Source organism: Hyperoodon ampullatus, assembly GCF_949752795.1.
Source record: "Hyperoodon ampullatus genome assembly, chromosome: 10".
Taxonomy (NCBI): domain Eukaryota; kingdom Metazoa; phylum Chordata; class Mammalia; order Artiodactyla; family Ziphiidae; genus Hyperoodon; species Hyperoodon ampullatus.
Genome location: NC_136923.1, coordinates 35652310 through 35724398, shown reverse-complemented (window position 1 = coordinate 35724398; position 72089 = coordinate 35652310).

The following is a 72089-nucleotide window of genomic DNA, read 5'->3' as shown; positions in this document are numbered from 1 at the left end:
TTTTTTTTTTTTAGATTCCATATATATGTGTTAGCATACGGTATTTTTCTCTTTCTGACTTACTTCACTCTGTATGACAGACTCTAGGTCCATCCACCTCACTACAAATAATTCAATTTCGTTTCTTTTTATGGCTGAGTAATATTCCATTGTATATATGTGCCACATCTTTATCCATTCACTCAGAAGCATTTTAAATCAAACAGATCCAGACACTCATAAATAAGAGTGGCAGGAATCACAGATTTTGAAATTTAGGTAATCCTGTGGAAGAGGAGAAGGGAATATCTATCAAATGGAGGTACTGTTTGACCCAGCAATTCCACTTCTAGGATGTTATCAGGTGTACTTTCAAATATGAAAAATGATCTGTAGACAAGAGTTATTTATTGCTGCATTGTTGGTAACAGCAAAAAACTGGAAACAACCTAAATGTCTGACAGAGGACAAATCACACAATGGAACACTTGGCAGCTTTCACAAGGAATAAGGAAACTCTGTATAGGTGGAATGGGCTGCAGATATAGGGTCCCAGGAAAACAGCACGGTGCAGAAAAGCACGAATAATATGTTACCTTGAGTGAGTGAGTGTGTGTGTGTTTATTTATCTGCTTTTATGTGCATAAGAAATTCCTGGAGAAATACCCAAGAAACTAGTATCACTGTTTGCCTCCAGGGCAAGATACTGACTACATGGGTAGGGATAGAGGGCACTTACTCGATATCTTTTGTACCTTCTGAATTTTGAACTACATGAATGTATTACCTAATCTAATAACAACAAAAATAGTAATATTAATAATAGCCAGATTCCCACTCCCCCACCAACCCCCCCAAAACATATGATAATCACTGTAGCAGTCTAAAATACAATATTCTCACAGCATAGCCTGACCCACTGCTAATTCACTTTGGTGGTGCAGCTTCACACCAGGATCAGCTCCACTACTGACAAGACAGCATAATTTAGTGCTGAGGTTTAAATCCTGCTTCTATTACTTATTAGTCATGTGACCTACGGCAGCTCTACTTGGCTTCTCTGTGTCTCAGCTCCCTTTTAAATAAGTGATGGTAAATCCTACCTTGAAGGGTTACTGAGAGGACTGGACGAGTTGCTATCTGTTGTGTTCAATGAAATGTTTAAAAAGAACACAGTAGAATAAAGAACCCCACTGTGCCTGCCATCCATTATCGAGGTGTGCAGGGGCTGCAATGGTGTAACTCATAAGAGGGAGCGTATAAGTGTAGCCCTTGACACATAGTAGATGCTTAATAAACATTAATTCCCTCCTCATTCATACTTAATTGGGCTGCCAGGGGCTTTATAGACTCTTTCTGAGCAGTCTGCGCCGTAATTTCCTACTGGACGTATTTGTGATCTCTCAATTTTAGTCTGCAGATGGACCCTTTGAGCTGTGTTAGACTGGGTTAGGGTGCTTTTAAAATGAAAACAACTATTTGGTTGTATTATTTCCATGTCAGTTTCTTGGGCTTATCTTAGTAAACATTTCCATATTTTTTTGCCTAAGTTTTATATGGATTAAATTGTTGCAGTGGAAACATGCCTTGCTGTAAAATGCAAAATCTGTGGCTCTGACTTCAAGCATAAATTGAAGAAAGGTGCAAGGCAATTATATGAATAATTCTTAGAAAAGCAGAAATAAAAACAAAAGTAAATAGCCAACATTTTTAGAATACTAGAGGCTGTGCCCAGCACTCTACAAGCTTTATACTTAACCCTTTGCGTTAGTTATTATGATCAGTCCCAGTTTAGACTTGAGGAAACTGAGGCAACTTATTCAGGGTTACAAGGTAGTAAATGGCAGAGATAGGATTTAAACTCATCTGGATAATTTCAGTTTCCAAATTTTGTGCATATACCTCTTCTTCTGAGGCAAATCATCATGAAACTAAATTTGTAAGCCTTAAACAAAAACTGCGGATTTTAGGATATAGTTTTCTAAGTAAGGAAGGGATCATCATCTGTTTGACTTCAATGAATTCTGGGGTCCTTGTGTGCTGTATCTTTTCTGTTCTTACAGTTACCGTGTGAGTTAGGGATTGTTCTCATCTTTCAGGCAAGGAAACCAAGACTCAGAGATGTTAGGTAACTTGTCCAAGACAGCACAGCAAGTGGAGGAGAAAGCATTTAAACCGAGGTCTGTCTACTTCCACAGCACTCAGACTTACAGTTCTGAAGAACTTCTAGTCATCTTCAGTCTTGTCTTGTTTTTCCTCAAACCCCCTGCTGGTGCACAGGTTCAAAGGAAATTCCATAGGAGGTCCTCAAAATTTGTCTCATGGAGCTGTTTCTCCTGGTCAAATACCTATGTGACTCAAAGTAAAAAACAAACTTTCACATTAAGATAAGTCTCTGTCTCTCTGGATCTAGATTCCATCTACCCTCTCTCTATCTAATGTAATATTTCTCATTAGAACATACATTTGTGACGTGGTTCTTGTAACAATGCAAGTTTCTGCAATTCTTTATAGTCTGAGTTGTCAGTGCCTTAAATTAGGTGGAACAGAATTCCTTTCAGACTATGAGTCTCTGACAGGGTTTGTTTGGATTCCTTTGACACAGCTGTTTACATTCAGAGTTTCCATGTCTGAGAGCCCAGAACCTGAGGCGACCAACAAGTGGTAACGGGGAGACCCTCACGCAAAGAATGCTCTGGGGAGAAGTCCCTGAAGGGAGGGAGAGAGGCTGGAACGGTGGCTGGAGCCCTGGGTCCCCCACGGTGCTTTGCCATTGCCACCTCTGGGATTCCGTATCTGTAGAAGGAGGTCAGGTCAGATGGTCTCTTACGTAGGTATGAAACCAGGAGCTGGATTATGACCTCTGGCAGAAGGTGGAGGTATTTTCCACATATGAGAATTGAGTGCTTATCATGTGCCAAACAATATGCTGAGCACAGTTGAGGGATGATTTGATATAATCCTCAAAACAGCCCTGTGAGGAGAGGTTCTGCTAGTACCCTTATTTCACAGATGAAAAATCTGAGACTCTGAGAGCTTCACTCATTTTACCTGAGGTTCCATAGGCAGTAAGTGGCAGAGCAGGGATTCAAACCCAGGCCACCAGGCTCAAGAACTTGCCCCTTAACCACTCAGCTCTCCAGACCTGAAGCTAATAGAATTACCCCTCATTCTGCTGCCCAGAAAGAGCTCATTCTCTGTGAAAATGTATTCACGTGCATATTATAGTCAAAACTGGATCCTACTGTGCGTACTGTCTGGTAATTTCTTTTTCTCTTAGCAATACACTTGAAAGTTTATCTTCATTTTTAAGATAATCCCTCACTTCCCTCTTGCAGGGGTCTCCCTGTAGAGCCAGGCAGACTGAGGGGTGTGGTGCTGAGAAGAGCACACGGGCAGTGTGGAAGGAGTGCACTGTTAAAGGAATGAGCCAGGGCCTTTAAATGACCCCAAAAACAGCCAGATCCTATTCAGCAAAGGAAAAAAAAAAAAAGAATTTTCTTGGCTGTGTTTTGTAGCTTCCATTACCTTAACTGTCATCAAGAACAATGCTGAGTCAGGGCCTGAATGATCTTTTTCTCGGCTTGGGTTCTTGTCTTTGGCTTGCTGCCATTCTTTGCATGCTACAAGGCATGAAGACAGGTCTCCACCTCATCTATCTCTCAAGAAAGGTGGTAGATATTATACGTATTTTAATAAGGAGCAACATAGCGTGCGGGTTAGGAGGATGCATTCAATCCTGGCTCCAACCCTGTCGAGCCGTGTGTCCTTGAGCATGTGATTTAATTCAGAGCCTTGGTTTCTTCGCCTGCAAAGCACGGATTCTGAGACAGCCTCCCTCCTAGGGCTGTTGTCAGCTGGAATCTGATGGGCATGAGGATACTCTGCACGGTGCCGACACTGCGGGGACAATTCCACTCTGTGCTCTTCACGGCCGCCTGGGATCATGTTGCTATTCCCAAGGCTCTTGGTGAGGCTACCTGGGACCTCTTTGACTCACCACTTAGTGTCTGGGAAACTCTGGGTCTTGCTACCGACGAGGCTTGCTGGGGACAAGGGCATAGCTCTCCCTTTTTCAAATGTCCAGATCTGTCCTCCTCTTCACCGGGAATTTGGCCCAGAGGGAATAGGTGCAAGGTACCTTCTCACGGATGCATTAGCATTATGATTTTCTTTTCTTTTCTTTTTTTGGCTTCCTTTCTTTCCCACTTGCTCCTTCCTACCAAGCAGAGGCAATTATGATCTATCCTGGGGCAGGGGAGGGGGAGTTGTTAGACAGCAAATCTGTCTTCTACCACGCTTTCTTGCAAATCTTTTAACTAATTTAAGGAGAGACTTTTAAAACCCAAAAGCCAAGCACTGATCCCTACATTTGTTATGTTCCCCTACTTCAAAACAGTATCCTGATATGGTAGCATGGCTTTATTTTCTGGACAATGCTGAGGAACTCAATCTCTTTTGTTGCCTGGCTAATACCTGTACAGGTTGCTGTTTCAAGATTCTCATGTGAGCACCACCAAGACACCACCAAGAGAAGCCTGTGAGAGTCTCAGTCTCTGGCACCCAGCACGGTGTCTGTCTTGTACACAGTAGGCATTTCATACATGCCTATTGAATGACATCCTACCTTACCCAAGAGATATTCTGCTCCAAGTTGTTAAATGTGATTTTTAAGGTCCTCAGTGGTAGTTTTTGTCCACAACAGAGTTTATTCATAAGTATGAATTTTTTTGACTTTTAAATCAGTCCTTGATTTATTAAAATTAAAAAATTTAAAAAGCCTTGCACTTCATAAGCTTTTAAGTTTAGATTACAGATTTTTTTTTTTCCGGTACACGGGCCTCTCACTGTTGTGGCCTCTCCCGTTGCAGAGCACAGGCTCCGGATGCGCAGGCTCAGGGGCCATGGCTCACGGGCCCAGCCTCTCCGCGGCATGTGAGATCTTCTCGGATCGGGGCACAAACCCGTGTCCCCTGCATCTGCAGGCAGACTCTCAACCACTGCACCACCAGGGAAGCCCCAATTTCCTTTTAAGTACTATAATAGTCTGACTTAACAACACCTTCCTGAATATTTAAGTAACTCCTGTAAATCTAATACATTAAACTTATAAATATGGTAAACCTTTAGTTCTATTAAATTATTCAGGTCTGTAATATACTTATTAAGATTTGAACTTAAAAATCACAAGTCTAAAGCAAGTACATATTTAAAATTAGAATCACAAAGATGACTTCTTGCTTCATAAGGCCAATTCTCTTAAACATCAGAGAAGTATATAAAGTACATAAAGGCCAAAAATGCACTGACTCCTTAACATGAAAATATTACTACTACACATCTGAGATTCTTAAATATTTCTATACTTATTTTTAAATCATCCTAGTGGTAAAAGATACTGATGCACCAAGAAAATAACTGTGTCATCCCAAACAACCTTCCTTTTCTTTTATTTTTCTCCTCTATAAATTTGTTCCCCAACCAACCTGGCTATGTATCAATGAAGGCCTTGCCATCAACTGCCTTGGAGATCTCGGCAAAAGCTGTTGCCCTCATAGGGTTTCTGTTTCTCTACCCATAAGAAAATGCATGGGTTGGGTTAGATGATCTCTAAGGTCTTAACCATGTAATTCTGGAATTCATATTTTTATGTTTATTCACAAGTATGGTTTTCCATTTAGGCTAACAGGAATGGACAAAATTACTAAATCAGAGCATCTACTGCTCATGGAAAGCTACCATCGCAGAGAATCCCCACCATTGCACATACTAAGTTTGCAATCTGCTTCTACTCAGGGTTACACATTTGGTTGCATGGACCCTAATGATTTTTAGACTTTTGACTTCAGAGCACAAGCAGTCAAGAAGTCACATCTGGGGCCATCTAGGAAGAGTTTTAAAACTAGACTAGGAAGAGTTTTAAAACTAGAAGGATTCATTTGCAAAGTATATGTTCCAGTTTATTTTGAAAATCATGCCCCTCGTTGATGGCTCAGGTCATGGCTACTGCTTCTGAGTACAGTTTGGGGGCTTGAATTAGACATCCTTTTGTTTAAATCCCAGATCCACTCTTTAAAATCATGTGACCTTGCTGACCAATCTTATGCAAACTAATTTGATAATTTAAGATGAAGTGAAAATATTCCTGGAAAGATACAAATCACTGAAACTAATTGAAGAAGTAAAAAATATAGATAGACCTTTAAGAAGTAAAGGAATAATACCAGTACTGCACAAACTCTTCCAAAAAATAGAGGAGAATAAAGCATTCCCAACTCATCTGTGAGACCAGTATGACTCAGATGCTAAAGCCAGAAAAAGACGTCATAAGGAGAACTAAAGACCAATATCCCACATTAACATAGATGTGAAAATCCTCAACAAAACATTAGCAAACCTATCCAAATCCAACAATTTATCAAAAAGATTATACACCATGCTCAAGTAAGATTTATCCCAGGAATGCAAGGTTGGTTTAACACCCAGAATCAACTAATATAAAACACCAAAAACAACATGATCATCTCAATAGATACAGAAAAAGCATTTGCCAATATCCAACAACTCTTAACAAACTTTGAATAAAAATGAACTCCCGGGCTTCCCTGGTGGCGCAGTGGTTGAGAGTCCGCCTGCGATGCAGGGGACACGAGTTCGTGCCCCGGTCCGGGAAGATCCCACATGCCGCGGAGCGGCTGGGCCCGTGAGCCATGGCCACTGAGCCTGCGCATCCGGAGCCTGTGCTCCGCAACGGGAGAGGCCACAGCAGTGAGAGGCCCACGTACAGCAAAAAAAAAAAAAAAAAAAAAAAAAAAAAAAAAAAAAAATGAACTCCCTCAGTCTGGTAAAGGATGATATGAAAAACCTACATTGAACATCATACCTAATGGTGAAAGACTAAATGCTTTTCTCCTAACATTAGGACCAAGGCAAGGATATCTGTTGTCACCTCTTTTATTCAACATTGTATGGGAGATTCTAGACAGTGAAATCAGGCAAGAAAAAGAAATAAAAGGCATAAAGACTAGAAAGGAAAAAGTAAAATTGTTTTTATTCACAGATGATATGATCCCTTATACAGAATATTCTAAGGCAGTGGTCTCCAAGCTTTTTGGCAGCAGGGATGAGTTTCGTGGAAGACAATTTTTCCACAGACCGGGGTGGGGTGGGGAGATGGTTGAGGTGGTAGTGCAAGCAATGGGGAGCCATGGGGAGTGACAGATGAAACTTCCTTCACTCCCTCACCCGCTGCTCACCTTCTGCTGTGCGGCCCCGATCCTAACAGGCTGCAGACTGCTACAGGTCCACGGCCCGGGGATTGGGGACCCCTGTTCTAAGGCATACACAACACACCCACCCACACACACACAAAACTGTTAGAACTAACATAGAAGAGAATCTTCAAGACCATGAGTTAGGCAAAGATGCAAAAGAATCAAAATTCAAAACTTTGCGTCTCAAAAGATACCATTAAGAAAATAAAAAGACAAGAAACAGACGGGCGGATTTCCCTGGTGGCGCAGTGGTTAAGGATCCGCCTGCCAATGCAGGGGACACAGGTTCGAGCCCTGGTCCGGGAAGATCCCAAATGCTGCAGAGCAACTAAGCCTGTGTGCCACAACTACTGAGCCTGCACTCTAGACCCCGCAAGCTACAACTACTGAGCCCACATGCCACAACTACTGAAGCCCGCGCACCTAGAGCCTGCGCTCTGCAACAAAGAGAAACCATCGCAATGAGAAGCCTGCGCACCGCAACGAAGCATAGCCTCCGCTTGCGGCAACTGGAGAAACCCCACATGCAGCAACAAAGACCCAACACAGCCAAAAATAAATAAATAAAACAAATTCCTTTCTAAAAAAAAAAAAGAAAAGAAACAGATTGGGGGAAAACATTTGTAAAACACACATCCAATCAAGGACTCACATTAAGAATTTACAAACATATAAGTACAATTTAATTATAAGACAAATAACCAAAACACGGGCAAAAGATAAACAGACATTACACATACATGCACACACACACACAAAGAGGCTAAGAGGTACATGAAAAAATGCTCAACATTATTAGTCATTAGGGAAATGCAAATTAAAACCATAATAAGATACCATTTCATACTCACTAGAATGGCTATAAGAAGTAAGACAGACAATAATAAATGTTGGTGAGAATTTGGAGAAATGGGAACTGCTGAGGGGAAAGTAAAATGGTGCAGCCATTTTGGAAACATTTTGGCAGTTTCTCAAAAAGATAAGCATAACTACTATATAATATGCAATTACATTCTTAGAGAGAAATGAAAGAAAATGAAAACATAAGTCTACCAAAAAATTTGTACACAAGTGCTCATAACACTGTAATTCATAATAGCCCCAAACCAGAACAGCCTAAATATCCATCCACTGGTGAGTGGATAGACAAAATATGGTATATTTATACAATGGAGTACTTTTCAATAATAAAAAAAGAATGAACTATACTGACTCATGTTAATCATGAGTGAACCTCAAAAACATTATGCTAAGTGAAAGAAGCCAGACACAAGACACCACATATAGTGTGATTTCATTTATATGAAATGCTCAGGATATAGAGACAGAAAGTAAATTAGTGGTTGCCTGAAACTCATAATATGAACAGGGATTAACCTTAAATGGGCATGAGGAACCTTATTGGAGGGATGAAAATGTTTTGGAACTGATTTATGTTGATGGTTGTACTATTTGGTAAAGTTACTGAAAATTATTGAATCATACACTTGAATTGAGATGATTTTATGATATGTGAAATATACTTCAATAAAGCTGTTAAAGAAAATCATGTGACTTTGGGCAGGTGACTTACTTCTCTATGCTTTAGCTTTTCATCTGTAATATGGGGATAATGAAAATATTTACTTTATAGGGTCATTGGACAGATCAAGAGAGAAAACAAATATATAATGTTTAAAGTAAGACTGCCTTTCACATGATAAACACTCAATGAAATACTAGTTTCTATGATTATTTTGAAATATCAGAAAAAAGGTCTGAAGGAATAAGAGGTTTGTTTCATTTATAAATGATACTGATATATTAAAAACCACTTGAAAAGACATGAATGCTTATTAAATGTATATTACTAAGTGAAAGAAGCCAATCTGAAAATGCTTCCAAGTATACGACATTCTGGAAAAGGCAAAACTGTGGAGACAGTAAAAAGATCAGTGGTTGTCAGGGGTCGGGTGTAGGGTGTGGGGTAGGATGAATAGGTGGAGCCCAGAGGATTTTTAGGATAGTAAAAACACTCTGAATGATACCACAACGATGGACACATCATTATACATTTGTCCAAGCCCATAAAAATGTAAAACACCAAGAGTGAACTGTAATGTGAACTATGGATCTTGGTTGATGTGTCAGTGTAGGTTCATCACTCGTAAAAAATGTACCACTTTGATGGGGATGTTGATAATGCAGGAGGTATGTATGTGTGAAGGCAAGGTGTGTATATGGGAACTCTCTATACCTTCCTCTCAATTTTGCTGTGAACTTAAATTATTCTTAAAAAGCAAAGTCTTAATAATAATTTTGAAAACCCACTTATCTCGTTTCCAACCCTAAATTTTCCATCTGTAGCATGTAAAAACTGGTAGGAAAGGGGAAAATAACTTGTGGGAAACAGAAAATTGGGCTTAACAGGTCAAATAGGCAAAAAATTCATTTTAAGGGATAATAAAACTGAAATATTTGTCATTTCTTTTTATGAAATTCCAACTTGGTAGAAGTGAAAGATTGTGTTAGCCAAAGAAAACTTCAATCAAGACCCAGTAAATGTTTTTCTTTTTTATTTAAGATGTTTAAGTATGTGAAACCTTTTTCGGTTCCAAAGTCAAAATTACACCATAAAGTACGTCAAGAAGTCTAACTTCTATACTCATTTCCTCTACCCTGTTTCTTCTTCCCTCTATAGGTAATCTTTTTTTGGGGGGGAGGGGGTTTGCAATTAACTCTCAATTTTTGTCTTTTTTTAAACTATAAAGAAATCCCCTTTCTTACTAAAAGATACCACAATATAAACCTTCTCCCCCTGCTATTTTTTTCACTTAACAATATATCCTTGTGATTATGCCATGTGGTAGACATTCCTCTGTTTCAGTGGCATAGTCCTCCGTTGTGTAATGCACCATGGTTTACTCAGCCAGTTTCTTGGTGATGATCATTTAGACTGTTTTCAGTTTTTTACTACATAATGCTACAATGCATAGCCTTGAAGTTGCTGTAAATTTAAGGTGCAAACTATGAACATTCCTTGGCATCTGAATGAGTTTCTCCTTTGGCAGGCCAAGCTAGCTATGGCTTATATGACTGATCCAGTACTGTTTGTGATGAAATTCCATTTGGACTACCTATTGGTTTAAATCACTTTGAAATTATTTAGTTTTCTAAGCTAAAATATTTTGGAAACAAATCCTTGATACAGATGCCATTTGTTATTGACCATCTTGTCAATATGTAAATCCAATATGTAAATATTGGATTGCTTCCTGCCTACAACCAAATTGTTTGACTATCTTTAATTAGTATTTCTGGGACTTTCCATTTCATTGTATTAACATTTTCATTATTAAAGTGGGGAAAGCTGGGGTCTAAAAAAATTTATCAAGTCAAATGTCAGGCATCTGGAGTTTGATAGAGCCCTAGACATATTTTGCAAAGACTTTTAAAAATATATTTATTTATTTGGTAGCGCCAAATTAATATTTATTTATTTGGTAGCGCCAAGTCTTAGCTGCTGCTTGCCAGCTCCTTAGTTGGCTCCCTAGCTGAGGCATGTGTGTGGGATCTAGTTCCCTGACCAGGGATCGAACCCGGGCCGCCTGCATTGGGAGTACAGAGTCCTAACCACTGTGCCACCAGGGAAGTCCCTGCAAAGACTTTTAAATGTCTTGAGTCTTTACAAATATTTCTATTTTTAAAAAATAAATTTATTTACCTTTTTATTTTGGGCTGTGTTAGGTCTTCATTGCTGCGAACAGAATTTCTCTAGCTGTGGTGAGTGGGGGCTACTCTTCGTTGTGGTGCACGGGCTTCTCATTGCAGTGGCCTCTCTTGTTGCACAGGCTCTTGGAGCCTCTTGGAGCACAGGCTCTAAGTGCGTGGGCTTCAGTAGTTGTGGTGTGCAGACTTCAGTAGTTGTGGCTCTCGGGGTCTAGACCGCAGGCTCAGTAGTTGTGGCGCATGGGCTTAGTTGCTCTGCGGCATATGGGATCTTCCCGGACCAGGGCTCAAACCCGTGTCCCCTGCATTGGCAGGCAGATTCTTAACCACTGCACCACCAGGGAAATCCCCAAACGTTTCTATTTTTAACTGTTATTGATTTTTTTTTATACAAGTCACCTGTATTCAGTGGAGAAAAATTAGGAAGTTTAGACAAGCAGAATGAACAAAGACTACCTAAAAACCCAACCCTCGGTGATAACCAGTATTAGCATTTGTCTTTCTAGAATTTTTCAAGGAACATAACAGCTTCTCTACCCCAACACACATGCTTATGTAATTTTCCATCCCTTGTTCTATATATAGTTTAAAGGAAATCTCATCTTTTCTATTTATTAGGTTTTTTTCCTTTAACTTTGCTGTTTGCTTTGCATACCATTTTTTTTTCTGTTTCCCCATTATTGTTAGTTCTTTGTATTTCTCTCTATAGTGTTTACCTTGGAAACAGAAAATCAGGTTTTCTTTTTTTCTGGATAAATAAATTGAAAGCCCCCAATATTTGTTTCCCATGGTCTTCTAAGTCCTTGAACTGCCCTCTGTGTTTGCGCAAGGGCCATTTACTGATTACTAAAAGGAAATAAGTATATGAGACCCAGTGGAGACCTGTTCTTGGAGAGACTGGTTACGCAGAAATGTAAGTCAAGCAGATCCTCCATGACCATTACTCTTCTATTCAAAAGATTCACTGGAAAAGAGTTATACCTGCAAGTGCTTTCTGTGCTCATGATTGCCTATATCTTGTTCTAACTACTAAAACTGAATATCTAATTAAAACCTGAGAAGTTTTATTTACCAAAAATAATTCCCGATAATGAACTGAAGTTTAAATTTTTCTATATGGATGGATTTTGACATTTTGCACACTAGAGTTGTGTACCTAGGGCAGAGGTGGGACATTTTTCCCTGCCATGGGTCATGGTGCCAGGGGCCACATGAAAGTATTTTAATTATTATTTGTTTTCATTAGTGTTTTATTACTTTTTTTAAAGGAAGAGATATATATGAACGATAAAACTACCTGATCATTTATTTAACAAGTGGGAACAGAAAACATTAAAAGTTAAATTTTTAAATATGTTTTTATGTCATTTTATAGTCAGTTAAACAGGATGGTAAAAACAATGGTGAGATATAAGTAGAGAGAAGCAGAGAGTAGACCAGCAAAAGTGAAGAAGACAGATAAGAGGGGTAAAGGGTGGGGAGACGTAGACTAAATACCACTGCCCAAAGCAGGAGAGGAACACATGCAGAGAGAAAGAAGTTGGTTAAGAAAGTCATTTCGAGAGCAATTTGACAGTCTCTATCAAATATTTACGTTCCTAACTCTTTAACCCAGCAGTAGTACTTCTGAGTATCTATATGACAGAAATACTCACGTAGATATGCAGGGATGTTTAGTGGAGCATGTTTATATCAGCAAAAAACTATGTACAATTTAAATGTTGAACAGTAAGAAAATGGTTAAATAGATATAAGTACATTCATTCAGTGGAAATACAGGCAGTTATTGAAAAGAATAAGGTAGAGGGTATGTATGCTGATGTGAAAAGATAGGCAGATATGCAATAAAGTAAAAAAAGTATGTTGCCAAACACTATGTGTAGTACGATTCCAATTTTGTAAAAGCAAAAAGTGTGTATATATTATATGTGCATACCTTGAAAAATAGTCTAGTTGATAAACTTAACTGTTGATAGTTTTGGATGGGAAAGTTTAAATTGTTACAATGGTATTTATTAGTCTGTGAGAAGATGAACATAAGAGAATAACTCATGTGTCTGAATGCATTGAGAAGAAATTTCACAACTGGGATTGAGTTATTCTCTGAATGCTAGCAGCAGCCCAAACAAATTCAGTTTAGAGCTGAGCCAGTCCTGCAGCTCTTTCTCATTTCTAGTGTGCACCATTGAGTCCAGACCTATCTAATTCTGTTCTGGATATTAATAGACAATTTTCATTACAATTGTGGGATTTTGGGGAAAGCCATTGAAGGAAAGGGGATTTTATCATCTGTAATTTGGGGATAATAATAATCTTTGCCTTAAATAATTATTTTGAGTGTTAACTGTAGTAATATATATAAAATGCCTAGCTCAGTGCCTGGCACATGGTCAGGATTCATAATGCAAGCCACTATTGTTATTAATATTTTGGGGAGGTTCAGGATCAAATTCCCATTTTTGTAGGCCTTCATTTCTTTAATTTATGATTCCTTGTAGCATTGAAAGCAATTTGAAATGTGGAATTGGAAGTAGACAAAATTACCTAAGATTTTATTCTAGGCCATCACAGCTTATGCTCTATGCCTGTATGCGGAAGAATCTTTTGTTCATTTTGACTCTAATCGCATTATGACTCAATTATCTGATAATTTGTATTAGTCATTAAGGCAGTCTCCAAAAAGTATCTGCTCATTTCCTGAGTATAGACTTTTTAACTTTAATAATGTATATAATAACTTACATAATTTTGGACATTCTTATTATTTTTAAATGAAGCAACTTTCAACACATTAAATTTATTCCAAGAGATGACATTAGGCCGTGTTCTTATCTGCTTTCTTGAGTAGATTTAATGTACTTCCACATTCTTAAAATGTATTTATAATAGCTTCATAATTACAAGTGATGCTTTTTAAATGTGTTGTCTTCTCAGACAACAGTGACTCTGACTTGTAGTTTTTATGAATTTTGCTATTTCCTTAATGCTTCAACTTCACCCGCTCATAGGAAGAAAAAGATCAAGTTACACAAACAGCGAGTTCAGATGTAGATGTTAGGAAAGCCAGGCAGCGTTGACTCATGGTTACCATGCATGGTGGGAATGAGTTTGTTGTGTTCCTGGTCATATTTATTTAATAATTTAATTTAATAATTGAGAAAACTATGTACTTAGAAAACAATCTGCTCTTTAGTGGAGACATGTAAATAAGACATTTGTATTCTAAAAAAAATTTTTTTTTTTTAATTTTAATTTAAAAAAAAATTTTTGGCCACAGCGTGCGGCATGCGGGATCTTAGTTCTCCGACTAGGGGTTGAACCCACGCCCCCTGCAGTGGAAGCTTGGAGTCTTAACCACTGGACCGCCAGGGAAGTCCCTAGACATTTGTATTTTTAAAAAAAAATTTTTTAATCAAAGGACCAAGGATTCCCTTAAGTGTAATAATAATTCAGTACCCTCTCTCTAATATGTGTTATCATGGTTCGATGCCTGTAACAGGGTAATATGACACCATATATGGTACAAGTGCTGCTCCTCATCCCCTCCAATCCCACTCCCACCCACTCTCTATCCCCTGCCCCCCCAAGTCCTTCCCCATCACCCCCACCACTGTGCCACACATCTGTGATGGGCATCACTAATCATTTAGCAAATGTTTTCTCATTGATCCTGCATGTGACCTCAGAATCCCTTGAAATACTGAGCCCCAGGTAACCACTTCCAGTTAACTGCTACAAAGGAGGAAACCTATCAATATTCCAAGGTTTAGCAAATATTGACAATATATCTAGTAGTTTAGGCAATTCAGCTCCCAAAGCAGTTAGTTCAATTTTTTTCAAAAGCCAGCCACATTATTTTTGGACATAATGTAAATAAAAATAGTTAATTTTTGGCAGAGATTTTTTTTTTTTTTTTTTTGCGGTACGCGGGCCTCTCACTGTTGTGGCCTCTCCCGTTGCGGAGCACAGGCTCCGGACGCGCAGGCTCAGTGGCCATGGCTGACGGGCCCAGCCGCTCCGCGGCATGTGGGATCTTCCCAGACCGGGGCATGAACCCCTGTCCCCTGCATCGGCAGGCGGACTCCCAACCACTGCGCCACCAGGGAAGCCCTTTGGCAGAGATTTTTACTTTTCAAACCACTGTTTCAACACAACACTGGTAAAGTTTGCACAACTAACTCTATAACTACAATGTATAAGTACTATTATGTGAAGAAAAGTTGACTGTGAAACAGCTGACACTTAGGCAGATTCTTATCAGCTAAGTGTGAATGTGCCCCAAACTTCTCCTGCTTTGAACAGATTTCTCACTGACCTTCCTTCTTTGCTATCCTACCAGCATATAGTATAGATGCTGTTTTCTGCCCCATGAAAATTAATCACCATATCCCAACATTGTGGTAGCTGGAGAGATGTGTGGCCTGGCAATTTTTTGGAGATCTTCCCTGCCTATTCACTACTGCTGAGTAGTTTTATGACTTGGGTTCATTTAGTATGGAAGGGGAAATAAATCTGACCCTCATGCCATATACCAATCAGAGGCATAAAAAGACCTATGGTCTCTAACAGCACAGTCAAGGTAAATGGCACTTGGGAGCTGTGGAGTATGTTTTCTCCCTTCCCCCATACTCTGTTGACATTAGACAGGATTTGCAACAACTGGCAATCCCCTAGACTGAACACCTAGAGATATAGGACCCCCTCTGTCTCCCCTTTGCTGTGCCTTTCTCAGTCTCCTTTGATACCTACAGAAACTGAGCTGGGGAGAAGCAGGGGTGAGACTCTGACCTCCCAAGCACAGTCTCTAAGACGTTAGGCTATGGGGAAAAGGCATGAGAGAAAAACAGTGTGAAATCAACACATGAAATGGAGAGAAGATGTTCAAAAAATGGTTCCATTTTTTAATGGAATCTTCCATTTTGGTAAGGCTTGCTGCCTTACCAACCACCAAGGCCCTGTTCCTGTCCCTGTTGAACCCCATCCTGGGCTTAGTCACCTTAGTCTTAGCCCCTGGCTAGGCCTCAGATTGGTCTCTGTGTGTGAATGTTCCTGCCCTGCCCACTCGTGAACTTGGGACAAGCTGCAGGCGTGGCCCAGAAGTGTGCATGGATGCACTCAGTATGCTGTCTGTGTTCTTCTGCCAGAGCTGCCAGCTCTTTCTCTCTTGTTCATTTGCCCTCTAAGGTGACCTGGCAGCCTGAGACTTAAAGCTGGTACCCCAATTTGGAGTTTTCAGGACAGCTCAATTCCTCAGGCAATAAATGTAATGTAATGACTAATTCATTCTCTTTTATTTTGAAAATTAGAGAAGTTTTTATTAAAGTAAATTCCTTACAACAGGACTTTGGATCTGAACTGTCTCTTAAAGTTGTGTCTGGTAAATAATTAATGGCTCACTGCTCACACTAGTCAATAATTACTAATGCCTCATTTGCACATGTAACTAATATTCCATATGGTTGGTCCTATCATTTAAGCCTAAGCCAACAGGAGGAGGCATGTTGACTTGAGCAGAAGTTTGGGTTGCAATGGAATAAATGATTGGGTCGGTATCCGTACTTTGATACTCTCATGGCCAGTGCTGGAGGCAGGCAACGAGGGCACATTTTTCATTGTTTGGTGACACTTTTGTAAAGACAGTCTTGTCCTGAATCCCAGGTGCCATGAAGATCATTCTATCATGCCACAAATATTTGTTAGATTCCTACAGTGCATATACCACCAGGTCCAGAGCACCTGTGTTAGGTGCTTCTAACGGTTGTTAGGATTGCAGGAAAGAAAACAAAAACTTTGAACTCTGCTTTAATATGGAATTGGTTTCCAGATCCCAAGCGCAGACTATTGTCAATGCTTTGAAACCCCCTGGTTGCTTGACATTTGTCAGAATTTTTCTAACCAAGAGGTCTTTCCCCTGACCCTTTGGTTCATCAATTATGGTTATTAATTATGATTAAGTTCATCATCAATATTCTATTAATAAGCAAAGAATATTTTCTTATATAATGGGAGTACCAAAGCTGATTTCTATCAATGCAAGAATATAAAGATTAATATTTGTTCCTTACCATATTGTAGTGGACTTTCATAAATATATGAAGAGCAGAATCTGATGGCTTAGGAAGTGCATCACATAAACTCCAGCTTGATTGTTATGCCGATGATGTCCTTAAATGATGTTGACTTCTTTTGGCGGTGGTATTTAAGGAGGATACTTCTATTTCATAGATAGACCATGTACCAATCAAGGTAGGCAATATTATGTTATTGTAAGGGAGAAGAAATCATTTTCCCTCCACTCTGGTGAGTTCTTGGCTTAGGCCCTGTAATAAAAGACAAAGAGAAAAACAAACAGAAGTTTATAAATATGTATACATGGGAGATACCCAGGAAAATTGAGGAAATCTGAGGTGGCTTAGAATTCAGGATAAGATGCCATCTTAATAAGGAAAGGGGAGGAGGAATGTAGGACTATTAAGGGAGAGTAAATTATTTTTAGGAACGTTGAATGGGCCCTTAGAAGAATAGATGGGAGGTACGACAGTTTGTGACAAAGTTTGTCTGGGCGTAGTGTTGACTTCTAGTCTTCTCTCCTGTGATAAGAGTCAGTCTTCCCTGGCAGGGGATTTATGACAATTGAGTTTGTTTTGGAGGATTTGTCTTTAGGCAGATAAGGAGATATCAAAGAAACATTCCAGGATGTGTCAATCTTATGCCACATCCATGCTGCTGACATGCTCTTTCGTGATCACTGTGTCAGGGAAACAGAGGACTGAAGAGTGGAGCAATGACCATTAAATGCTTCCACCAATAAAATGTAGCAGAGGAGGTGTGTGCCACTTCCAGGCTCACGGAAGGACTTCAAGGAAGTCACTTGGCCATGTTCCTCTTTAAGGAAGTAAGCTCATCCTTCCATGAGCTTGGAAGTAGAGGGTGTCTGAGCATTGATGAAAAGAATGCTTGCCTGTTGGCTGACTTCAGGCCATTAGAAAATCCAGAAGAACTTATGTCTTTCCTTTGACTAGTGAACTCGAAAAACAAATAAATGTCCCTGAATGAAATTTTCTTTAGTGTGAGGGTGATGAAATAAATGTGGGAAATGCTTCCAGATTATTGAAATGACTGTGTCACAAAAATTAGAAGTCACTATTAGTAATCTACATATGTTGGTATCTTCAGAAATATGAACTTATTATATTCCTTAAGGGAGATCATATTTGCACTTCTTCTTAGAGGACTCATGTACTGTGGTTGGCAGAATGATGGTGCCCTAAAAATGTTCACGTCCTAATCCCTGGAACCTATGAAAACGTTGTGTTACAGGGCAAGAAGGAGTTAAGGTTGAAGACAAAATCTAATCAGCTGACTTTAAGATAAAGAGATTATCCAGGCTTACTTGGCTGGACCCAAAATAATCACTAGCATCCTTTAAAGTGGAAGAGGAAGGTGGAAGAGGGGGTCAGAACCGAGAGATGGCAGCACAGGAAGACTTGGGCTGATATTGCTAGCTCTGAAGATGGAGGAAGGGGACTATACGCCAAGACTGGGTAGGCTCTAGAAGCTGTAAAAGGCAAGGAAATGGATTCTCCCCTAGAGCCTGCAGAAGGAATGCAGCCCTGCTGACACCTCGATTTATCCTAATGAGACCCATTTCAGACTTCTCACCTCTAGAACTGTAAGATAATAAACTTGTGCTGTTTTAAGCCACTAAGTATAGGTAATGTGTTATAGCAACAGTAGGAAACTAACACACATTCCATGCCTTCTCTAGAAGAAAGGTTAGGGCAGAACAAGTATTCAGAGGAGTGACTGATGGATGGCTTTGGAAAGGTGACGGCTAGGTTGATGTGCTAGAGGATGACTTTGTGTATGATGCTTTATTTGGTTAAGAAAAAGAAGATTGGAATTATGGATAATGTGTACAACCAGACTACCTTGAATCTAGGGTGTAGTCAAGGTGAACAGCAAAGTTCCTCTTTTCCAAGGATTATTGTGCTTGCCACTAAAAAACCTGTTTTTGCATTAATGCATGACTCTGCAGGCCCTCTATATAAACACATATATGTGAACATATACATACATATTGATATATATAGCATATACTTCGCTCCCTTGAAGAGCTCCCCAAAGAACGTAAAATACAACAAAGTTGTTATTTAGAATAACTGGCAGCTGGAACACATACAGAGAGACAAGAATTTGGCTCAGAATAAAAAACTGTTGAAGACCGTTCAACGAATGGCCCGAAAGATCACCAATGGTAGACACCCAACTAGACAGGTTGTTAACAATCATTATCTTTTACTAGATCCCCATAGATAAGCATCTTTTTCTATTTTGTTTGCTAAAATTCTGCACTGATCAGAATTAGAACTACTCCCAAGCTCCTTTCTTTCTTTGCTAACCTATGCCACTTACCATTATTCTCCTCCCCACTTCCTCTCCTTATTATCAGGAGCCGTGTTCTACTTGAGAGTGTTATATTTCGGCCATTAGTAGCTGCTTTACAATAACGATGGCAAAAGATCGCTAATAGTTCTATTATTTATTTATTTCACTCCCACCTTGTTCTAAAAAGAATTTAAGGTGGGTTGCAAAAATGCATGCAATACAGCAAGATGAAACAAAGATTAGTATAGCGAAGAAATTAAGGCAAAAGGAAGATAAAGGTGGGAAGAATAAGAAACTGGGAGTACAAAATAGGCTCCGTGAGTCTCTGAGCCCTTGCCAGGCGTGGACCCCAATTTTGGCCCTGGCTTTCTAGCAGTCAACTCAAAAGGGGGAAAGTGATCAGTGACATGAGTCACAAGTCAGTTAGTTGGTCAGAAGCAGTGCAATAATTCCTGGAATTTAGACAAGAGAGAAATGTCTCTCATAAGGCTCTGAAATGAGGACCTTTGTGGAATTCCCCACCTGGAAGAAACAACAAATTCCTCAGGGCTATGTCTTGTTACAGCCTTCAGTATTGGCCTGTGATGTCATTCCCCAGCAGAATTCATCAAAAACTCTCTCCCGGGGATCACAGGGATGTATTCCAGGTACTCTATGCATTGCTGGCTTAACCAAGGCACAGATTAAGAGTGTCTAGAGGAACAGGGTGAGCATCCTCCATAAACATTTCTTCTCAGCTGGACCCTGCTGGTGTTAAAAGTGTGTGTCTTTCCTGTGCTTCAGTGAAAGGGTGAACAGTCAAAGCATTTGCAGAGAACTTCAAGGTTTGGGAAAGAGCTTCAGTCTCCCTTTTTTGTGTTTGGGAGATTTAAGAGGGGAACCCCTCAGGCCCAGCAGAGACACCGGGAGGAAGGAAGGGTGCGTGGGTATGTGTGACGTGTTACAAAGGATTGGAGGTGGAGTGGTGGTGGTGTTGGGTCTCAGGCTTCTCGGGTGTGGACAGTCCTCTCCCAGCAGCAGAAGCAGTTCAGCTCTGGGACTTCCCTGGCGGTCCAGTGGTTAAGACTCCACGCTTCCACTGCAGGGGACACGGGTTCAATCCCTGGTCAGGGAACTAAGATCCCTCATACTGCGTGGCCGAAAAAAAAAAAAAAGAAGCAGTTCAGCTCTTTATGCTGTTGCCTTCAAGGGTGCCTGGGTCCAGGAGTCACTGGGCAGAGCAAGCTCCCCTCCGTGTGCTGGGGACCCGTAGCCATCGGTGAGGATCTGTCTTCATCTCGGGCTCCCTCCCACATGCAGGCCTCCTCCAGGGCTCTGCGTGTTCATCTGACACCCTGACATGTTGTAAACAAAGATCACTGATGCTGTCCCCCAGCAGCCCAGCACCTGCCTCTCAAAAACTCCTGAGGCCTCAGTGAGGTTTGGGAACCCCTCCAGGCTCCAGCAGTGGCCACTCACATTTTTCTAGCGGCATTGTCCTTGTACATTTTTGGCAGGAAGAGGAAATAATGAACATGTGTTCTTCCAAAAATACTCCAATTCATTCTTCACACTACAGTCCCCGTGATCTTTCTAAAACATAAATCTCATCATGTCACTTCCTGATGAAAACCTGCGCATTCTTTCCATGCCCCTCAGGATAAAGCTGCAGGTTTGAGTACAGTCAACCGGACTCTCAGTTATCTCTAGAGCCTCAACCCTCCCCATTTCTCCTCTTTTCTGCTTGTCACCACTGCTTCTCTACAGTTGTCCACACTTCCATCCTTTCGGCTGACTTACTCCTACTTCTATTTCAGGTGACAGACCAGAAATTAATTCCTGCGGGGGGTGGTCCTGGAGGTGCGTCTGCTGGGTGCTCCAGGGGCATCCCTTGCTTTCTCCAACACAGCACTGTGTTAGGAAAATGCCAGCTGCAGAGACAAACCCCAACATTTCAGTGGCTTGATGCAATGGAATTTTATTTCTCCCTCCTCTAACCATCCAATGCAGGTGCTCCTGGCTCTCAGGTGGTTCTCTCCAGGGTTATTCAAGGCTCCAAGCTCTTTCCATATTGTTGCTTTGCCATCTTCTAGGGCCTCTGAGTCTTCAGCATGCACCTGGGGCAGGAGAGACAGGGGCTGGAAGGCACACATGCACTTTACTGCTTCAATGTGAGGGCGTCCCTTGTCCCTTCCACCCCGATTCCATTGGCATGAACACGGTGTCATGTCGTTGCCAGGGGCAGCTACTGTCCACTGACAGTGTTATAATATGGAGGGAAGTGCACAAATTTTGGCGGGCACACAGGCTCCTCAAGAGCCTTATTTTAATTGCCCGTGGTTCGGCTAGACTCTGAACTCAGTGAGGGGAAAGAAGGTGACATTCACTGTTAGATCGCTTTGCCAGCACCGTCAGTGGCACTTTGGGGCAGAGAGTGACTGATAAGTGCTTGGCTGGAGGAGGGAGTGGGTCATGTAGACAAGTCCTCCTCTTGAATACCCTCCCCCATACTGTGAGCGATGGGGAGAGAGAGCCAGCAGGCAGACAGGTGCTCCTTGCTGCTGCTGCCAGGCAAGCCCCTCTAAAAAGAGCCAATTCCCTTCACAGAAAGGCATTCATTGTGAGCAGAGAGGTTCCGTAATCACAGGTGCCTGTCAAGGCATGAGCCTCCTCTTGGATGATAGGGCCTTCTGATTAAAGACTTGTTATTGGTACCTTACGGGGCAGAGAGAAAATGTGCTGCTGTTGCTGTTGCTGTGATGCTGGAATTGCAGCTCCACAGCACATCTGGCACCTGCCTCTGAGTCCAAGGAGATGGGTGGCGAATGCTTTTTTTCTCCTCTTCTTTATAAGTCAGCTACATCTTTAAAGTGTCTCTTCACAAGCCATTTTTTTGTATATGTTGTTATGAACATATAATGGTAAGAAGGCAATCACCTATCATATTGTCTGGGTAGAAAAGAAGTAATCAATAGACATGATGTCTAATTGACTTATGAAATGGGAAAAATAGAATTCACTAATCTCGAGCAGTGAGATTTTTCTGTTTCTGAAAATCCTCAGGAAGGACAGTAGTGCCTCAACTTGTGAAATTGGGACCTTCTGCTTTACAGTTTGAGGCCCAAATAGTGACCCAGGGTTATGTCACAAATGAAAACACTGGAGGGTCCTATCCCCACAGTCCCATATGGGGAGGAAGTCTGGTACCCCGCTCTGCAAGGTTCCCTTCTTCTAAGTCAAGAAGCCCAGGGCTGACTCAGTGCAAAGGGTTCAGTATTCATTGCCTTTGGTGTCGCTGCAGAAAGTCCAGCCATCTTGGTTATAGTTCAGCACATGCTACCCCAAATCTGACACATTGGCACATTGAATATTTCAAGCAGGAAGGTCACTCAGACCTTCTCCCCCATTGCCCTTCTTCCCTGAAATAGATCATAAAACCTTCCTGTGAGAGGTCCCCTCCCTATACCTGGAGGAAAGGAGCATCCTTATCTCTGAAGACAAAGGGATGCCAAAAAGAACCTGAACAAATAAGCCTTGCTAAGTTTCCCCCAGTTTACTGCACTTATACTCCTTAAGTTATCCTATTCCTGCATGACTGTCCACTTGCCATCAAACTTAGCATAAAAATACACAGGTCCAGCTGTTTTGGGGGGTTTTCATTTCACTGTGAAGGCTCCCGTGTAAAACTTACATTAGATAAATATGTATGCTTTTCTCCTGTTAATCTGCCTTTGTCAGTTGACTTTTTCAGGCCCAGCCAGGGACTCTAAAAGGATGGAGGGAAACTTTCTCTTCCCCCACACCAGGCAGCCCCCATCCAGTGCAGGGGTCATGGTGGAAGTCCAGCAGCATGTTGCTATCTAGGGTCTTGCCAGTTTTCTCAGGGTTTGGGGGAAGGAGGAAGCCTCCTTTCCCCCTTGTCAGTGGTCCCCTCAGCTGTGGGCACTGCAGGCCAAGGGGGCAGTAGGGAGCCAGGTTACAGCTCTCCAGTGAGATGGTCCTGTTCAGGGCAGTGACGTCTCCATCTCCAGGACAGCCAGGACAGAGGAGAATGGCCTCATTTGATGCCTCTCTGCTCATGGCCAAAGAGCCAGCCCCCTGGACTTGGTTCTGTAGACCCTGAGGGTCAAGCTGGCATGAATCTCACTGCCCCTCCCTAGCACTCAGTTTTGGCTACAGCCATTCTAGGCCTTAACAGGTACCTGTGACTTTGAACCTCCGAGATGTTCTTGGTTCTTTTCCTCCAGGAAGGCCCAGGATATCTGACCCCTTCCAGGGACCATCCTTCTCCAAACCGTGAATTCCTATATCCCCTACCGCTAATAAAAATCACTAATATTTATGAGCACTTACTACGTGCAGGCATTGTTTTAAATCTTTTACACGGATTAGCTCATTTAATCTTCACACGCACACACAAATTAAGTAGGCCTTAATTTCATCCTCATATTATGTAGAAGGAAATTAAGGCGCAAAGAAAGTAATTGCCCCAAATTAGGCAGTGTCCGGTTTGAACCCACACTCCACAGGCCAGTTTCTTCACTTGCTCCCTGCTCCCTCATTTACATAACAAAAATCAACTTTTCTCAGAACAGAGATGGGCCCCAGGCCATTGGACTTTCCTGCTATTGTCCCCAGCAAAGCTCACTGGGGTCCCCAGGAAAAATCAGATGGAATCTAGGTCATAATGCCTAACCTTTTGGGTTTAGTCTAGTTTCACTTGCCTACAGGGGGCTGTGTAGAGAGGCCTTGCACCTAACACATCGGATTAGAGTTCCCAGCACAGAACCCATGCTCCCAACACCCCAAGTTGGCTTACCATATGCAGAAGTGCTGTGCAGGATACCTCCATTCAAGATGGCGTTGTCGTCAGCAGAGATGCTGCCCCTGGCGCTGAGATCTGGACCCGCGAGCAATGCGTCTGTACCCAACCTATGAGAACGCTGCCCCTTCCCCCACGACCAGACCCTGTAACGCAGCCCTGCCCAGGGCCTGTTGGGCAGAGTGTGTGCTCTACACTGGGAGCCAACACCTGTCCATTCTTTTATCAGAGACTAAAACTTGACTTTGTGTCTGAACCAAACTCAGTCTCATTCTGTTGGTGCAAGCAATACCAGGCAGGAGGACCCTTCTTGGGACCCGGACTTGAAAAAGTCAGAACATTACCATTATTAAAAATGTACACAATGAAGAAGTTTAAAAAATACAGAGTAAATCCCTCAACCCCCACTTAATCATCCCTCACCACAGGTGACAGCTTAGAACAGCTGGGTATGTGCCCTTCCAAAACTCCCAGCCTTTGAGAACATGCCCATGTGTTTCTACAAAACTGGAATCATTTCTACAAAGCAAAGAGTGGAATAGCTGGTGGTGTCTTTTGCAGAAAAGTATTTTGCAAGAAAGTTCAATCTCTGGGCACCTTGCTGTGCTTATAATTCAGAGAGGTCTTCCTGACCACCTTACTAAAAGTAGCACCAGTGATATAGATGGAATGCATGGGTCCTTCCCAAATTCATATGTAGAAACCTAATCCCCAAGGTGATGGTATTAGGAGTTGAGGCCTTTGAGAGACAATTAGGTCACTAGGTATTAGGGTGGAGCCCTCATGAATGGGATTAATGCCCTTTTAAAAGAGAACCCAGAGAGCTCTCTTACCTCTTCCACCATGGGAGGTTACAGTGAGAACATGTATGAACGAGGACGCAGGTTCTCATCAGACAGTGAATCCACTAGTGCTTTGATCTTAGAATTCCCAGCCTCCAGAACTGTGAGGAATAAATGTTTGTTGTATAAGCCACCCAGTCTCTAGAGTTCTGTGATAACAGCCTGAACAGAACCAGGCACGGTACACACACAGAACTAGATTCCCCATGAGCCCCTAAGTTTATTGCATACTAGAGAAAGGATTTGCTTTGCTTCATGTCTTGTGCTCTTTATGCCAGTGGAATGAAGCAAGTGCTCTCTTAGGCACTGCGTCAGACCAGGATACTGGAGCCATTCTCTTCCCTTTGCCCCGTCTTTCCATCTGAAGTAGGGCAGCGCCTTCTCGCTTGCATGTGGCCAGTCATGCTTTCTCCTGTGAGATGCTCCAGCCAGACCTAAAATGCTTGAAGCCTGGAGACTAAGACCTTCTGCTTTCTGGACTTTAAGACCCTAGGAAGAGTTATCCCAGCCTTGGTAGGCAGCTTTTTGGATTTCAGTTTTCCCTGGGAGGTGTAATGTGGGAGGTCCCGCGTGCTTTGGGAGCACATGGTGGCTGACAGTGTTCTTTCGCAGGCTTCCAGGTGTTCACCGCAGCCTCTGGAGGGAGGGAGGGAGGGAGGGGTCACTGTCAGGAGTGGCACACGCTTTGCTGAAGGTGACTCAATGAGGCAGGGCGGAGCTGGCACTAAGAGCCGTCAGATCCTGTACTGCCCCTCCCTCCTCACATCCATTCAACTGCCTCTTCTAAGTGGTACTTTTAAATGCAGATAAGGATGCTCCCAAGGGAAAATTCCCCCTCTTAAAGTTTATTGTCCATCCCCCCAACCAACACCCCCACCAACCCCCCTCCCCCATCCCCAATTAATGGTCATTCTGGCTCCTTAGACTGTAATATAATTGTGATCTGCTTGATGGAAAAAGATTATTCTATTTAAGTGTCAAATTTACAAAAGAATTAAATTAGGAATTGATTTTTTTTAAACTCACCAAAAGCCTTCTTTAAGCAGAGAGGTACCTTGGAGGCATTTCACATTATTTGATTTACAAACACTTGATTGGCACACAAACTTTCAAGGAAAATACACTGTGTAGATGGGAAGGTAGACAAGTGTGATTTGCATGGGCACAACTTGTGTGCTGCTTCCAAACCTTGTACAGATCCTATGATTTGATCTATTGTACTCTATATGTTGTGATCACCTGTTTTCCTGTCTGTTATTGCCATTATAGCGTGAGTCCTTTGCTGGCAGGGAGCACATCTTAATCATCTGTGTATCTCCAATACACAGTAGGGTTGTTGACAGCTGAGTTCATGTCTTCTTTTCTTTCTATCCTTGGCACCTGATTTGGGGACTGGCATTTGGGGGCACTCAGAAAATATTTATTGAATTGAAATAGCTAAATACAAGTTTCCCTCTTTAGAAGTAGTATGGATTTTTGTACTTGTAAAATTCCTCTCATTAGTATAGCCCATTAAAACAATTATTTCATGTTCCTGGCCATAGGCTATCTGTAGGAACTCTGACTTCCCACTGATGAATTCGTTTATAGAATGTCTATCATGTACCAGGCACTGAGCTAGTAAGTAGGGATACAGTGAGCAAGGCACATGGGGTTTCTGCCCCTGTGGAGCTTATGGTCAAGGGGACAAGGCAGAGGGATGAGAAATAACAACAGCATGGTACGTCCTGGTAAGAGCAGAGGGCAGGAATGGAAGTGATGTTTGCACTAAGACCAGAAGGACAGGGAGGAATTAAGCAGGCAGTGCAGATGGGAAAGGGGTCCTAGGTACAAGGAATTGCAATTTGGCAGGGCCAGAGGCTAGAGAGGAAGCCTCAGAGAGGGCAGAGACAGTGGGGAGGTTGGCCAGGGCGGGTTGGCAGAGGCTGCGTTACCTACATGCAAGACTGGAGTGGATACTGAGGAGGGGGAGGGGAAACATGAAAGGTGACTCTGGCTGCAGAATGGAGGATGAATCTGAGAGACCAATACTTGGATCAGTTTGGATTTTTAATGTCCAAGCGAGCATTTATTGTGGAGATAAATGAAGACCAGCCAAATGAGAATAAGCAAAGGTTATTTTCTCTGAGCTTGCTATACAAGGGAGTGAGCCACCATCACCTGCGTTTTGGTAGAGCCTCGAAGGCAAGTAGAGGAGTGGGAAGGCTTTATAGCTTGAAAAAGGGGAAAGCTTGAGTCTCATTATCAACAGGGAGAACTACAGTATTTACAGTTGCAGGTATTTAAATTAGAGTTGCAAATAAGAGCAATCACTTTCATTAATGTGTATTAAATTCCCCTAAATATTTATTCCTAATTATATAATTAGTCAATTAATTGTAATGGTCTAAGACACACTGAAACGGAGCAGCACCCTACGGTCGCGATGCCCCCCATGTCCTCCGCCTGCCTTTTGTCTGTGGAAAAACTTTAGCCAAAGAATAAGTTTAATCAGAGAAGTGAGAAAATGCGAAAACAAAGGAAAACAGTCCAACAAGACTAAATAATAATAGTTTAGTCATTAAGCATAATTCAGGACCATTAGTTCCTCCTCAAGGGCTATAGATAATATTCTGACCCATATCCTGTGAGCTGTCTTGTAGATACTGAAACCCCAACCAGGTGGAAGAAGTCAACTACATGATGACCAGAGTGTAGCCATGACATAAGCTGCCACAATTCCAAGAATTGGCCTCAAAGAAATGGGAACAAACCGACCCTGGAACTGAAGACTAACTGTACCTAAAACAATTAAGATGACGCTGATCAGACCACCGATCACCAATTTCAAGATGACTGTCAGAGCTGACTGTGCTGTTTCTGCATGTAGCCCCTTCCCCCTCAGCCTGTAAAAGCTCTTGCCCACTGATTGTCAGTGGAGGGGGTCAGCCTTTGGACAGGCGTCTGCCCTGCGACCCGCCACACCCCTACTGGTTGCTGGCATCTGAAATGAAGCAAACTCTCCTTTCCACCCACCTGGCCTCTTTCTTGGCTTTTGAGCAGCAAGCAGCTGGACCCCACTTTCGGTTACATTATACCACATTTATAGATTTATTTAGTATATCTGACTTTAAAGCATTCCACATGCCTGACTGGGAGGACTTACACCTTTAAAAACTTTTTAAAAATCCCAAATCTGAAATAAATCACATAGATTCAGCAACATGCATTATTAACTGTTCCTTTTTTTTTTTTTTTTTGGCCATACCCTGTCGCATGTGGGATCTTAGTTCCCCAACCAGGGATTGAACCTGAGCCCCCCTGCAGTGGAAGCTCGGAGTCTTAACCAGGGAAGACTGGACTGCCAGGGAAGTCCCAACTGCTCCATTTTTAAATAACAAATGTACACAGGTTGTCCTAAAGATTACAAAACTTAGTTCTCTAATGACCAGTATTAAACTTAGGCTAAGGTACTTATCTGTAAACCATCTCAGTTTGTAAAGTCATTTACGCAAGTAAGAAGAGCAGTTTTGCCACCTCAGGCAGGCCAAGGGTACTAGGTAAAAAAAAAATGAGGACCGCAGTATTGTTCCTTACCAATCATATTTGAGACTGGGACCTGGGACCTGATACTACATCCTCCTGGATAATTCCACCCATGCCACTGGAAAACATGCCAGGCCCTTGGTTAGCATCAGTTTCTGTCTTCCATTGTTGGCAGATGCCTCCTGGCCATTCCTTGCACTGGGATTTATTGCAGCTCAGTGCATTCTATTTCGCTGGGGAGTCTTTCAGCTATCGCTGACGATTTCCCTTAATTTCCTTCAACTCTTGTCACCACTTGATTGGATTAATCTCTTTACCCATGGACATATATACACTACCAAACGTAAGGTAGATAGATAGTGGGAAGCAGCCGCAGAGCACAGGGAGATCAGCTCGGTGCTTTGTGACCGCCTGGAGGGGTGGGATAGGGAGGGTGGGAGGGAGGGAGACGCAATAGGGAAGGGATGTGGGAACAGATGTGTATGTATGACTGATTCACTTTGTTATAAAGCAGAAACTAATAAAAAAAAAAAATCTCTTTACCATCCCATTGGATTCCTTATATATTTTGCTTGACAACTTCTCCAGGGACTCATGTTAAGAGGCTGTCCTGGTGAGAGGCAGAGGGGGTGGTGGCCTGAATGTAGGGATGGAGAAGATTTCAGAGCTACTTAGGGCAGAAGACAGGTAAGATTTAATGACTGATTAGATGTTGGGCAGAGGGTGTTGAGGGGAGAGGAAGGAGTCAGAGAGACTGCCCAGGTTTTTGGCTTGGACAACTCAGTAGAAATATGTTTTATGAAAAATCACTGACAGGTATAAAACATTAACTCCTTATGTGCGACAGATTTAGTTAGCCAAACATGGGTTACTTTGTAAACAGGCAGATGCGGCGTGCTAGGTGCAATGGGATGGGGCAAAAAGACCCAGGACTAGGAGTCAGGAAAACAGGTTCTTTTCCCAGCTCTGCCAATGACTTTCTAGTTGCCCGCTGGACAGAGCCTGTCTCTTACCCAGGCCTCCCTTCTCTTGTAAATAAAAACATACACTAAAAGTCTGAGTCTTATTAGCTCTAAAATACATAAATCCGCCAAATAAGAGGGTTGGATTAGACAAAGGTTCACAAGTTTCTCTGATAATCTGATGGACACCAAGTACCCTCTCCCAGGAAAATGCATGAAATGTTTACATACCCTTTCATAGGACTCCTCCTGCCTTCCACTCTCCATACTCACAGATTAGATGGTCTCTGAAGCTCTTTCATGCTCTTAAATTCTCTAATTTTATGATTCTTCGAACAAAGACATGCCCTCTTCAGCATTTTAAAACACCTTATCTCTGTCAAAGAAACAAGGATAAAAATGGTGTTGACTTTCTTAGTTGCTGTGTTCTTTCTTTTCCCTTTAAATTACCCGGGCTATCGTTTTTTTCTTTTTTCTTTTTTTTTTGGCCATGCTGTGAGGCATGTGGGATCTCAGTTCCTCCACCAGGGATGGAACCTGTGCCCCCTGCCCTGGAAGCACAGAGCCTTATCCCCGGGCCATCTTTTTAGAATGGACTCCCTGGGGCAAAGGCTGTCTCAGTCTTTGTATTATAATGCAATCGGATGCTTAACAATGCCTAATTATGATAATATGGATTATGCTATAATGTCACCTGTAAAACTTGAGAAGTTTAGGACACATTCATAATATTTTAAAAATCTGTACCAAATAGATGGACAACATTTAAGGGAATATACAGTGTAACTTGTGCTTTCACGTTACAATAGAGGGTTAATTAAACATCCCCAGGAATTTATCTCTAAGAAGTCACGTCTCACAGAATATCAGAATATATATATATATATAAAATATGTATATTCAATATATATGTATCATGTGTAATATAACAGTCTTGTATATATATACTATGTTATATTATATATATATATATTTATTATATATTTAATATATACATTATGTATATTCAAGAATTTTTTGAATGCTTAATGATAATAATAATCTTTAGGCTTAGGTAATCTTACTATTTTTTAAAAATAAATTTATTTATTCTATTTTTGGCTGCACTGGGTCTTTGTTGCTGCATGCAGGCTTTCTCTAGTTGCGGCGAGCGGGGGCTACTCTTCCTTGCAGTGCACGGGCTTCTTATTGCTGTGGCTTCTCTTGTTGTGGAGTGCAGGCCCTAGGCACGCCGGTTTCAATAGTTATGGCATGAGGGCTTAGTTGCTCCGCGGCATGTGGGATCTTTCCAGATCAGGGCTCGAACCCATGACTCCTGCCTGCATTGGCAGGCAGATTCTTAACCACTGCGCCACCAGTGAAGTCCTCTAGGGGATCTTATTGACTATTGAAGTATATGCAGAATTGTTTGCCCTTGTACTACAGAGTTTTGGTTTTTAGAGTTATACAGGCATGTAGTTCAAAGAGACAAGTTCTTCAAGTCTGATTAAGAAAAAGAGTAGCCCCCAGTCTGCCTTGCACCCTTTTTCCCTTCCCCAGAGGAAACCACATTTATATTTTTTAACTGACTGGAAAAAATTTTCCTTTCATATCTATGAATAACATGGTCGTGTTGCTCCTTGTTTATTTTTCTCTTTTTGGCTTTATCTACTGACTTCCCACTATGGAAGATGAGGATTTAACTCTTGCTTCTTCCCATCCCTATCACACATGGTCACTTTCCATACTCCCAAGTTGACTTTTCATAATTTTAGTTAAATCAATGTTCAGTGTTTACATATTATGACCCGATATATTATTCAGAGCTTACCATGTAGAAAACAATCACTTTTCATTTCCTGCACAATTTTGTTTTCTCTCAATAACTGTCTTAAAAAAAATTTTTTTTGCTTCAGTTTTCTGTGTATTTATTTATGCTTCAATCCAGTAGTACTTCTCCAGCTATCTGTGATGAAGGACTAGCTTTTGTTTGTTTGTTTGTTTGTTTGTTTTTTGCGGTACGTGGGCCTCTCACTGTTGTGGCCTCTCCCCTTGCGGAGCACAGGCTATGGACGCTCAGGCTCAGTGGCCATGGCTCACGGGCCCAGCCGCTCCGTGGCATGCAGGATCCTCCCAGACAGGGGCACGAACCCGCATCCCCTGCATCAGCAGGCGAACTCTCAACCACTGCGCCACCAGGAAAGCCCCAGGACTAGCTTTTTTTTTTTTTTAATTTCTAATCTGTTACAGATAGATGTTTTTATAAAATATAATAAAAATATATTTCTAGAACAGTTCATGGATAGCCCCAGGAAACTGATCGTATTTACTTTGGGTGGCACTGTCAGATTGCCTGTTAATACATCTAAACATATTGAGTATTCTGTCAGTTTCATCTTCTTGAAGAAGGCTCTTTGGCACTTTCTGACATGCCACTATGAATTGTTTACCTTCTGTATACCAAGGTATACAGTTGTTTAATGGGTCTGGATTCTCCTCCTTAAGCCTCAGGCTTCTCTTTTATTTTATTTTATTTTATTTATTTATTTATTTTTTATTAGTTTCTGCTTTATAACAAAGTGAATCAGTCATACATATACATCTGTTCCCACATCCCTTCCCTCATGCATCTCCCTCCCTCAGGCTTCTCTTTGCCCTGCTTTTTTTCTCGTTCCCATGCCTGCCTCATTCTTGATTTACTTCCTTGTTTTTATGGAGCATATCCTGCAATAGCTTCCTGGAAAGAGGTGTGTGGAAAAGAAATTTTCTGAGACCCCAATGTCAAAAAATGAAAACGTTTTCATGTCACTCTCCTGACTGCTTGTTTTGCTGAGTATAGAATTCTTGGTTGGAACTCATTTCTGTTCAGAAAGCTTTCCTGTTTTCCAGCTTCCAGTGTTGTTGTTAAGAAGTGAAAGACTATTCTGGTGCCAGACCCTTTTTATGGGACCTGTTTTTATTTCTGGAAACTTGTAAGATGTTTTACATGTTGTGGATTGACTTTCATTCATTAGACTGGGCACTTGTGAGCCCTTTCAGTTCTAGGAAATGTTCTTGAATGATTTCTTTTATTCTCCCTCCTTTTCTTCTCTGCTTTTTCTTTCTGGAAACATTATTTGGACATTGGACCTGCTAGACAGGTCTCGCAGTGAGGATTCTCTGCTTTCCTCTCTGTTGACTTAGGAATCAGCATTCTCTAGGCTACTAAGTTACCTGCCTCCTTTCTCCTTCTCCAGATCCTGGTAGTAACTTTTTAATAGTAAATTTAGTAGGGTCTCAGGAGAGAGCAAAAGTAGGTGTGTTCAGTCTGCCATCTTTACCCAGTGTCTGGTGTCTGCTTTCTAAATACTGCTGCCTGCTTTCCATTGTGTCCTGGCTTCCATCTGTCTCTTCCCTTCCGTCGAGTAATGTATTTGGTGAGGACGTAGCTGTTGCTTTCCGAAGGCCTTGGTGCCAGCCCCACTGACATCATTTACCAGCCACGTGACCTTGGACAAATCACTTCACCTCTCAGAAATTTAGTTTCTTCATCTGTCTAATGGAAGGAATAATAATATCTACCCCAAGTGATTGTGGAGAGGTAGCACTCAGTACACAAGGTCGCCATTCCATAAATGGCACCTTGTGTTGCTGCTACTGCTTAGGCTTGACCCTGCCCCCTTCCTCCTCTCCCTCACAGTCTGTGAACTAGAAAGTTGAACTGCCATGGATGCTAGGCTGAAGTAAGACTCCTAAGTGGGCTCTCCTAACGTTAAGGGGAAACGTTATTTCAGAGATTGGTGGCGTCAGGTTTGGCTGCCCAGAGATTCATCTATTGGTTTTAGCTATTCTCCCAGCTAAAAGAATCTCCCAGTATCCTCTCTCCCAAATGCAGATCTTATCACTGAATCTCTTGAGCCTTCATGATGCAGGCGTGGTCTTTGGACGATGTCCAGGTGTCCTCCTTCATGTCCAGCCACAGGACCCCACTCACTCGTGGCTCCCAGACCCCACTCTCTTGCCTCCATCCTTGTCCCTCTACTTCTGTTCTTTCAGCCCTGCAGACCCCAGAGTGAAGCCTGCTTTTCCTGCAGGAATTAGATCAGTTTTCACCCTTTTCTGGAAGATTTTCCTGACCTCCTCCACCCTGACCCCTGTCTCTCAGACCCCACTCTGGGTTAGTGTGCCTTATGTGCTTCATTATATCCTCTGGGTGCACACCTCTGTCACAGCACTTGTGACTCTACTGTAGCTGGTTACTTATCTTTCTCATCTGCAGAATTGTAAGTGCCCTGGGGATAGAGGATGTGACATTCTTATTATCTTATTCTTAGCATCCAATATGGTGTCTGGCGCATCTTAAGTGTGTGCAATTTTTGAAGTAAAATAAAATTTTTGAGTGAATGAGTGAAAAGATCTCAAATAGTAGTTCGGTTTGTGCATACTTAAAGAATGAAATCCTTGAGTCAAGGAACTGAAAAATGCAATTCTCTTTGCAAATCTTCAGAGTTCAAAACCTTCCCCCAAATAACACTATTGACTTGGCTTTGCCCTACCAGTTTGAGTAGGGAAACTATGACTGAGGTGTTGTAAATGCTCTCTGATCCTCCTCTCCATGCTTGCCAGCTGCTCAAGGCATCAGCACAAGAGCAATCACTGTATTACAATTGTCCAAAGTACACATAGGCAGCTTTGTAACTTCTCTAATCAGCCCAGCAGTAATATTTCAGTCACATTTCTGGGTGCTCATTGCCCTTCTTAAAATAAAAACTATCTGCATGGTGTTTCCAGCCAAATGAAGACAGGGCAAGCTTTACATGCCTAATGAAGGAACAGCTCAGAAGCTTAGAGAAAAAAGGATGTCGGTCACATCAACATGCACTGCAGACATGTGAGGGCAGGGACTCCTGTTCATCTACCAGTAGGTTCTGTCAGCCTCAGCTTTTATCCTGGTCACTCCTGAAGGAACCTGGATTAACATAACGAGGGTTCTCGTGAGCCAGCTCATTATCTTTTTACAAAACTTCAGGGCCCAATAAAACACCAGACTTTATGCTCAAGCAGTACTACTGACAGACATTTACTTAATGAACTATTTTCTGCTTACAGATGGAGGTTGAAGTTGTATTCACGTGCTCTAAATGTCAGCCTGCCTCTTTAGACTTAGAGAAGGGAAGAAAAGACAAAACATGAAGCGCGGAACCTTGCTATACCAAACTTGGGCATCCAGCTTCTGGGGATAGTTTCATTCCTCTCTTGGCCTTACTGATGGCGGAGTAGCCAAGACAGGGATTCTGTATACAGAGGAAGTTACTGAAGCAATTCACCAATCAGTGTCTGATTAGTGCTATAGTTTCAAATATAAATAAACAGCCCTCTAGATTTCAGGTGAGACGTGGACTCTTCAAAGATGGTTTCTCTCTGTGGCTGGAATGAGTGAATTGGACACTCTTGAATTGCAGTTAATTTTATATACTAAGTATATTTTTCATCTCTCAATATGCATTCATGTTTTACCAACAGAAAGTGAAGACCCATCCATAGCAATCTCTTAGGAAAGTCAGAGGAAACTGACAAAACAAGATCAAAGGTGCAAAACTGACATTGAGGAACAGTGATGGCATTAACAGCCTTATTATTATTAAATGGAATAAAAAGTCATTAAATGTATATGACCTCAAAACAAAATTGATCACAAGAGTTAATCACCCTCATCAAGTCACATTTCTGTACCTCTGGGTACAAGTTATCACTGCTCTTGGACACAGGCTGTTCATCCCTTCAAGGGCAACAGACTCAGAGCTGGAAGCAGCCCTGGTTTTTGGTTGGGGCTGAGAGAGAGGAGAATCCTTGACCACATGGATTCCATTTATGTTGCTCAAGACATCAGTGGTTCCACTGACTCTGACTAATTTGGACTCATAGATATATTAAAAAATAATCTCTGTATTTAAAGGGCTTTCATCTCACCTGGGGAGATGTAACATGTCTTGTATTCCAGGTAAATTGGATTTAGTTGTTTAGTGCTTTGAGCCACATGTGGTCAAGGAGCTTTATTGAATAACTACATTGATTGACTCACAATCCCTTGGCTGTAAGAAAGACACGAGAGAGAGCTAATAATGGCCAGCCAAGTGTGTCCATCCCACTCATGGCCTCCCTGGACAGGAACCAGTGTACCAGGGATCTCCTCGAGGCATCTAAAGTCCCCAGACTTGATCTGATGTGGCTTTGCTTTTGCTCATCACCTGTAAATTGGACCTAAAGAGGCACTACATTTTACACATAAAAAATACTGGCTGATTCTTCTGTTTCATAAAACTAAGGAAAACAGTAACTATTTATCCACTGCCCATTCTGTCCAGGCACATGCTAGTCACTTTGCTCATTTGAAATCAAATCTTCACTTCCTCAAGATACATTTTATGATTCCCATTTGACAGATGAGGAAACTGAAGCTCAGAGAGGTGAAGTGACTTGCCCAAGATCTAGTAAGTTGTGCAGCCGTGGTTTAAAGCCAGGTCTATCTGATTCAAAGGGCATCTTCTTTCCGCCCTGAATCAACAAAAGATTGTGTGAGTGATATATCAATATTTATCAATATATCTATATAAAATTGGTACCATAACCTATAACTGGAGGAAGTCTAGATTTCTAAAAAAAATTAAACATGAAATTACCATAAACCCAGCAATTCCAGTCCTACGTATATACTCAAATAATTGAAAATAAGAACTCAGATATTGGTATACTAATGTTCATTGTAGCATTATGCACAGTGGCCAAAAGGTGAAAACAACCCAAGTGCACATTAACAGATGAATGGATAAACAAAATGTGAGATGTCTCTATCTCTGTCTCTATCACAGATATCATTCAGCCATAAAAAGGAATGAAGTTTTGACATATGCTACTACATGGATGAACCTTGAAGACATTATGCTAAGTGAAAGAAGCCAGTTGCAAAAGGACAAATATTGTATGATTACAGCTATATGAAGTACCCAGATAGACAAGTGTACAGAAACACAAAACTTACCAGGGCCTGGGGAAGGGGGAATGTAGAGTTACTGGGTTACGGAGTTTCTGTTTTGAGTAATGAAAACAATTTGGAAATAGTTGTGGTGGTTATACAACATTTGAATGTACTTCCCCCCTCTTTTTAAAAAAAAATTTGGCTGCACCTGCAGCACATGGCGTCTTAGTTCCCCGACCAGGGATCAAACCCCTGGCCCCTGCCTTGGAAGGCAGAGTCTTAACCACAGGGCCGCTGGGGAAGTCCCTGCGAATATACTTAATGACACGAAATGTACACTTAAAAGTGGTTAAAATGGTAAACTTCATGTTATGTATATTTTACTATAATTTTTTTAAAATTTATTTAATATTTTTGGCTGCGTTGGGTCTTCGTTGCTGCACGCGGGCTTTCTCTAGCTGTGGCGAGCTGGGGCTACTCTTCGTTGTGGGGCACGGGCTTCTCATTGCAGTGACTTCTCTTGTTGCGGAGCATGGACTCTAGGCGCGCAGACTTCAGTAGTTGTGGCTCGCGGGCGCTAGAGCGCGGGCTCAGTAGTTGTGGCTCACGGGCTTACTTGCTCCGCGGCATGTGGAATATTCCTGGACAAGGGCTCGAAACTGTGTCTCCTGCATTGGCAGGCAGATTCTTAACCACTTTGCCACCAGGGAAGCCCCTATTTTACTATAATTTAAAAAAAAGTTTGGCATGATGAGAAGAGTCAAGCAGATGTAGATGTGAATCCCAGACCTTCCTCCTTCTGGTGTGAACAGGGAGAATGACTTAGTCTCTGAATCTCCATTTTCTCTTCTTAAAAGTGAAGGTGATACTGCCTAACTCACTAGGTAGGTAGGATGTAAGTCATCGCGCCTGTACTTAGCACCACGCGTAAGCACTCAATAGATGTGGCGGTAACAGTGTGGTAGGAAGTTATTCCTCTTGTTGGCTCTGAAGTGCCACACCAGAAACTTAAACACACGAAGAATATTTCTCACCACACACACTGAGGGACAGTTAAATGATAACTGAGATTTTGTTCTTGTTTTGGAAGAACTTTTTTCCAACAGAATGCCAATGAAGAACCAGGTGTTTGAAGAATGTGTCTGTGTTAAGTTAAATGAGCCTTTTTTGGATGGCAGATGGGAACATAAAGCTGTTTGAAACCCCACGGGTCTTTTCTGGTTGAGTTTCACATGACTGGAAAATTATTTGACCACAGGACAGAGGAGCTGTCCAAGTGTTCTTGCTACCAGTTCCTCGGCTGCCATTTAAGGAAAAGAGGAGGTGTTTTAGAGCAAGAACACGTAACCCTTGAAAATAGGAGGCTTGCGCTGGCAGCCTCTGAGGAGGCCTTTAATTATGGCGTTGCTGAGGTGACGTGCCTGTTACAGGGCTCCAGGACAATTCCCTTCAGCTGAGTGTCCTTGTCCGTTGTGTCATGTATGGAGAAATTGAGTTCCATGGTGAAAGCAGTGGAAGAAACCTACCAAGTTGGAAAAGACCTACAGAAAGCATTTAAACACATCTGCTAGACTGTTTGATTTCTGTCTTCCATAAAGTGGATGACCAATCCCTGCTCCCCATATACATGAAATCTGCTTTCAGTGCACGTTAACATTTTCTAGAATAAGTTTATGCCAAATTCTTATGGATATTGACTGTAGCTCCCTAATAAAACACAGCTATAAACCTGGAAACGTGTCCTTTGAACGTTTGGAAGCAGCTCTGCAGGCTCCTTTCTTTGCTTGAGACACATATGGCCACTGTAAAATAATGGGCCTTTGTATTTAACTCCTCGTCTTTCAAGGAACTTTTTTGTGGAGTTGAATTTAATTTATTTAGTGGTTCCCTAATGATCTGCAAGACTGAACACACTTCCTAACTGTCAACCTTAGCTCCCTCCATGTCCGCTGTACATGGTTTCTGGTCGCCTGGAAGTAAATAGATTTTCATGTGGTACTTAGTGTCTCATCCAGGGCTGATGCCTAATACCTGCCCCTTTTATGAAATTAATTAGATACTTTGTATAGAAACACAGACTAATCACCACAGTCCAACTGCTCATAAATAACTATTGTTACATTTAGGCATATAACTCACCAGACTTTTCCATACATGAACATCAATTTTTACCTTTTAAAAAAATGAGATTATACTGTACATGCTTTTAAAAACTCTGCTTTGTCAAATACCAATATATTGTGAACATCTATTCATATAGTATTATTTTAAGTGGCTGCTTAGCTTTCATCATGTGGATTCCATATATTTTATTTAACTAGACTTCAACAGTTGGATTTTTAGGTTACTAATTCTATGTATTAGGTAAAATTAGGCTCAGCTTTTTTATAGAAAACTCCAAAGAACCGTGGCTTAAATAAGATGGATGTTTATTTCTCCTTAATGTGAAATAACCCAGAGGTGGGCAGTCCAGGGCTAGTATAGCAGCCATCAAGGACTCAGGCTTCTTCTATCTTTTTGCTCCATCATTTTTCTGGATATCTTCCATTCTTAGGGTCACTTGTTGGCCCAAAATGGCTGCAGGAGCTCTGGACATCACATCAACGTTCTACACAGTGCACAACAAGGGCTTAATTTCCAAAATATACAAACAGCTCATACAACTCAACAACAAGAAAACAACCCAATAAAAAAGTGGGCAGAAGACCTAAATAGACATTTCTCCAAAGAAGACATACAGATGGCCAATAGGCACATGAAAAGATGTTCAACATCACTAATTATTAGAGAAATGCAAATCAAAACTACAATAAGGTACCACCTCACACCAGTCAGAATGGCCATCATTAAAAAGTCTACAAATAACAAATGCTGGAGAGGGTCGGGAGAAAAGGGAAGCCTCCTACACTGTTGGTGGGAATGTAAATATGTAAATCGGCACAGCCACTATGGAAAACAGTATGCAGGTTCCTTAAAAAACTAAAAATAGAGTTGCCATATGATCCAGCAATCCTATTCCTGGGCATATACTCAGACAAAACTATAATTCCAAAAGATACACGCACCCTTATGTTCATAGCAGCACTATTTTCAATAGCCAAGACATGGAAACAACTTAAATGTCCATCAAGAGATGAATGGATAAAGATGTGCCATATATTTATTTATATATATATATATATATATATATAACTCAGGCATCAAAAAGAATGAAATAATGCCATTTGCGGCATTATCATACGAAGCTAAGTAAGTCAGAAAGAGAAAGACAAATACCATATGATATCATTTATATGTGGAATCTAAAATATGATACAAATCAAAATATCTACAAAACAAAAACAGATTCACAGATATAGAGAAGAGACTTGCAGTTGTCAAGAGGGAGGAGATGTAGGGGAGGCAAGGAATGGGAGTTTGGGATTAGCAGAGGCAAACTATTATATATAGGATGGATAAACAACAAGGTCCTACTGTATAGCACAGGGAACTATATTCAATATCCTGGGACAAGACAAACCATAATGGAAAAGAATATGAAAAAGAATATATATATACATATATATATATGTATATATATAAAACTGAGTCACTGTTGTACAGAAGAAATTAACACAACATTGTAAATCAAATATACTTCAATAAAATTACCCCCCCCCCAAAATCCCCAAAGTTCTAGGTAATACAGAGGAGAAATGAAGAGTTCAAAAGGCTCCTCCCCAGCCAAATTAGCTGCCTTTAAATAGCCTCCCTGGAAATCCTGTACAACACTTCTGCTTTCTTGTAGTTGGCCATACTCAGCTGCAAGGGAGGCTTTGAAGGGGACTTAAAAGAGTTCTATTGCTAAGAAAAGGGGGAAGAATGCCTATTGGGCAGCAACTAGTGGTTTCTGCCACACCTATTTTTGCCCTTATAATCAATGCTGTCATGTATCTCTTCTAGCTAAATACTTTTACACATCCACAATTGTTTCCTTAGAATTTATGTTGCAGAAATAATTGTGCCAGGTGAGCACATTTTAAAATATTATTACTATTTTTTGTTATTTCAAAGCAATGTATGTTTGTTAAAAAAAATCCAAAATAGTAGAAATGTAAACTGTTTTAATATATATTGCCACTCTGAAATGTGCCAATCCACATTAATTAGCAGTGAAGCAAGGGGGCAATTTCCTATATTCTTACCAGTTCCCTCTGGCCCTGTTGTCTTATCAACTAATCTAATAAGTAAGAAATATATTAATTTGTACTTTGATTACTCACCAATTGCCTTTTGAGATCCTTTGCTTATTTTTCTAAAGGGGTGCTCATTAAAAATAACTTAAAAGGGCTCATATATTTAATAGTTACTTGATAATTACTATATGTTCTAATACTTTTTCAAGTTGTCACTTCCTTTTAAGTTGATTTACAGTGTTTTTGTCATGTAAAAAATTTTAAACTTTATACACTCAAATCTATCTTTTCCTTTAAGGCTTCCCCTTTGGCATAAGTGCTAACACTTAACAGAAATAAACTATTTTTTATTTCCTCAAATTAACAATTTCTGTGTTGCATTCGGAATTAAAGTCTAAGTGCTGAGAGCCAGCTGTTAAAATAGGCAGTCAGTGAAGAAGTAACCTCCTTTCTTTTCTCCTGGCACAGAGCCTTGTGCCAATTACCTGAGGGGAAAAATCTGAGTACGAACATCAACAATAAAGCAGCATAGGTGAATCTCACCTGCAGTGCTTATGTTTCTGATGACTGAAATGTAAATGATATATTTGTTTCAGTAGAATCCTATTTTTCCTTTTACTTACATTATGCCTAATCTTAGGGAAATATTTCACAAACTAGACACCTAACTATTAATTCAAATGGAGCTTCCCTGTGTCTGAGAAACTATGGAATTGTTTCAAGGCATGAGCCTTGAAGTCAAACAACCTCAGTTGAAATCCTACCAACATTTATTACTTACGGAATTTTAGGGAGGTTACGTGACCTGGATGGGTCTCTGTGTATTGGGGCATTAAAAGAATTAGAGAAGATAATTAATGCGAAAGCACCTAGGACCATAACTAGTTCATGGTGATGAAGACCATCAACAGATGTTTCCCCAATCTGCCAAGAAACTGAAGACTTTAAGTGTATCCATGCTTGATATTGTCCTGGGTACTAAGAATTCCTTTACAAGGCAAATAATCACCTTCTACTTTTTCTGTTTGGTGGCTCCTATTTTCAAATATTAGGGTAGCCGAAAAATAACAGGACCTCTCTGACCTACCGTGCTCCTACTCTTCTACCTTGAACCCAGTCTTAGAATACCCTCCCTTCTTCCTTTGCCCTCAAATCTACTCCAGTTAATGGGAGGTTAGGGAGGGGTGGGGGAAATTGGTGAATAGGTGTTACCCAAGGCCACAGAGCTAGCAGGTCAGTGAGCCAGCAATCAGCCCCACATCTGATTCCTTCTCTTGACTTTTAAGAATTCAAATTGTTCAAATCTCTTTTTTTTTTTTTTTTGAGAGTTATGTTGTATTCGGAGGGAATTTTTAGGACTTCAACTCCGGGAGGCAGCATCTCAAGTAACCCTGAGAGAACTGCTCCAAGGAGGCGAGGTGGGGAGCTAGGATATATAGGAGTTTTACAAAAAAGGGCAGGTAGTCGGAACATCAAATTGTTCAGATCTCTTAGACCGAATGGGATCTTAATATCCTTGAGGAGGGCAGGGCCAGGGGCTTTTGTTTATTCCCTGGCTGGACCTGAAGAAACTGAGGCCCAGAGAAAGAACAGACTTGTGTGAAATGCGCAGTCAGTGGTGGAGCTGAAACCAGGGCTGCAGCTTCTGCAGCTCCAGCCCAGGCCCTCCCTCCGAGTCCTTCGGTGCTGATGACTGGACACGATGGGTCGCTCACAAGTTTGAGGGGCAGAGGTCAAGACATCATTAGTTGCAGCCTGGAAAAGAGCCATTTTGTATCCAAGGGGAATCATATGCCAGATGAATAGGAACATTAGTGATTTTCATTTGCTATGAGCTAATTTCTCTCGAGAAAGGTGAGTGGACTTTTTAAAGCCATATGCTGGCAGATTTCATTCTGTGCTATTTCTGAGGTCTTGGCAGCAGAGCTGACTCTCCATCCCAGATCTCTGAGAACTCCAAAGAATACAGTGCAGGGTGTTCCTGTGAATTCAGATTTTGAAGCATCAACAGAATCTGGGTGCTATGGAGTGGAATGGGGATGCATGGTGAGCTGCTCAGGCCCCAAAGTCCACATCGGCTTCCAGCAGATGGGCTGATCGCCAGTCTGAAGACTCAGCAAAACCATTCATGGACCTCTTACTGCCGTGATGGGTGTGGAGGGAGCGTGGAAGTGAGGTTTGCTGGGAGTGGGTGACCAACCATGTGCCAGCCAGATTCCCCCAGCTGTGGGGAATATTGTCCATAAACATCAATTATCAATTACCCATCTGGGCCTGGCAGGTTCCATGAGTTTACAAGCAAAATACCCATAATAATTTCATAGCTGGAATTCACTGATCTGGAGCTTTTGTTTACTCTCCAGGAAGTTCATATAATGCGCATTTGTGTGATAAGTGGGTGGGTTGTGGTGCATGCTGGGAAAATAATTTGACGCACACATTTATTAATAAATTTAGAATTGAAAGAAAATTACTGTGGCATTAGCAAAATATGCTCTGGCTCCTTTATCCTCGTGGAATGCTTAAGCAGTTTAATTGGTTCAATTCATCCTGGCTCTAATACCACCCCTCACCTCCACCATCCCTAGCCCCTACCTGGGGACCCATAGGGTAAAAAGCTCTTGGTAACAGTCCAGAGTTCATGTTCACTCTCTGTGTTGCAGAAAGGGACCTTGGGAACCACTCTCCCCTTGCATCCCTGTCTTCCACATTTTATCAAAGTGCCTGGCTTCATAGTGATGCTTGTTAACTGAGGAGCAGAAGTCCCAGGCTGGGCCTGTGGTTGGAATTCTGATGGTTTAGGATGTGTCCACTGAGTTAGGGGGTCAGGTGGCCGGCCTGTGTCTCTCTGCAAGAATGAATTTATATGGACAAGAGAGACTTGCTCAGAGAGGAAGTTGTATACTGGGGAAGAGATGGGAATGTGGCAGACAGGAGAAGAGGATGTATGTTTCATGCATGAGTTCTCCCACAGGGACCCCAGACCTCATCTGAGCTCTTTGGAGAGGGCTGCAGGCACAAGCCAAACAGTAGTTTTCATCGGGATGGTGGCTTGTGGCAGCACAGCTGAGGCACTTCAGGGCCTAGGAGACTCAGGACAGCACAGAGCGGGACAGAGGAGTGCCTCAGAGAGTTGCTTTGATAGTGAAAACTTCAGTGAACCTGGCTCGGCCTTGGCACCCAGAGGGCTCTCACTCTGGGACTGTCTTCAGACATGAGTGTTCCCATGGAGGGTGGCCAGCAGCACTGGTAGGGTGAATCCAGCCCTCACTTGGCTTTGTAGGGAGCTGACATCAACTAGGGGCTCAAGCAGAACACCAAAGGGATGACTGTGACTCAAGCAAGATACCTCAGGTTCTCTTAAATGTAACTAGATAGGACTTTGTGGGGGACAAGACCTGGTGAATTGGGGCTCTTAATGACTGGCACGGTGCCTGGGGAAGCTCAGACTGTTTAAATTCTCCAGCTGTTTTGAATTCTCTTCCTTCATCAAGAAGAAGAGTAACCATTACATTTAGAATGGATAAACATTAAGGTCCTAATGTATAGTGCAGGGAACTATATTGAATATCCTGTGATAAACCATAATGGAAAAGAATATAAGAAAAGAAATGTATATATGTGTATAACTGGGTCACTTTGCTGTGCAGCAGAAACTAACACAGCATTGTAAATCAGCTATACTTCAATAAAAAAATTTTTTTTAAAAAGAAGAAAGGTAACCAAGGATTATGTGGTACGTGGCAATGATAACAGTCTTTGGTCTTGAGTCTCCATCCACTGTCCTTTCTGGAATCCAACACCCACTCTGGAATTCTCTTCCAGTTGTCATTAAAGTGTTTCACCTGCCCCTTCAGGGCTGCTCCCTCTTTCTCACTGTCTTCTTTCTTCCTTATACACTGGCTGTTTCACCTAATTGTTCTTTCCCTTTGCACTGACTCCAGTTTCTCACATCCGTGTTGGTGCTTCTGACACTGTAGACCCTGATGCCAAACCCATCCCTGCCAAGGTAGGGAGCACCCTCTCCATCAGAGCTGAACTTTCATTTGGCTCTTCAAAATAGTATCTTTTGCTCTCTAATGTTCCTATAGCCTCCCCATTCAATGAACTTAAGAACAAGTTACTGCCAAGTGTGGTTGCAGGACACTTGAACAGTTTTACAAATTGTCTCATGGAAAAGTTCTCTGTCCACTCACAGTCAAAGAGGGTCACCTCACATGACACCATAAAACTCCTAGAAGAGAACATAGGCAAAGAATTCTCTGACATAAATTGTAGCAATATTTTCTTAGGTCAGTCACCCAAGGCAATAGAAATAAAAGCAAAAATAAACAAATGGGATCTAATCAAACTTACAAGCCTTTGCACAGCAGAGGAAACCATAAACAAAATGAAAAATCCTACAGACTGGGAGAAAATATCTGCGAATGATGCAACTGACAAGAGCTTAATTTCCAAAATACACAAACGGTGCATACAACTCAATAACAAAAAAACCAACAACCCAATCAAAAAATGGGCAGAAGACCTAAATAGACATTTCTCCAAAGAAGACATACAGATGGCCAACAGGTACATGAAAAGATGCTCCACATCGCTAATTATTAGAGAGATGCAAATCAAAACTACAATGAGGTACAACCTCACACCAGCCATAATCAAAAAAATCTACAAATAATAAATGCTGGAGAGGGTGTGGAGAAAAGGGAACCCTCCTACACTGTTGGTAGGAATGTACATTGGTGTAGCCACTATGGAAAACAGTATGGAGGTTCCTTAAAAAACTAAAAATAGAGTTGCCATATGATCCTGCAATCTCACTCCTGGGCATATATCTGGACAAAACTCTAATTCGAAAAGATACACGTACCCCTATGTTCATAGCAGCACTATTTTCAAGAGCCAAGACATGGAAACAACTTAAATGTCCATCAACAGATGAATGGATAAAGAAGATGTGGCATATATATATATATATATATATATATATATATATATATATATATAATGGAATATTACTCAGACATAAAAAAGAATGAAATAATACCGTTTTCAGCAACATGGATGGAACTTAGATTATCATAATAAGTGAAATGTCAGACAGAGAAAGACAAATACCATGTGATATCACATATGTGGAATCTAAAAAAATGATACAAATGAACTTATTTACAAAACAGAAACAGACTCACAGACGTAGAGAATGAATTTATGGGTACCGGAGGGGGAAGGGTGGGGGGAAGGGATAGTTAGGGAGTTGGGGATTGACATGTACACACTGCTATATTTAAAATGGATAACCTGGGCCTCCCTGGTGGCGCAGTGGTTGAGAGTCTGCCTGCCGATGCAGGGGATACGGGTTCGTGCCCCTGGTCCGGGAGGATCCCATATGCCGCAGAGCAGCTGGGCCCGTGAGCCATGGCCGCTGAGCCTGCGCATCCGGAGCCTGTGCTCCGCAACGGGAGAGGCCACAACAGTGAGAGGCCCGCGTACCGCAAAAAAAAAAAAAATGGATAACCATATACTACCAAACATAAAATAGATAGCTAGTGGGAAGCAGCTGCCTGGCACAGGGAGATCAGCTCGGTGTTTTGTGTCCACCTAGAGGGGTGGGATAGGGAGGGTGGGAGGGAGGGAGACGCAAGAGGGAGGAGATATGGGGATATATATATATGTATAGATGATTCACTTTGTTATAAAGCAGAAACTAACACACCATTGTGAAGTAATTATACTCCAATAAGGATGTTTAAAAATATATAAATAAATAAATAAAATGGATAACCAACAAGGACCTATTGTATAGCACAGGGAACTCTGCTTAATATTATGTAACAACTAAATGGGAAAAGAATTTGAAAAAGAACAGATACATGTATATGTATAACTGAATCACTTTGCTGTACACCTGAAACTAACACAATATTGTTAATCAACTATATTCCAATATAAAATAAAAAGTTAAAAAAAAGAAAACAAATTTATGGTTACATAAAGGGAAAAGGGGTGGAGAAGAGATCAATTAGGAGTTTGGGATTAGCAGATACAAACTACTATATATAAAATAGATGGACAAGATCCTACTGTAAAGCACAGGGAACTATATTCAATATCTTACAGTAAACCATAATAGAAAAGAATATACACAGAGAGATATAGATATATAGATACTGAATCACTTTGCTGTACACCAGAAACTAACACAGCATTGTAAGTCTATACTTCAGTAAAAAAAAAAAAAACAACATCAAAGAGGGTCATCTCAAATATCCTCTGCTATAAGAGAATTCTCTTCTCCCTACCCCTCTGCTCATTGATCATTTTTCACACATTAAAAAATTTTATATTCCTCACTCTTTAGCATTTTTCCTTCTAGAGTGGAATGCCATGAAACAATCTAATACTCTCTTTCAGAAGATTTTCTGTATGAAATATCTGGCAGTTGCTTCTGTTTGTTTAAACTTAGAAAAATCAATGATTTCAAACTGCAAATTCAGTTAAAATTTACTTTGTGATAATGTTGTAGGATAATATTGCCAGAGTTTGGAAGCAGAAACAAATGAGGCAGGAAAACAAGATAATCAAGAGGATGATAGAACAGGATCTCTGATTAGTGAAGCATAATTACACGGAATAAATACAATATCAACTTTTGTGTAAAAATCACCCACAGAGGGCTTCCCTGGTGGCGCAGTGGTTAAGAATCTGCCTGCCAATGCAAGGGACACGGGTTCGAGCCCTGGCCTGGGAAGATCCCACATGCTGCGGAGCAGCTAAGCCCATATGCCACAACTACTGAGCCTGAGCTCTAGAGCCCACAAGCCACAACTACTGAGCCCACGTGCCACAACTACTGAAGCCTGCGCACCTAGAGCCCATGCTCTGCAACAAGAGAAGCCACGACAATGAGAAGCCCACGCACCACAACAAAGAGTAGCTCCGGCTCGCCGCAACTAGAGAAAGCTTGCGCACAGCACCAAAGACCCAACACAGCCAAAAATATAAAGAAATAAATAAATTAATTAATTTTTTAAAAAAATCACCCACAGAAGGGGAAAAAAAGGAGGGTGCTTTGTCATCTTTCCCTTTCGTTTCTATTTTTAAAGATATTTTCAAGTTCTCTGAACCGTATTAGTTGTTGCTGTTGTTGTTGCTTTTTAAATACAGTTCTGACTTAGGTGATTGATACTGCTTTAAACGCCTCTGGTATTCCCTCTTTGGAAGTGTTTCTTCTGAACCCCCATAGCTCTATGTCAGGTCCACTCTTCGGTCATTCCTCATTTTCTACATGGTGTTATCAATATTTGTGTCCATGTCTTCACTCCCTTGTTTCACTGTAAATTTATTGAGAGTAGACCCATACTTGTATATGCGTTATTAACAGTGAATTTGCTGGTGGCATGAGTGGGTGGAGTTCTTATTTCAAGAATATGTTTAAAAAATTTTGAGTTATCAAATATATTATAATGAGGATTTTTCACATGGAATGGATGTTTTGGTGACCCTAAGATGGAGAATACGTTTATATCTCTAATAATTTGTAAGCAGAAAGGGTGTTTCAGCTATAAACCATTTTTTTTCCTATTTTTGGTTACTTGTATTTGTTTATGTTTCCCAGGGTGCATATAAAATGGAAAGACACACACATATATGCACAAACCCTTGAAAGAAGTGGGGATCCCACGGTGCCCTTGCAGGAGGAGAACAGATATATTCCCAACACCAGCACTGTGTAGGAGTTTTGATGTTCCCAGAGGGTTGGGGATCGCAGCTCTCAAGGGATGAATTTGGTGCCAGGGCCCTGCTGGTACTTAGAGGTACTTAGAGGGAGAAGGGAGGTCTGGCTGTGGCCCTGTTGATCAGTAAACCCTCCCAACTGCACTTCTCCAAAGGAGAGCACAAGGGAATGCAGAGATGGTTCCTATTCCCTTTCTGTTTTTATTTATCTTTTGGTGTTTGATAAACTTGAATTTGTCTGAGGACTCTTTACCTGATTTTTAGCTTAACCCTTTGGAACTCAAGGATTCTCTGGAAATTTTATTGTGTATGTGACCTTACAGAAAGAATCTTAGATAACCCTTTGAACTCAAGGATTCTCTGGAAATTTTATTGTGTATGTGACCTTACAGAAAGAATCTTAGATAATCCTTTGGCACTTCATGGAAGACCACTGCTAGAGAAGTAATGCTGAATTGGACTTGCATACTCTATTTTGTGAACTTTTTTTTTTTTTTTTTTTTTGCTGTACGCGGGCCTCTTACTGTTGTGGCTTATCCCATCGCGAAGCACAGGCTCCGGATGCACAGGCTCAGCAGCCATGGCTCATGGGCCCAGGCGCTCCGCGGCATGTGGGATCTTCCTGGACCGCGGCACGAACCCGTGTCCCCTGCATCGGCAGGTGGACTCTCAACCACTGCGCCACCAGGGAAGCCCTTGGGAACTTCTTAGTTAGCATGTAGAGCAGAGGTCAGGTGCTCAGGGCCTGGAACCAGAACAACTTTGGATTTGGGCTCTATCATGTACTAACTGTGCAGAGGCCAGTTTACCATGAAGCTGGTGACAATTAAATTTCAGATTCGCTTCCTTCGGAGAGGGACCCTAGCCACGTGACCAACATAGTCAATCAGTTAAGACTACTGTCTCTTTCCACTCTGATTTCCTCTTGGTCTCTGTTTACCTTGTGCAGAGTGGCACTGGAATGCCCAAGGGCATCTTGGGGATCTGAGTAAGGGGAAGATGAGTGGAGAATATGCCATTTCAACTACAATTTGTAGAGTCATTTTGGAATGTGTCAATAAAATAAGTGAGAAATTACAGACTCCTGATTTGAATACAAGTGAATAGTACTTTTTTTGTGGCTATCTTTAAATTCACTAGAGAACTGAAAGAAAATTCATTTAAAGATAAAAACATGAAATAGAACTGACACAGATGAGCAATAAAATCAGTAGACACTGAGAAGCAAATTATAACAAAAATTTTCAGATTATATCCAATGCACTCAACAGAAAGAAAAAATTCATTCATTTAGCAAGAAAGAAATATTGACTAGAAATAATAAAGAAACACTTGTAGCTTTGATAATCCAATTAACAAAGGGGGGTGAATTATATGAGCACACTGGGAAAAGATTTAAATTACGTGCTAATTTGACTCAGAACAAAGATAACATGAAATTCGTAAGTCACTGTAGTGAAGATGTCTGTTGACAGCAAACAGGTTAATGAGCGTTGTCTAATGTGATGTTGATTCAAGATTCATCATTGACAAGAAAACTTGAAATGCCCTGAAGTCTTAGGGCTCAGATATGAAAGAAACTTGATAGAGCTTGTCCCCACCTTTGACAACAGCCCTAAGGATTTATCTGCTATCATCTCTATTGAGTGGTGAAGCTGAAAGGTATTTCCTTAACTAAAAATTTTGATCAACCACAATAAGGGAAGATAAATTATTTTTCTGTTCTCTTTATAGAAAAAAAATGCAGCCAAAAAATATAAGAAAAAAATATAATAGAGGTATGTCTGACAGATGATAAAAATTAGTTATTTTTCCAGATTTTATGATACTTGTAATACTTTTACGTTTATAATTTGTTGCATTTTCTTTCCTCATTCTAAATAAATGTTTACTTACATACATAAATTTATATTTGGAGTTATGTATTCTTCTCCTTAAAGCAAGAATCCTCAAGTTTTATAAGTTTCGGGCTCCACAAAACTGGATCTGCCCTAGAGCTAGGATGATCCTGAAGAGGTGAAATGCATGTTCTGAATCTCAGTCTCCTCACGACAGACTGGGGATCGTACAGATTCCTGGTGAATAGGTCAAGAGGCTTAAATGAGATCATAAGGATGAAGTATTTAGCACAGAATCTGGGACATGGTAAACACTCCTATGAGTATCATCCATCCATTCATTCAGTAGATGTGTATGAAGTAGATGTGTATGATCAGGCATGTGGATTCAGCAGGGAACAGGATGGAAAAAAGTCTCTGTTCTTAAGAAGCTTATATTCTAGTTTATTCTAATTATTATTGCTATTTACTACTCTCATTATTGGGTCTCTTTATACTCCTACTCCTCCTAAAAGAGTTGCCAGCTCCTTACCTTTTCAAATGAAATGAATTAAAGTACATTTGTTTTGAAAATTATGTGCCATCCTTTAGATATCTGGTTCCCCCCGTGATGGTGCAAAACCAGAGTTGGAAACTGATGATTTGACATCCATTCTAATCCTGAGGTGGGATGAGGTTGGCTTTTACAGCCTGCAACTTGGCAGGGGTCAGTGGGGAGGGGTCAGTAATGGAGACGGCACAGCTCAGAGGAGCTCATCATAGTATCTTGAAAGAGGCCTGTCTAGAGGCTTTCACTCCTAAATTCCCTTGGAACCTCAGGGTAGAAGAGACCTCTTGGAACTAGGACACAGAGCTCACTCACTCCTTTTTGGAGCTACCTATTTTTGTAGGGTTTTCTGGGGTAACTCATCATTTTGGAAATACTGTTTTCTGCACTAATAGCTTCCCAAAACACAGATTTCTAAAGCTGGCGAGGGGTCAGGAAAGGAGGCAGCACATGTTTCTGAGGACCAGAGGGTTGGCTCTCTACTTGTACTCTTTGAGTTCAGGCATCTGCTGAAATTTATTTATAGGTTTACAGAAAGGGTCTTGGTTATTCTAAAGCAGAAGCCCAGGGTACTGGCTTTGGTCCAGTTTTGGGAAGCTGAAATGTTTAACTCTTTTTGTTTTATTTTAGGAGTGTGCTACACTGGTGGAATCAATTGAGGAAGCAGTGATTTGTGAGCACAATGCTTTTTTTTTTTAATATGAATGACTTGGTTAGAGGTCTGATAGTATTCGGTCACTTAGTGGCAGCTACATTCAGTTATTAAGATTACAAATCTAGAGAATCTACTTATTCTCTTCTTGCACTGTGAATCTGTTTTTGACACCTAAAATCCCACTAAGAGTCCATGAGTTCTGGATGCCTCATTTTGAACAATCCCAGGTACAGACTGTGGGTTCCTTCAGGGCAGTAACCTCATCAGCTAAGTCCTAGGAATCAGGAGGGTATCTGGTACTTAGTAGGTGCTCAATAAATGTTTCTTGAATGAATGAATGATGAATGAAGGACAACATAAGTTAACAGCATTTCCAAAATGGAGGAGGCCTCCACTACCAAAATAAGTTTATATGGTATTCATTTAAGGCATGCTAAGGAAGACTCTGTTAAATAAGTTTACTTCAAAAATAAATGTTGTGGGCTTCCCTGGTGGCGCAGTGGTTGCGAGTCCGCCTGCCGATGCAGGGGACGTGGGTTCGTGCCCCGGTCTGGGAAGATCCCACATGCCGCGGAGCGGCTGGGCCCGTGAGCCATGGCCGCTGAGCCTGCGCATCCGGAGCCTGTGCTCCGCAACGGGAGAGGCCACAGCAGTGAGAAGCCCGCGTACCGCAAAAAAAAAAAAAAAAAAAAAAAAAAAAAAAAAAAAATAAATGTTGTGTTTTGAGAATCAACCAGTTCCTGTGTGGATACAGAATAAAGTGCTTTACAGCTGTAGATGCATTTCTGTAAATGGGAAACATTTAAATAGTGTTAAGGTAATTGAGCTGTTTTTTAAGAGTCAGGATAGGCCCATGACTTAGCCAATGGGATTTAAGTCAAAAAGCCTGGGATCTAAACCCTGCTGGGACACATACTGGTTCAGTGGTCTTGGCTAAGTTACCTAAGCTCTCTGAATTTTCTCATCTATATAATGGGAATAATAATAATGGATTTTGTAGGGTTGTGAGGAAGATTGAATGAGATAATTCTTGGCACAAAGCAAGTGCTCAGTAAAAATTTCTCCTCCTCCTCTTTATCCTCCTTTGCCCCCTGCTAACTAACCTGGGCATTGCTGATGTCTCCTGCTCACTTTCTCAGCTGAACTCCCCTGGAAACAAATTAGAATCCAGGGAAAGTTTCTGGAGGCCACTGTTCAGCCCCAGTAATTTTGCATCACTTTTGAATATTCAGAGAGGAAACAACTATTTCTATCCCTAGATTTTACGAAAGAGTCCAGCACTCACATTTTTGCTCATTTAGTTACTGACTATTCCCCACCTACACCTACTCTCCCCCTAAGTTGGATTTCACAACTATTCCAAATCCTCCGGGATTGCTCTGAGCTTTTTTTTTTTTTTAGTTGTGCCAGCCATTTCCCAACCAGGGATTGAACCCAGGTCACCAGTGGAAGTGTGGAGTCCTAACCACAGGGCCACCAGGGAATTCCCTCTGAGCTCCTTTTTCTTCTTGGAATGCAACCCTACTTTTATTTTCCTTGTCAGAGATTTTACTGGGTGAGAAACTGGCACTGAAGGCAGTTTCCTAAGGGCTTGGGCCTTGAAGGTGACTGACTTTTTAAAAGCTATTAGTGACGTAGAGAAGCCAAGCAAAGCTCATCCTTCTGGAGGGAGCCCACACACAACTCTCTAAAGCAACCCTTTCTCCTAACTCCTCCATGACTACCCAAGGTCAAGCTCATCCGTGCCAGTGGCTGGATTTTGCTCATTTTGTATATTATTTATGTAACATGCGGGTTGTGAGGGAGTGTGGATGTAGATGATTCATAGGCACAAGCAGTTGGAAACAGATTGCAGAAGCCCAGCTCCGTTACTTGGGTGTCCCCCACACCCCACCCCCAAGATGCTTCATATGCTCCTTCCTGCATGCCCTGCAGTGCTGCTCCAGCTAAATGCAGTCCTAGGTCTCCCACATTCCTGTAGAGGAGGGGGCTCACGGACACTTCAGAGGCTCTAAACCTATAACAGATTCTGAAGACAAACCCACCTCCCAAAACGTAATTCTCATTAAAAAAAACCTAAACCATAAAATAGCATAAGGAATTCCGAAAAAATTATGATGACTACTTCAATGCTTATTTTTTGAAATATCAAGTTCTTAAAAAAAAAGTTTCTCATTTTTGTGCTGCTGCCGTGATTTTCTAGGCTCTGCCTGGCACCTGTGCTTAGCTTGCCTAGTGGGCAGCCCAGTGCCTGGTGGGCATGCCATCCTCACATGGCTGAATTGCAGAGGAACCTCTTCTCCACTTTTTAAAAGTTTTGTCCCACCCAAGAGACCTGCCTTCAGGTGACATCCATCACTATGTGGTGCACCGGGCAGAGTATAGACTGTGAAGGTAGACAGGCTTGGGCAGGTGACTCATGAGTTCTATGTATTAGTTATCTACTGTGAAAATAATTCAGTGGAACAAAACCCCCCAAAATCTCCATGGCCTACAAAGCATTTATTGCTCATGATTCAGGGTGATCACCTAGGCAACTTTGTTGATCTTAATGAGCTTATTTACATATATGGGGGTTAGCTGACCACTAACCTAGGATGGCCTATGCTGGGGTAATTGTGTCTCGACCCTGAGCCCCATATCTCCCATCCTCCAGCATGCTAGCCTGCACCTGCTCTCTTGGCAATGGCAGACCAAGAGTGAGAATATCCCTAGTTTATGTTAATCTCATCCAAAAAACACCCTCACAGAAACATCCAGAATAATGTTTGACCATATATCTGGGCACCAGTGCCCAGCCATGTTGACACATAAAATTAACCACCACAGGTACTACAGGCATGGGTCTATAATTAATTATGAATTCAACAAATTCAACAAAATATTTTTTTTTTTTTTTTTTTTTTTTTTTGTTTGTTTGTTTTTGCGGTGCGCGGGCCTCTCACTGCCGTGGCCTCTCCCGCTGCGGAGCACAGGCTCCAGACGCGCAGGCTCAGCGGCCATGGCTCACGGGCCCAGCCGCTCCGCGGCATGTGGGATCTTCCCGGACCGGGGTACGAACCCGTGTCCCCTGCATCGGCAGGCGGACTCTCAACCACTGCGCCACCAGGGAAGCCCAACAAAATATTTAATGAATGCTAAATACAGGGCCACTGTATGCCTGGAACTATGTTTATCCATTGGAATACAGCAGTCAATAAGTCATTAACCCTGCCTTCAAAGAACTGACTATTTATTAAGTGTAATTAAGTAGGTAAGAAAACCAAGCACAGCAAATGCCATGAGTTAGCATTTGTGCAGTGTGGTTACATACTGAATGGAGGTTTTGCATGTGCATTATCTCATTCAATCCCTGCAACAAACCTGGTAGGCAGGCATTGCTGTCTCTATTGTACAGATGAGGAAAATGAGATTTGGAGGAATTACATGAGCTGTGTGGAGGTCACAAGGCTAGCAAGTGCAGAGCTCAAATTGAGTTCATCTCTGCCTGGTGCCCAAGCCTAGGCCATTGGTGGCTTCACCGTCTCACTCATGTCCTCGTCCTACGACTTGCCACAGACGAGAACACAGAGGGGGAGCGGGACAATGTGAGCCTGAGGTCAGCCTGGAAGGTTGCAGGGGGAGCTCTGCTGCCCTCTGAGACACACGTGCCCTCTCATCCCTGCTGGCTGTTTGGCGTTGCCACTTCTGGAGCCTCTGGGCTGTAGGTGGCAAACAGGCCACCAGCATTATCCTGGAGTCTGCAAGTCCATCCTGGGAAAAAACACTCTCAGTATCCTCATCCTTTAAAGGAACAAATGAGCGTGTGTCTGTGTGTAGGTAGAGGGATGGAAGATTTGAGCCCTTTCCAGGGAAGCCACCTCTCATCCATTCTGCTCAGGGACATGCTCTGGGTGAGCATGTGTACAGACATACATATGTAATATTTTCAGACTTTACTGCTCGCAGCAGGGGTGCAGATAGAACTATGCTAACGGACATTGGGGAAGCATACTCCCCACATAGGGATTGCTCCTATGCATGTTTAGAGCAAGCTATCCGCTAAGGGGCTTCTCTCTCTAGCAATTAGCTCTGGGCTGTGCATGGCTATGCACACGTTAGCTGTTGGCCTGGTGTAGCTGGCCAAAAGCCTGACCTGGCCCACAGATGAAGAACCGGCGGAGGCGAGGGAGAAGGGGGCGCTTTATGTAAGTGGTTTTTAGACAGATGGAGGATTTATTTTAATTGCATAAGCAGTCTTTCTTGAGTAGAGATGTAGGTCCTTTTGCAAACCTGTGTTAGACAAAACTTGCTGCTGCCACTGATACTTTCCTAAATGCCCCTCTATTTCCCTGATAATTGCTCATCAGTGTGTCAAGTTGCATCTGAGCCATTTGCTGCTTATATAGACGCTCAGCAATTCTCAGTATATCCCCCACTCACTGCAAGTTTACTCCAGTCCTACTAATGCCACCTGTAGAGCCTTGAGCCAGGTTGTAGCTGATCCAATGGCTTTGAGAAAAGACAAGTGGATATTCACAACATGGGGCAGTGAGGAGACTGAACAAAGCAAGTACAAGTTGTGCCCCACAGACGGTCCAGCTTCAGGGAAAACCCATTGATCTCCATATCTTTGCCCCATTAGAGTTCACCCTTGAGAGAACCTCCAAGCTCTCCCAGAATAAGCACTCACAAGACTTAGAGGAACCTGGCTTCCAGCATCTCCATCTTCAGAGCTCATGCTGGGAACCATCTTTAGTAGCCTTTCCCTTGGGAACCTGGAGGAAGGAGAGGCTGGCATCCTGGATATGCTTTGGGTTAAAGAATTCTGACTCTAACAGGGAAAAAATCAGCTTGGATCATCTGGCTCCTATGCAGCTATAATCAAGATGAAATCACTTATGCCAACTGTTAATTTTATCAGTGACAAGCGAGTAAAACCTGATCTCTCCAGCAGGAAGCAGCTCTTTTGAGCTCACAGCTCTGTAGGATGAGATTTTCACAAGAAAGAACAAAGAGGTTTGAGGTGTTACTTGCAGAGATCCTTTGTCCTAACTAGTTACATGCTGGGCAGAAGGAAGTTCACCCCAGGTGTGGGTTTGTGTAGGCACTGAGCCAATTTTGCTAATCTCTGTAAAGCCAGCATCCTTCACCGAGAGGCACACAATATGTGTTTGTTAGATGGATGAGTATTGAGACCAGTCAGAATGGTGGCAGGCTCAACCAAAATAATCCTAACCAATTTGTAGACAGTACAGTGTGTGAAACCAAGTTCTTGTGCAGGTTGCTGGGGACAACATGGCAGGGGGACAAGAGGGGCACAGAGCTTCTCAGCCTCTGTCACTGGCCCCCCTCCACACTGCCAGTCACAGAAATTCCAAGAATTTCTTCTCTGGTCTGTCCACTCTCTGCATCTTGGAAAGTTTGCCTTACTCCAAAGGAGCACATTGTTTTTCATCTCTGTGGCTTTGCATGTGTTGTCGCTTCTACCTGGAGCGCTTTCCCCACTTGCCTGGTAGCCTCTCTCCAGAACAAACCTGCTTGGATTTCTGTGCTGGGGTTACTTGTGACCTTGGCAACTTGCCCAAATCATCTAATAATTTTCATCTGGAGAACAGGAATGATAATAATAGTATCCAAATCAGAGGACTGCTATAAGGATTGAATTGGTGAGTACACACAAAGTACCCAGAACAGAGCCCGGAACATGGCACTTAGGACCCATCAGCCACCATCTCTCTTGTGATTCCTTCCTCTTCTGCATCCCTGTCAGGGTTGTTTCCTTTTTTGTCTACCCATACTACTTTATTCTCTTCTCTTTCCCACTCAGCACCTTGGCTGGCCCACTTCCTTATTCAACAACTCTCAGGGGCTTGCCGATTCCCACCCAATTACATTCAAAGCTCCTCAGCAGAATTCAAGGCTTTCCATTTTCCAGGCCAGCGATTTTGACAACATGTTTCCCCACTATTTCCTGATCCACACCTGATCTTCCTGCCTAAAGGTGCTCTATCTTTGTCCCTAAGCAAGTTCTGTGCTCTCTCACCTCCTCGCTCTGGCTGGCCCTGTCCTCCCCAACCTCTGCTTGCCCAGACTTCAGCCCATGGGGGAGGAAGAGCAGCAGTTGCATGCCAGGGTTGGTCTTCCTTGATTTTCAGGCTTCAGATACTCTGGGCTTGGTTCTGGAGGTCAGATCCTGCACTCACATTCAGAAAGGCAGTACATCCTCAGATCTATTCAGAGGTACATTTGTACATTGTAGCCAACTGAAACCCATCAGCTTTCAAGCTTATAAAAGGTTAATGCTCTCTCCTCACCCAGAGTACCCTGATTTGCTTGCCTCCTTGTGACATTTGTTTTATTACACTGAATTTGGTTACTTCAAGGGCCAGTACTGGTTATTCTGAGGGATTTTAATTTAGAAAATATGAAGGAGACCACTTGTGCTATAGAGAGTCACTGCATCTTATTGTCCCTGAATACGTATGGCTTTTTTTTTTTTTTTTTTTTTGCGGTACGCCGGCGTCTCACTGTTGTGGCCTCTCCCGTTGCGGAGCACAGGCTCCGGATGCGCAGGCTCAGCGGCCATGGCTCACGGGCCCAGCCGCTCCGCGGCATGTGGGATCTTCCCGGACCTGGGCACGAACCCGTGTCCCCTGCATCGGCAGGCGGACTCTCAACCACTGCGCCACCAGGGAAGCCCCGTATGGCTTTTAAAATCACCATTTAATGATTCATATATGGCAGAAAGTGCTTATCATATAATGTTAGGTGAAAGAAATCAGAATACAAAATTGCACTTACAATATGATTATAATTATGTACGAATCATGTGGGTCAGGACTAGAAGAGGCCGGAGGCAAATGACAATAGCTTGATTTGCTGGGGTGATGGAATTAGAGACAACTTTTCCTTCTTTTTTTTACTATTGTGTAAATGCTTTGCCATTACGCAAAATAAAAATATCAGTTAGTAATGTTAATAGCCACCATTTCTAATATTATATTCACAACGTACTAATAAATACATGCTCAGTCTGAACTGCTGAGCTCTGTATTATCTCATCTAATCCTCCCCACACGTCTGTGAGGTTGGGATGTTTACCCTTGGTGCACGGACGAGAGAGGAGGATTCTCCCCAAGTGGCACAGATGCTGAGGGGATAGCCGAGTGGCCTTCCGCACTGTGGCTCCTGTCACTTTAAACCTGTTCTCTTGTCTACTGTTTCTTTCTTATCAAAACAAAACCAAACAACTTTTCATGAATCAATCATACAAGCGTATTATAGAACAATTAGAGAATACCAGAAAAAAAAAACTTTTAAGATAAAAATTAGTCTGAATGGCAAAACCTGGGAAATCCGTTGTCAATCTGTGGACATACCTTCCAGGTCATTTCCTTTCACGGCCGCCACTGTGATCCTCCTGCAAATGGCTCACTAGGACCTTTGGTATGTTTTCCCCATCTGGGAGGTAGAGAAGGAGGAGAAATATTTGTTCTTAAACCATAGTCTTTATTTATTTATTTTTTTGGTGGTACTTTTTTAATTGAAGTGTAGTTGATGTACAATATTATATGTTACAGATGTACAGTATAGTGATTCACAATTTTTAAAGGTTATACTCTGTTTATAGTTATTACAAAATATTGGCTATATTCCCCATGTTGTACAATATATCCTTGTAGCTTATCTTATACCTAATAATTTGTACTTCTTAATCTCTTATCCCTAGGTTGCCCCTTCCCCCTTCCCTCTCCCCACTGGTAACCACTAGTTTGTTCTTTATATCTATGAGTCTGCTTCTTTTTTGTTACATTACTATCTTGTTGTATTTTTTAGGTTCCACATATGAGTGATATCATACATATGTTTTTCTCTGTCTGACTTATTTCACTTAGCATAATGCCCTCCAAGTCCATCCATGTTCTTGCAAATGGCAAAATTTCATTCTTTTTTATGGCTGAGTAGTATTCGATTGTATATATATGTACCACATCTTCTTTATCCATTCATCCATTGATGGACATTTAGGTTGCTTCCATATCTTGGCAATTGCAAATAATGCTGCTATAAACATTGGGGTACATGTCTTAAGCCTTAGCCTTGGGGCTAGAGCCTAGAAAACTCATGAAACTACTGCTGAGTGGCAAAATTTCCTCTCTTGAAATCTAAGATGGGATTGACTGAAGAAATGGAGTTTGGATGGACTGAGTCTACCCCAATGACAGAATTAGGCAGGTGAAGAAAAATGCTATGCTCGTGTGACTGTTCTAACTCTCATACTTCCATGATCTGAGGAGTAGATAGATTCTAGGAACTCTTGAAAATCTTTAAAGTTTGATCTTTAAACAACTTATGCATATCTGGAATGGAGAATGGAGACCACTTTATCCTAAAATCTCTGTAAAATTATAAAGCAATTAGATAGTGCCCAAAGCCTTATGGTTTTCCATTGTTAGTGCTATCAGAAGATAATCCAGTTTCCTAATATTTTCATTTGATTAAAATAGTTAATAACTTCCATACAGTTTAGGGTTTTTTAAAAAAAATAATTTATTAATTTAGCAATGATTTCAATCTGGCATTTAGTTCTATCGTACTGACAAAATTTATGAAGGATATGTGGGATAAGAATGCAGATAAGCTGATTTATCTTTTATTCAATTATTTATTTACTTATTAATTAACCTAGTAAATATTTATTGAAAAACAACTATAGGAAAATCCTTCCTCGTGCATTTGCTATAAAATTATAGTCAAGGGCATTGCCTATTATACATATTAATGTTCTATGTATGAAAAGTTTCTTCTAGAATTAAGTTCCAGAAAAATACTTTAGTTCATTTGAGTTATACCAAGCTTTCTCTTTTCTGATAATAGCCATTTATCATTGTGTTTCCCATTTTGCCCTGGCTGCCAGGAAGTTCAGAGATACTCTTTTTTTTTTTTTGGCTGCATTGGGGCTTCGTTGCTGCCTGCGGGCTTTCTCTAGTTGCGGCGAGCAGGGGCTACTCTTCGCTGTGGTACGTGGGCTTCTTATTGTGGTGGCTTCTCTTGTTGCAGAGCATGGGCTCTAGGCGCACAGGCTTCAGTAGTTGCAGCACATGGGCTCAGTAGTTGTGGCCCTTGGGCTCTAGAGTGCAGGCTCAGTAGTTGTGGCGCATGGGCTTAGTTACTCCGTGGCATGTGGGATCTTCTCAGACCAGGGATCGAACCCATGTCCCCTGCATTGGCAGGCAGATTCCTAACCACTGTGCCACAAGGGAAGTCCCCAGAGATACTCTTGATAATCAATCACAAGCATCATATTAACCTCATGGTTGGTATATTTATCCCTTTCTCCTCTTTACGGCCCTGATTTTCTGCTTTATTAACATTGTTATGTGTCTATTCCTTTGACAGCCCACCTCAATTCTTGTAGACATCCTCATCAGATGCCTATCAGTTGGAACTAGATAGAGGTGATGGTTGCACAACCTTGTGAAGGAACTAAATGCCACTTTAAAATGATTAATTTTGTTAGGTGAATTTTATCTCAATAAAAAAATTTTTTTCTTAAGCATATCGGTGACCAAATGACTTTGATGATGATAATGGTGATGGTGATGACTAGGTTCTATTTGAAAACAGAGTGTTTCCCATGATGGCCAGTGGGAACTGTCGGAAATCATCCAGGGAACCTGCCTCATTGCTTTAGAAGAGCAATAATTAACACTGGTATGTGTTCAAGGCAGTCACACAGCTGGCTTTGAGAATGAGAACTCTCTCCCCTATCTCCATCCCTTCTCCAGCCATTTTTTAAAAATTAAACAATTACAAAACAACTTTGTTATTTAAATATTACAAAACAGGAATGTTTCTTGTGGGAAAAATCACAAGATAAAAGCTACCTATACTTCCAACAGCCAGATAGAATCACTGTTAACATTTTGTGTGTGTCTTCTAGACTTCTATATTGATTCATTAATGCATACATTCAATTATCCATCTATCCATCTTTCCAAAGTGTGGCTCTCAGGACACCAGTTTCATGATTAAATAAGTTTTAGAAAATGGCTCATATTAGCACCTCCTCTTGGAAATTCATGATGCTCATTGGCATATTCAAAAATTTGAGAAATTTAGTAGCAAAGCTTATTTCACTGTGGTTAATCTAGAGTTTTTCCAATCTACTTGGGCATGGAATCCTTAATTTCTATAACTCAAGGAACTAATGCAAGTTTTCATGGAAGACAAGAAAGCTGAGGAATACTGAGCTTAAGTCCTAGACCATATTTAATCTCTATAGTTGTACTAGAGAGACTGCCTGAATTGATTCTATGGTGTAAATATCTCTCCATGTCAATTACACACTCCTAAACATAATTTTTAATGACTGCATAGAATTCTATTGAATGAAGGTCCCAAGGCTTTCAGAATCAATATCTTATTGCTGGGGGTTTGGATGTTTCCCATTTTTGTCTCTCATAATGAGCCAACGTTATTATTGCTAACTAAGGCCCACCCCCTAAAACATCCCATCACATGAAAGTCAGTTTTCCTAAAGAGTAATATCTGCACAGATTCTCCATGAGTGTTTTTTAACCTCTAGTAAAAGACCTGTTACTCAGGAACACTCCAGAAAAAGAGAAAGGATAAAAGGATAAACAGTAAGAGTAGAAGGGTAGGAAGAAGGGATAGTTTTGCTGCTGAATTGGATTTTTAAAAATTAAAAAAAAAATTATTTTACCTTGTGTACCTGTGACCAGAATTCTGACGTAGCTCCTGGCCGCTCCAAGAGGAGCCTGATGTTCTAGGACGGCTAAACTTAAATTTTCTGGGGGTTATGGGTCAGGAGCCTCAGACAAGGGTTAGGAAACTCATGGAATGTGGGAGCAATCTGTGAGTAGTGTGGAATCAACCTTTCTATGAGTATTTAACCTTATCCTTTTTTTTTTTTTTTTTTTTGGCCACATTGTGCAGCATGTAGGATCTTAGTTCCCCGATCTGGGATTGAACCTGTGCCCCGCAGAGTCTTAACCACTGGACCACCAGGGGAGTCCCTTAATCTCATCCTTAAATTGTGGGATAAGCCTCACTGGTATATGGAGGGATTCAAGATGGTGCAGGAGATGATTTTTAGGTGGGTTTCTATGGGCACAGATCACGTGATGAGAAAGACATTCCCTTTTCAATCCTTGTTCAGTCCTCCTCATGTTTTTTAAGGAGCCATTCTCAGTCTGATGCTGGGATACCCTCTAACTTCTCCTGTTGACAAGGAGAGAGACTTCAGAGTTAGATCAGGGTCAGAGCCTTGGCAGTACCATTGTTTCATTTTCACTGTATTCATTTAAAAAACTATCTGTTGCAGTTATCTCCTGGTTATGGCAAGAGATCCTTATAAGAGTTCTTTAAAAATAAATGTCAGTAAAGAAAGCAGAAAAAGCAAGTAGATAGCAAAGAAAATTATAAGTAAACAGTGATACTCAGATATGGCAAAAAAATCATGACAAGTAACTGAAATTTGGGGAAAAAAATGAGTTAACCCAGGTCTCCTGGCCCCTGGCCAGTGTGAGCTCTTTTCAACTGTGTTTCTTGGTATGATTATCATTCATGGACCCATTTTGGGTCTTCAGTCTGGCTTTCTTTCTTCCTTCTCATCTGCTTTCAACTGCCTGGAGGAGCCAGGAAAGACTTCACATGGTAGGGACATTTAGCTGGGTTTTAAAAGGTGTGAGCATTTGCCACATAATAGAGAGTGGGTATAGAGACGCCTCAAGGGGCCTGACTCTCCTCGTAGGTCACAGTCAGCTTTTCCTTTATTATAAGGGAAATTGCTTATAATGGGAATAAATAACACTTGGGGCACTAAATATAGAAGAATTCACTGAAAAACAGTTTGGCCAAAAACAACACTATCTGGGAATTGGAGAAATATTTCTCCTTTCCCCTTTGGTAGCAGGGAGAGCAAACAGCCTTAACAGAGACCAGCAAATAACAGTAATAAAAACGAAAGCCCATGCACAAGACTGAGGGGAGATGTGGGCTTTGAGCAGGGCAAGGACTAGAAGTGGAGCAGAGGAAAGAAAGGCAGGTAGAAGCCTGTGAGGCACAGGTGGGATTTTTTATGTTAAGCAAGCAAAAGCTTACAGCAGGAACGAAGTCTGCCTTTATTTTTTATGACAGAATCAATAGAATCTAATCAAGTTTTGAATGCAATCAGAGTAAGATGAGACATACCAAGTAGGTCCTAGTAGTCAGTAACTAAAACATAATTGTGTCCAGAAGGGATTACCAGAGTGATATCCTACATTTCTCTCCAAGCCCCTTGGGGAGGGAGACTCTGAAATTGAGAGAAGGTGACATGGTGTGGGTTCACGTCCCCAGAGTTTTTGTTTGTTTGTTTGTTTTTTGCAGTACGCGGGCCTCTCACTGTTGTGGCCTCTCCCGTTGCGAAGCAAGGCTCCGGACGCGCAGGCTCAGCAGCCATGGCTCACGGGCCCAGCCGCTCCGCGGCATGTGGGACCTTCCCGGACCGGGACACGAACCCGTATCCCCTGCATCGGCAGGCGGACTCCCAACCAGTGCGCCACCAGAAAGGCCCTCCCCAGAGTTTTGATGCCCTGTTTTACGTTGATTTTTTTCTTCTCTGTAGGAGCTCCTGTGAGACCCGGTTTTCAGCTGAGAAAGGAAATGAAAGAAAGCTGTTCTTCTGGAGGGCGGTAGTGAGGGTTGTCACAGGTCACTTTGTAGGGCGTACAGACTCAGAAAAGAGAGGCTCGGCTGGAAAGCGCTGAGGACCGGGGGCTCCAAATGTGGTGGGTGATGGTCAAGCGCCTTCGTAATCTTCATGCACACTCTGCCCAAGTCACCCCGAATACAAAAAACCCAAGCAAAACCAGAGTGCTTACCGTGCTAAGGCAGCTTCAAGCTCCCCGGGTGGCCATGCTGGTGCAATCCACTTAAAACAAGAGGGCGGCTCATCACGTGTTGCTCCAGCCCCCAGCCAGGTGCCCCTCATAATCACCTCCCCAGAGAGTGCTCCTGGAGCCAGCACTGAAAGGTGATTGTGAATTGAATTCAGTGATTCTACGAGGTACACGAGAAAAAGAAAAACCACGTACTGACACAGGCTCTAACATCTTTCATTGTACAGGATCTGGCTTACAATGATTGGGTGCCAGGCCCTGGGTAGGCAGAGCTGGGTTGGAAGCCGATCCTTGCCCTTGAGGAGCCCTCTCCGTCTCAGTGGGTGACCCAGACACATAGTAGTGTAACCCCACCAAATTGGGCTGTGATGGGGGCCCCAGCATTGGGGTGGGGGGAAGAGAAGCAAAGATGACCAGTGATCACGATTTTGACGTTGATTTTAACGCTTAAGAGAGGTCTAAAGCCACACAAGCCCCTGGGGCGGGGGTGGGGAGGTATCATTCCTCAGGCACATAGTCAGCGTTCAAGAAGCATTTTTGAACATTTGGAGGAAGGAATAAACGAGTGTCTCCGGTGAAGAAACTGGGTCTCAGAAAAGAAAGAACGTGCCTGAGGTCACACAGCTGATACATAGCAAAGCTGGAAATCAGACCTAGGAACCTCATCCTCTTTCACACACACACAGCATTTGCTGGATGGAGGAGTGGAAAGAGCTAGAAACCGAGACAGTCACAAGGAGAAAATGATAGGAACCAGCCAAGGTTGATTTTTAGAAAAGAGAGAATCAGCCATTGCTTGTAGATGTCTGTTTTCTTCTCATTCTGACAAGATCACAGCAGCCAGAGAGCACGCTGCTAATCTGTAATCATATTTGTCTTTAAAAACACAAAATTAAAAGAAGCTGTGTTGCTCACTCTTCACTCTCTGAAATCTGAAAGGGTAGCTCTGGGGCTGTGATCTCAATGAGCCCTCTAAGAACATTCTCTTTTCAGCCCACCTGGTTTGGATATTTGATTTAGAAACAACTGGTGAAGTCCATTTGCCATATGGGTAAGGGAACTTTTTTAAGTAGGTGTTCTGCATCCCTCCAGCTCCAGGAGCTGTTGTCATAGCAACATTGCCCCCTTCGACTTGCAGAATGCACAGTCCATGGAACCAATGGCAATGTAGGTCACGAGTGAAAAGGGGTTTGCTGGCATTGCCTCGGTGCCCAATTTGGCATAGCTGGGGGCTCAGAGTGTTCTCTACTAGGACTGACTGCAGAGGAGGGAGTGGGGGAAACAGGAGGTACGGGAACTGTGAGGGGAGGCTGGCAGGAGCTGGGCCCCTGCATGGAGATTCAGAACGTCCCAGAGCCCAGGGTGACCTGTCCGTGGTCACAGCTGAGGGAGCAGGAAGTGGAGCGTTGGCGGCTCATTGCCTCTGCTGCCTGGTGGGAATTGGCGCCCCTGCAGTTCAGAATCCCTTCTGAGTTGTTTCATGAAGGCCCACGTCAATTATCTATACAAAAAGTTTGCCTGCTGGAGACCTCAGTTTCATATATAGCCTGGAAATGTATTCAAGGATACATTTTATATGCATCCTGCCTCTATCTATCTATCTATCTATCTATCCATCCGTCCACCCACCTTTTGTCAAAAGGAAATTCTAAGAACTTTACTAGATTCGGATATTTTATTGAATGAGAAATAAACTATCTATCTATCTATCCATCCGTTCACCCACCTTTTGTCAAAAGGAAATTCTAAGAACTTTACTAGATTCGGATATTTTATTGAATGAGAAATAAAATGTTCACAAACTAGGAGATGTCAAACCCAAAGATTGTAAGAAGCTCAGAGGCTCATTACAGGATGGTTTACAAAGTGAAAATGAGGTTTGCTTAACCTTACAATGACTGGTTGTTTCAATGAGGTTTTCCAGATGGCAGGGGATTGGTTAAAAATGATTATCTATATCATTTTAGGAGGATGACAAGTTTTGTTTATGATTATCAGAGGCATTTACAGGAAATACATGAAGTTTTCATGTTCATGAAATAAGCTAGAATAAATTTTGCTTGACTGGTTTCATCTATTTGGGGGTTCCTCCTATTTGGGGGTTCCTCAAGCCTGGTCTCCATTTTATGATTTTTTAACACCATCCATCCCTCCATCCACCCATCCATCTAATCTATCTATTGTTTGATATTAAGTTGTAGACATGATATAATGCCCTTTTGCTGCTAAATACTGGAGTCTATTTCCTAAAAACAAGATAATTCTCTTATATCACCATAGTATATTTAACAACATCAGGAAATTAACATTTACACATGATTATTGTCTATGTACAAATCTTATTCAGATTTTGACCATTAACCCCATAATGTTCTTGATGACAAAAGGACATTCTGTATCAATGTTGCATTCTCTTCTCTTGTCTATACAGTCTCCTATAATCTGGAATAGTTCCTAGTCTTTCTTCCTTGACATTGATAGTTCTAAAGAGTGCAGATCAGTTATATATATATATATATATATATTTTTTTTTTCGGTACGCGGGCCCCTCACTGTTGTGGCCTGTCCCGTTGTGGAGCACAGGCTCTGGATGCACAGGCTCAGTGGCCACGGCTCATAGGCCCAGCCGTTCTGCGGCATGTGGGATCCTCCCGGACCAGGGCACGAACCCCTGTCCCCTGCATCGGCAGGCGGACTCTCAACCACTGCGCCACCAGGGAAGCCCTAGATCAGTTATATTTTAAAAATCAAGTGTATCCAGGTATAATCTTCATACAGTAAAATTCACCCTTTTTAGATGTACAATTCTCAGGTCAATGATTTTTTTTAAATAAATTTATTTATTTATTTAGGGCTGCATTGGGTCTTTGTTGCTGTGCGTGGGCTTTCTCTAGTTGCGGCAAGCGGGGACTACTCTTCGTTGCGGTGTGCGGGCTTCTCATTGTGGTGACTTCTCTTGTTGCGGAGCATGGGCTCTAGGCGCCAGGCTTCAGTAGCTGTGGCATGTGGGCTCAGTAGTTGTGGCTTGCGGGCTCTAGAAGGCAGGCTCAGTAGTTGTGGTGCATGGGCTTAGTTGCTCTATGGTATGTGGGATCTTCCCGGACCAGAGATCCAACCTGTGTCCTCTGCATTGGCAGGCGGATTCTTAATCACTGCGCCACCAGGGAAGTCCCAGGCCAGTGATGTTATGCAATGGCCCTTACTTTGGATCTGTCTGATGTTTCCCCATGATTAGATTCAGACTCTGATCCTTAAGCAGAAATACCACAGAAGGAATGTTGCATTTTTCTCAGTGCATCATATCAGAAAAGCACATGGTATTGATTCCGCTCATTGCCTGATGCTTTTGGAGACGGTGGAAATATTCTGTTACTCCCCAAACTTCTGCCCACTAACATTTTCATCAATGATGATTCTTTCCTGAAAGTTCTTAATATGGTGGTTGCCAAATGGTAATTTTCTAATTCCATGATGCCTTTTATATTTGTTTGTTGTCTTTCTTCTGTCAGGAGGACAACTTCTCCCCTAACTAATTAATCAGTTAATTGGCTTATTATCAGCCCTTCCAGCTGGGCTGTATTTTGACATGTCCCCCATCACTCTTTGGGCTCTTCTTTACTTTCTTTCACAACAAGATGTTCCAAATTCCTTTTGTATTTCTGAGCCCCAGATCTGGAGTCCACTGTTTCTTCAAAGAAGGGTGCAGTTTTCTGAAGGTGCACGTTTCCTGAAGTCATTTCAGTCTTGAGACTCCTTCCAAATTCATGTGGTAGAACTAGAAAGTGGAGACTTTCTAAGTAAAATTTATTCAGGATACGTAGCTGGCTCTTTTCCCTCCTTAATTGAATTTGAAGCAACTTACCAAAAAATTTCATACAACAAAATGTATGAACTAGCAATTTTCAAATGGAAAAGTAGTGACTAAGAGGAGGAAAACAGATGTGCTACCCACAAAAGTTGCTGGGCTTGCCCAGAAAAACTTGGCATTCAACATTCTGGAAGCCAAATTGAAGGAGGAACTGCATGGGAAGAAGATGCCCAGAGCTCGCGGACACCTTCAGGGACTCTGTCCTGCTGACAAGGGCAGGTGTGGCAGCAAGGAGACGGGCTCACACTGCGCTGTGGGAATAAAGAGGTTTTCTGGATGGCGTTCCAACCATGAAGATGTGGAATGAGCCACAGAGAGAAAGCAGCAGGGCCAGGATTTTTTTCTTTTCTTGAAAGCATTTGGGGTATGTTCTAGCTCTTGGACCAGCACTCAGCGCAACCCCACAGTTAGAAGAGAACTGGTACTTAGGGTCCCATAATCACTCCTTCATTTCTCAGTCAGTGATGTTCTATTGAATATTTACTAAGAAATGTGCAGCTGTCAAGCCTAGGGGCGGTAGAGATGACTAAGATTCCGACCCTCACCACTGGGTCCAATAGCAAAGGAGGCCTGGCTGTGAATAGTTGTACACCAGATTCAACACTAATTGTGCTACGAGAGGTGCTATAGGAATTGAGAGGAAACTACAAGGCATCTCTTCCAGCCAGAGGAGTGTTTCCCAAAGAGCTGCTATGTTGTTAAAACATGGAACTGCAGATCTGCAAAAGGGTCTTGAAGGGAATCCTGGCCAGGGGCCCAATTAGATGCTTGAATCTCTTCTACCATTGGACCTTGTGGGTGAATTGTCATTTGCTAGAAGTAGGGGTCAAGTAAAAAACCGCCAATGAAGGGAGTTGTCCATGTGTGACCAGGCCTCCTATAGTTCCTTCACTTATTAATTCACTTGATGACTATTATATTGAGGCCCTATTACATTCTTGGCACTGGGGTAGATGCTGGGCGTACAGTGGTGAGCAAAAATGCACTCAGGGTCTTCCCTGGTGGCGCAGTGGTTGAGAGTCTGCCTGCTGATGCAGGGGACACGGGTTCGCGCCCCAGTCCGGGAAGATCCCACATGCCATGGAGTGGCTGGGCCCGTGAGCCATGACCACTGAGCCTGAACGTCCGGAGCCTGTGCTCCGCAACGGGAGAGGCCACAACAGTGAGAGGCCAGCGTACCACCAAAAAAAAAAACAAAAACACTCAATTTCTGCCCTCACAGTGCTTGAGATCTAATAGGAAAGACAAATATTGATCAGATTAATTTTAAAATACATGTATTATTAAAAATTGCTCCAAGTGCCATACTGAAAGGTATCTAGTACTTCCAGAGCAGGAGAGGGTTGTCTTGAGAAAATGACTGTTAAGCCAGGTCACTAGTGGGGCAGGACATGGGCATCCCAGGCAGAAGAAATGGCGTGTATAAGCCTTGAAGGGATCAGAGAACATTTGAAGAGGGACAGACCCATGTGGCTGGAGGAGAGCAGGGGGGATGTGAGCAACAAAGTATGAGGGGCCGAGTGTGCAGGTCCATGGCAAAGGGTCTTCCAGAGGAAGCGGGGAGAGGCGTGGGGGTGAGGAGAGCCAGGCTGATTGGATCACAAAGCAGGGCGTAGAGGAGTGAGCCTAGAGCAACAGTTCTAAGAGATGAAGGAGGTAGGAGGTGAGCTGAGGACAGAATTATAAAATAACTGGCAAACAGGTAATAATAAAAAAAATAGCACCTCCTATTAGTGAGTGCCCCACTTGACTAAGAGGAAGCAAGTTTCTGAGACTTCAGTGATAGAAAACATGGTACAGGGAAGGCAGGGTCTGTATCTATTAACACAGAGCTGAAAATAACCTAGGACTTAACGATTCCATTTCTCACTAACTACCCTACGGAAACACTCTCTCTTGCATGAGGAGATACATCCAAGGATGTTCACCGCAGCAATGATTGTAATCACAAAAGAACTAGAAACAACATACATGCCCATCATTGTGGGACTGGGTAAATAATCTATAGTAAACCCTTACCGTGCTATGCTGTGCAGCAATGGAAGAACAGAATAAATCTCTGTGTGCTATGTGGAAACTCTCCAAGACATACAACTAGGGGAAAGCACAAGGCAGGACATTAAGTCATTGGTGTACATGGAAAAAAATACTATTCCTCCACCCTTGTGAGTATATATATAGTTCTAAATGCCCAGAAAAATATATGGAAGGGTTCAGAGCAAACTGGAAACAGTGGTTACGTGAGGAGAATCCTAGGATTAGGGTTAGGACCCCTAGGTGGGATCAGGGGGGATTTCAGCTTTATCTGTAATGTTATAATTTTATTGTGGAAACTTCCAAACATATAGAAAAATAGAAAACTATAATAAGCTCCCAAGTACCTGTCAACCACATATTCCCTCCTCCAGAATTACTTTAAAGCACACTCCAGACACTGTACTCCATTCATAAGTATTTCTAACAGATAAGAACCCTTTAAGAAAAACGTAACCATAATACATGAACACACCTAAAAGTACTAGTAATAATTCCTTAGAATTTATCAAATACCCAACTAGTGTTCACATTTCCTTTTCTTGTTATTACAATTTGTTGTTCAAATCTGGACCCAAATGAGCCCCATACATTGCAATTGGTTGATATGTCTCTTATGTCTTTTTGTGTATTTTTGACAGCATATCTCCAGGATAGATAGCTAGAAGTGACTTTGTTGGGTCAAAGGTCAAGGGCATGTGTAATTTTGCTAGGGTTGTAGTCATTTACATTCCCACTGGCAATGGGTGAGGGTGGCCATTTCCCCCAGAGCCTCACCACCAAGACTATTCTGTCAGATTTTTGGACTTTTGCCAATCTGATAGATGAGAAGTGGTATCTCATTGTACTTTTCATTTCTTTAAATTAGGTTTCAAAAGAAAATGAGCTCAGGGAGAATTCTAAGTCTGTAGAGGAAAGAAGCAATTTGCATAGAAATAATACTATTGCCAACTACCATTCAGCACATATATTATTTTATTGTACTCAATCCTCCCAATCCTACAAGGAAGGTGGAGTCCAGAAACAGGAACCAACCAAATTCAGACTTCTAAGTGAGCATCCTTCTGTCAAATACCTTTTGATTACTGAAATATTGCTTTGCACAATTCCCTGTGAGAATAGACTATCTGTTTTTAGCCTTTCAACAAGACCCCAATGAGCAAGGATGGTCGCTCATATTCTAGCCACTCTCCAGAGGAGGAGACCGAGTGACAGGTCATCTCAGGGACTCTCCAAGGCTGCGGAAGAAGCCAGGACCAAAACTACAGTTCCTACAGGGAATGTTAGCCAGGATCCTCTACAAAATGGATTTTGGTCAGAGTTTGAACTTTAGGAAGAAAGGTCCTCACTTGCTTCCCTTAGCACCCTGAGGGCTGGGACCCCAATTTCTCCAACTTCTGTCCTCTTCACTCCTCAGCACCAGGCTGGGATTGGGGGATACAGCGGGGATCGATGTGCATGACCCTCAAGGAGCTGAGAGAGGAAGAGAGGGAGGCATACAATTAGGTGACTAAAAAAGAAAGTCACAAACCAGCACACACGCATATTTACCCAGCACAGTTCAAAAACACTGGACTAGCCTCAGAAGAGGTGGGTTTGAGCTCTGGCACTGTCACTTCATGGCTGGGTGGTTTGGGGCAAGTCACTTTCCCTCCTTAAGTCTCAGTCTCCCCCTCTGAAAAATGGGGCTGATGATCCTTTTGTCAGGGAGACGCTGTAAAGATAAAGTGAAATGCATATAGCAGAGCCAGATGACATGGTTAGGGCAGTGCCTGGCGCAGAGTATATGTTCAGGAAACACTGATAGAATCTGATCCAGAAACTGGACAGCTACATGTAAAAGAATGAAATTAGAACACTCTCTAACACCATACACAAAAATAAACTCAAAATGGGTTAAAGACCTAAATGTAAGGCCAGACACTATCAAACTCT